Here is a 71,724-nt window from a genome sequence, read left to right as displayed (position 1 = left end):
GCTTATTATTGTTCGCTCTCCTGCGGCACGTTACGCGTGAGATTATTTATTCGCTCGAGCACATAATAAAGCTCGCCTGCCTAAATACAGCCAACCGACGACATGTGGAAAGCGACCTTCCCCGTGCGTGGCCACTAACGTTGCCTAATTTACGATCCCCAATGCACCGATACGTGCCAAGACAATTAAATTTTCAATCATCCCGAGCCGCGAGCCACCTGGGACAACAACGCCATGGCCTGACGGTCCTGGACCCGTTCCAGTATCGCCCAACCCAACCCGTGCACGCTAATGAAGCGAAACTTTATACTTCACTATTTATTTACCTTCCGCTTGGATGCCATCCTGCAGCATGCTACCGATTGTCTAGCATGGTCTGGTGTAGTGCATCGACGCGATGGGGTTTGTGGATGCATGGTGGATGGGGACGATGCAACTCCCGACGATGATTGCCTGCACGCGTCGGGCTCGATGCGCTCGTTCGCGCAAGACAAACGGTCACCGGCGGGAACTTTATTGAACTTTTGTTTGTAATCAGCCATCGAACCCTGGCCACGCAAAGGGCGCCCGGTTTGTGACGTCTCTCTCTTTCTCTCTCTCTCTCTCTTTCTTCTCGCGGCCCTGCGCGATTGCAACACACGTCGGCGCTAATCGACCTGATAGGACGGGGCCTCCACGGGTCACAATTATTGTTTGTGTCCCTTCGATGGTGTTGTTGTCACCGGATTTGCACATCAACATCTGAGCCGGGCCCGATAATGCATCCCAATGCTGAACGCAATCGATGCCGTGTTATGGTTGACCCTGTGGCTACCCTTTTTTCCAGTACGGCTTTCACGCGCGAAATAAAATAATACAACCGATCAGGCCGGTGTCCTTCAGGGGGCGAAAATATTAAGCCGCCCATTAATCGGCAACACGCCATTCGCGTAAGATGGGTTTCGTTTAAGATAACGACTTACGTCGGTACTGAGCATCCCATCCGGCGCGATCTGCGGCACGTTTTGTGACGTAAAGTAATAAGCTACCGGGCTTTTTAAATGCTGCAGGTGTATAAGGGGTAGAGATATTGCTTATAGGGGTTCTCTATTGCTATGAAATTGGATACAAAAAAGGTTGTGTAAAAACCAGTATTTAAATAAAAAAGGCTTCTTATTACTGATTCGTCACAGTTACCGTTGAAGACTCCTTTTTACTGCCAGTGTTTGATCGAAAATTTTCGATTGGAAACAGAAACAAATTTAATCAACTGTTATTTGTTTGCATTTTGATTTGACGCAATTGAATTTAATCAAGAAATTAGAAGAAAATATTTAGAGAAATATTGATTCACATAAAACTATATGACCGATGATGCATTCAACGGCGTCTTTCTCTCAAGGGCTAGTAGGAAATTTCACTCGTTAATGCCAATGAGTTATGGTCTTAGTTTGTTTTGTTTTTTGGCTTAGCTCACACATAGCAAATCGCGGATCCTGTTCCCCTATCGCTTTCCGGAACGATGAATCATTTGATGTGTAATATGTTTTATTTAACATTTTCGGTTCGAGCCGCTCCACCGTGCGGCATTAATTGTCGCCACGCGCCCAGCAGAACACGTTGTGGAGCGAATTCGCGCGCTTCGGTCAGGTGTGAGAACTCGAGAGAGTGAGAGCCGCGAGAGAATCGCGGGAGAGATTGAGCTCGTGGCGCTATCCGCCGTGAGTTCCTCTATCTCGCAGCAAATGCCATCATATCGAAGGGATGGAGGCAGCAGCAAAAAAAGTACATCCTACAAAATATAAAATCGAGTAAAATACCGATGAATCATCCGGTTAGCGATTCTGACCAGAGGGCGCCTCCATGCATCGTGTCTTGGTAGGTATTCAACGTTGGACAATATTCCGCCCGCCTGAAACACTTGACTTCGCGCCGTCATCGCCGTCATGTTGGTGATTTCAGTTCGATCTTGTGTGGGGGGGCTGAATTTTTCCACGAATTCAGTGCATGTGTCATGTTGGAGGGATGTTTATTTTTTGTGTTTTTAATGTTGCCATCGTGCGGTTGTTCATGCTGGACAGATCGAACACGATGGCGGCGGCCCATTCCATGATCGTTCGAGCAGATGATACGATCACTTGGGAGAGTGACCGTTCTATCATTACCAGATGTTAATGGCTAGCAGTTTTTTGGTCGGTTTGGGCTCGCCAGCTTTCAACGGTTGGCGCCAACCGTTTGTGCTGGTGGGGTCGTTTACTGTTCAATACAATAAGGGTGGCCAATGTGCTAAATGGTGTTAAGCATTTTCCTGCACCAATATTATGAACATTATACATGAATGTTCAATGTAAACTTCAGTACTTTCGTTTTTGTTTTCCATATAAAGTGTTTTGTGCTGTATTCATAAGTGGATGATTCATTTCATCGAACAAAATGCCACATTTTCCCAGGAATTTTGATTTTAAAAAGGTTGTACTTTCAAATTAGACGCAGAATAATGATAATAATGCTGTACTACTGTAATTTATTTTAAATTAGAAGTATTCAATTCAAATATTCTATACTCTGTAATTCATTCGTTCCACGAATTTTCTTGATATATACGATCATTTTCCGTTGATTTCGGAGAAAGCATTAGAGATATTAAAGATCATTATATTGCTCTCATCTTGAGCACTCAATTTCTCTCGACGGAACCGAACGAAATGAGCTCTCGGTTAGGGTGAAATAGAAATTATTATAAACGTTTAGCATTTTAAACAATCATTTAAATTGAGAGATTGCGTTGCAAGTATATGATTTTATATGAATGATATTTAATAAATATCAGAGAATTAATTCATTTACGTGTGAATTGTGGCATATATCGAAATTATTTTGCACCTATAGAAAACATAGTATGTTGAGTCATGCTGGATTTTTAACTAGAAAATTTTCTACACGTAATAAAGCACCTTTAATCCCTTTAGCTGGTCTATTTCGATGAATGAATCACTCAGCGACAAGTTCGCTTCAAACTTTGTCGACAACCCAAAAGAGTATGCCGATTGTGACGGTTACCGAGTCCGAACAGCGTCGAAGCTGTGCATGCTCCCAACAGCGCTGAGCGTTTGAGAGAAGTTCCCTTCGAGCGCCCAAAAGAGGCGACTTAACGGCACGAGCTGGCAAGCTGCGTTTAATCGCGTTTTGTACGTTCCGCTGTACGGCTCGGTCGCGCCCGTGTGTGCACATAACTGGCTCTCGAAACGGGACAGCCCTTTTGCCAGTAGAAAGCATACCCAATTTTCCCACGGTGTGCGAGGTGTTTTTCCGGTGAAAAGTTGCCCGCAGCCGAGGCGCGTTTCTATAGAGCGGAAAAGCAAAATTTTCCGCCCTCGATGGCGGCCGCACTGGAGTTCGTAAACGCGCGTTAAGTGTCGGTTGGCGTAGCCTATCCTTTCGAAGGATTCCTCATATTCCGGTAATAACTTCGAGGACAACACACCAGCTAGCGTGCCGCTGAGTAGCTGGCGTGTAGCGTTACTATTATATTACTTCAAATTTATTTGCCCAAAAGTGTAATCCTACGAAACGGATAAATAGTGTCTCCGCGTCGCTCGCATGTCCTTCCTAACGTACGGTTTCCCCACAAAAGCTCTTTCGAATAGTCGCTGATCGGCCAAACTCGTACCGAAAGTGCTCGTTATCCGGCCGGTTTGGTTTGCGTTTTGTTTTAGGCTGCGTTATCGTAATTAATTGGATAATTAATCTAATTCACTCGAAAGCAGTGCGACCAGGGTTGGCCAGGTTGAGACCAACCTAGCGAAGAAGGCGATAAGCAACAACAAACAAACTAAAACACGTCCTCACAGCCGATACTAATCGATCATCGGACGTGTGTGGCGCTCCTCGAAGTGAGCAGACATTAGCTATTTTTTTTCTCTTTCATTTTGTTTCCATGAGATGAAAGGGAAGAAGAAGCAAAAAATCAGAAGATAATCACACACATAGTGAAGAAACTGAAAGACAAGGCTTCGAAAGCTCGTCCACACGAGAGCCCGAGTGGGGAGGGTCGCACAAAAGTTGACCGGCGGCGGAACAACCCAGCGAAAGGCCGACGGAACCCGTGCGTGCGTGCGTTCGTTGCGTACGCGCATGAAAAAAAAGGGTCTGCATCTCGCGCACGCAACACGCACCGACCTGCGCGAACGCACCCCACCCCAATCGGGGGTTTCAGTTAGGGGTGTTACTTTTTCCACCCTGCCAGCAATCGAAGCACACGAACGCACGTGATCGTGGTGGGTTCGATTTTTGCGACAGAGTTTCGCTCCATGGTTGTGTTGAAAGGGTGATTTTTCGCTCTCTTGTGCCTTGCTTTGTCCCTTAAGCGATTTTTTCTAATGGTTTTCTCCTTGCTGGGTGCAGGATCCTGTCAAGATCCCTCGAAGATCCCTCCAAGCGCTTCCGTTGGGTCGACTCGGATCATTTCCCTGACGTCCGGAGGCCTCGCCGGATCGGTTTAATGAAGAGTGACGTTTATTGACAGGCCGAATTCGTCCGAGGCTGCCGCGTAATTTTGATTGATTTTGCACAACCGTCACACCCCCGCCGCTCCCGCACAGGACCTGCTTCCGAGCATCCCCCGGTGGCCGGCAAATTGGGTTGCGCAGTTGCGATTTGATCCGTGACGCGGCGAGTCTTCCGTGGAGTTGATCGGAGTTGGGATGGCCTGTTGCGCTATTTAACGCATTCGTTTGCTTTTCGTTCGTCTCCTTCAGTGGCGGTGCGTGGTGGTCTGTGGTGGTGCGTGTGATCACAGACCAGCTAGTGTGTGCGAGGCCAACCGTGCGTGAGTGAGTGCAGAGTGCATTGGGCTCTGATCGAGATTTCTATCAAGTGGGCTGTTGCTGGAATTGTGACGTTTGGATTCTGCATCCAAACCAACAGCCGCCGTCGAGCGTCGACGCAACGTCGTTCCAGTGATCGTTTGTTGGAGAAAAAAGGTAAGTACAGACTTTGTCGACTACCGTGTGAGATTAATTCAAAGGAAATGCAGACGTGACGATCACTCTTGACAAACATTACAAAACCTCTCGACCGTCGGTGATCGTGATCGTTCGCGTGTACCATCCGGGGCTCGTTTCCCCTATACACACACACACACACACATACACTTACACCACTAGCTATTAGCAAGGTGCAACAAATGCACCTACCTACGGGAACTTCATGTCAGGTGGAATGCACCATCTCAAGCTCTCTCATAAAGCGGTGGAATCCCCTCGGTGCTGCTTCATTGATTTGAAGGTGTCACACGCTAATTGAACGTACCGAGAGGTACTGAGGATCTCTGACGATGCCTTTCCCGTGCAGGTAATGGGCCGCCGTACGACAGGTCTGCCTGCGTACAGCCGTTCTCCTCTACCCGAGCGTGCACCAGAGCTTCTGGCCGCTGCAGGTTTTTCTGTGTATCCCTATCGAAAAGGGCGAGTGCGTGCGAGAAAGAGACCTCCGGTACTTAGCCCTCGGAGCCGTCACCGGGCGGATTCATACCCCATTCGGTTGTACCTCCTCCGTGGCTGCGGGAACCTTACAAGGACCTCATGGATCCCGCCCACAGTGGATTCGCCAAGTGCTCCACCCCCTTTCGGAAGGGCTCGTGCACGCGTGCGCGCCTGTGTATGTGACGACACGGACCAATACCAACGGTGGGCCTATCGTGGCCCTATCCGGGAGCTTCCTTCACTAGGGGCTCCATGCTGGCGTGAGTCTTTAAGGGAGGCTTCGTGGGGTGCGATTGTCTCCCCCAAGTCATCGGAGAAGTATCCAACCGATCGGTGGAGGTGATTGGGATAATGGGAGAAATTGCTCGCCCAATTGATTTAAACAAGATTTCATTACATTGATTCATTCCGTCGGTCGCTGGAAGGCGCAAAGCCAAGGAATGTCAGCTCACTATCACACCGAGCGTCACCGCTGTCAAACGTCAGCCTTTTGCTTGAGGTTTCGGGTTCGTCCTCCTTCTTGTTGCTGGCGCGTTTGCCGAAAAACCAATCGAAACAATAACAACAGCAAAAAAAAAACCATAAGGGAGGTCATGCAAAAGTGATAACACGCGGCCGGTCTGGAAGGGCTGGTGATTTATGTTGGCCGGTGGTAATCATCAAACGCCGCTTCCTTTGTGCCCTTAGCCGAAACCGATCGCTGGTGCCGATTTCACAACCCTCCGACCTCGAGCACGACTTTCGGATCACTCGGATGGGGGATGATGGGACTTGAGCGCCTGCGCCTGAAGGTTTGGACGTGAGCCACGCACGGTATCAACCCCCCGTGGAAGCGCGCGTCCCGGGGTGGATGAAATATTGGAACAATCAATTTAGTCCATGTCGAACAAATTGTTTGTGCTTCTCGTGACCGATCCGTCGTCACAATCGAAAGTCATGTACGGTGTTCGTTCTGCTTACCAACGCGGCTCGTACTGGGCTCAATTTCACTATCGCAGGAGGAGAGAAGAAAAAAAAGCGAGTCGCTGTTATCAGAGATTCACAAATTCCTGACTTTTTATTTTGTGTCCCGCACAATTCGTTGAACTGCCTCGCTTACAGATCGGCTGGAAGAGAAAACACGCACAAAACAGCTGTTCGAGGGATGTGTGCGAGCTGAACTGGGAAGGATTGTCGCGAAACGAAGCGATTGTGGTCGGTTTCTGTGGTTGGGGTCGTTATCAGGGCTTTAAAAATGCGTACGGTCTTAAAATCAAACCTTCCAGAACAACGCTTCGGGGGACCTCCTGAAAACACCGAGCTCAGGAGAAACCCTGGTAGAATGCGGTTTGTCAGAACCACTTTTTCGCAAAAAAAAAAAAAACAAGCAATCCACCTCGACGGGTGAGAACAAAAAAAAAAAGCGAGTAACACTTTGGCGTTATTCAATGTACAGCGTTGCAGGATTAAGCCGCAAAATGCCGCCCGTCCATTTTGGAGTTCCTCTAAGCCTCGCATCTCGCACCCGCTCCATTATCTCCGACCCGAATCCCGTCGTTGTGTATCCGTTAAGGGCAAAGCGGGGAGATCCCAGCGGTTTGGGGTGGCACTGGCGTGAACGTGAAAAACGTGCCACGAGTTGCTAAGTAGCGTGCTGCTAAGTGGAGCCGCACTCGCGCCAGGAACCGGTCAATTTCGGCGATGAGCACGACAACCGGCAACGCGACGCCAAGCGCGTACAAAGAAGTTCTAATCAAATTAGTAAAGTGACCGAAGGCGGCCACAGCATCGGGACCGGAACCGAGAGAAGGTGGCATGGTGCGTGGTGTGAATGCTGCCAATAGCCCGCCCGGTGAAGGAGGATTTCATTTTCGATAGGCCGCTCCATTTACATTCCTCGTGGGGATTCATACACCCGGTTGAGGCTGTTGGGAAAAGTCACACAGTAAAACGATGATTAAACTTTCCTTCTTCTGGTTGTTGGACAATGGACTTCCGTAAGAGCATCCTGCAGCGATCCTCCCGGTGGTCGACGTGTGCGTCATGGGAGTCATACACCCGCGTCGGTGTTAATTGTTACATTACCGAAGCACGTGTTCTACCTTCTCGTGGTTTCGCAAAAACCACTTGCCGTAATGGCCCCCCCAAACCGGGCACAATGGGCTATTTATGATGATTTACCGCCCGGCGGCCCGGGGACCACACTGATTGCGGACGCGGTCCACGATCTGACCCAAGGACGGGCGCGATTCGACATGGCCCTGTTTCTCGCTCGGCCATTAATTGAAACTATTTCATTGTTAATTAGCGCCATCTCGATTCCGCTGTGAAATCGCGCCTCTTTCCGTGCCACGGAACCATGCACCCACCCCCCCTCCCCCCCACACACACACACACATGGCCCAGAGATGCCATTGCCCATTGGGGCAATGGCGTTAGGTTCCTCGAGCCGCGCGCGCCTGATCGTCGTTGACTGGGCTCAATCGAATTGATTCACCATAACCATTAGCGACGGCGGGACGACGTTCCGTCAACCCTCTAATCACACCCTCCGCCCAACCCCCACTCCACCCCTTTGAGGGGTTGTCGCGTCTGTTTTGTTTATTTACCAATGTGTCGCTGTTGGCTTTGATTTCCTCGTCGCAGCCGTCGCAGTTTGGAAGGATGGGCTTTATCCTCGTCTGCTTGGTTCAGCTGGTACGTGGGCTTGGGAGGTGACCGCATCGAAGGTTCCACAGGTCAGGATGGGTTCGTTCTCCCCAAACCCAACCCCTTCGACATTGTGTATTTAATGGCCCACCGATCAGATCCGATTGTCGTGCTGACGAATGAATCATGCCGCCGGGTGAATCAGCCCAGTTTTCTCTCTGCATCTAGGTCTCGGCCGGTGGATTGGTTGTGGCATATTGGAAACAGCAACAAAAAAAAAGTGAACAAACGGGGAACTTAATATTTCATACCACTAAAGGGTGGGACATTATTTTTAGAACCCCGTTCCAGTTCGCTGGCTTGCGGCCGACCTCCGTCACACGCACGCAGGTGGCGAAGGATATATTTATATAACGCCTCGCGTTCGGCCAGCTGGGACCCCGAAACCACTGTCACCCAACTCCCCCCTCCGGTCGGTGGGGATGTGTGTGTGTGTGGGGGGGGGGAGGAGGGGGAGTCTCCCAAGAGAGAGTGGCAGATCGACCCCCCTGCGGCACTTAAAAGCTGTCACGCTTGCTGAGGCGCCTGGCGCCAAACGTGAGTCCCGAGGAATCCAGTTGGAGAACTCTTGGCGCTTCGCGGTTTCATCTCTGCCGGCGTTAGCGCCACAAACCAACAACTCCAGTGCGAGAGACAAAGCGAGTGATAGAGAGAGAGATAGAGAGAGAGAGAGAGAGAGAGAGAGAGACAGTGCAAATGAGGAGGGAGGAAAAAAAAGCGCACCGCTTGGCGGTATCGGGATTGTTGAAGTTTTGTTTTGACAGCCGACCGGATCCGGACGCGAGACGAGCCGGTTAAGCCGCGGAGGGAAGGGGTGTGGGAAGCTTAGGGTGGGTGGGAAACTGGGAGGGGATTAGGAAATCTAAACCGAATTCGTCTGCCGCCAGCGTTACGCGAATGGGCGAGTATCGCACGGCGCAAATGATGTCACGCGCGTACGCGTTGTGCCGTGGGGCAGAAACTGCTAAATTAAAGAACGAGAGAAGCAGAAAAAGGGGGAAAAAAAATGAGCAGCACTATTTATACGAGAAGTTTGAACTGAACTACCGGCCAACCGATCCACCGATCCGCCAGCTGGCCCCGCAGGATCCTTTTGTGCGGCCGGGTGCTGTTTGTTATTATTTTGTCTTGGTTTGTTTACGCTCAGCTTTTTTGTTGTTGCCAATTCTCTTAGGGTGCTGTCCGTTTTGTTCTTCCGCTTAGTCGCATGTGTTTTAGCAAACGGCCTCTCCTTTAATGGGCCGTCGAGAAGGGGAATTGTTTCAAGAACTGATGCAGACGATGCTGTCTTATTTTTTGCTTTTGATGCAGCACTCTGTCTGCCAATCGAAAGCTTTTCGTTCAGCTGTTACCCTTCGGGCAGCGGCTCTTTGTTAGTGGTGCGTTGGCAAGTCGTTGCGGTAGTGCAGTCGGGCTGAGATTGGGGTGGATAGGGAGCCTTTAAAAACCTCTGTTCCAATGGAGAAGTTCCGTCCGGAGTGGTGATGCAGCAAGATTGGCTCTGCATGGGATGGAAATCCTGGTAGGATTCCTCAGAAATCCATTAGCCGTTCGGTGACGGTTGAGGGAGTATTTTCGTTCTTGGAACCGTTTCCCAGCTCGCAAGGACGGATAATTTTGGAATGCGGCCTTTTCAAGCGACTAGCAAAGACTAAGTCCGGTTTGGGTGTGAGGATTTGTCGAATTCTGTAGAAAATGAAACTTTCAAAATGCAGTGATGTAATCGCTATTAAATGGGGCAAACGGGTGTTTTGTATTATTTCTTTTCCGATCCTCACGTTAGTTGCAACTCCAACTACTTGTACTTCCGTTCTTGGCACCATTTGCTGATTTTGTATGTTAAAAAAGCGCATAGTTCAGCCCATCGGTACGCACGTTTTTCGAACCTAGCAAAAGTGCTTGTTCACGCAAACCGTGACGTAAGCAGGAGCGTGCATCAGTTCCGGTGCCGCGTATCAGGAGTCATCAGTTTTGGATCAGTTTGGTCACGGGGCGACAAAAACTTGCTGAGGGTGAGGAATTCCCTGCGCGGCCGCCAGGTGTTGGTGGCGCTCGGACAGAATTTAAGAATGGGGCAAATAAAAAACCTCAAACTAACGCCCATTTGAGCCACAGGAAATCCTATCCAGTCGAAGGGCTCAAGTTACGGAGTTAGTCAAATTCTAGCCCCATGCACTTTGCACCTGGAAACGGTCTGGTGGCAACTTTGTTGATGTGTGGGGTTTTCACACGTGCTTATAATTGTGCCTCGTATGGAGGAATATCTTCACGGTGTTGCGTTTTTTTAAGGTGGGCTAAGACTTTAGCCAGGATACTCAATGAAGCGGGCTTCTAGAACTTCCAAAGCACGTTTAGAGGTATGCTTGAGGGCTGAGAGGGTGCTGATCGTCTGTCAGTTCCGCATAGGACGAGTTTCTACAGGAAGCTTCTACACACGCAGGTTTCGGATTTCCGTGACAACTCCAGCTGATTTGTGCACTTTTTTTTGGACAACACATCCGTAAACCTGATCGGTCTGCTAGTAGCAAATTACGCCTTACGCTGCAGATGTCTGTAGACCGTATCCTCTTTAGACCGGCAGCATGTTCTTAATGGGATCCTAATTGCATCGCGATTTCGCTATTCCACAAGCGATGTAATGTCGTCTGACAAGAGCAAGAATTGAGGTGATTTATATGACATTAGAACTGAAAAACGATCCCGCTAACGTGCTTTAATGTGAGGTGAAAGGCTAATCATGAAACAGCAGTGTAATACAACTCTAGAAAAACCCCAACATAAAGAAGCAGGAATAAAATGCGCAAAAATAAATCGCCCGGAAATAATGCGATCATGCACACAGCCATCCCGGGGAGTCCGATCCGCGTGTGAGAAGGAAAAGAGAAATGGATGTGAGTAAAATTGTAAATATCCCTCATTAGCCCGGAACGCGACCAGCCACGCAAATCGGGCCGCGATCAGGCACCAATTTCCAGCTTCTATGGGCTCGATTTGTCCCACGGTTCCCGTGGAATGGGCCGAACGCGATCGCTTACGTCACGAACAGCCATCAATTGTCGCTGCAGCTGACACGACCGTTTGAAGTTCGATCCGTGCCAGGGCGATCGCGGCGAAACCTTTTTGCATTTTTATCGTTTCATTGTTTGCGGTTCGCATCGACCGGGTGGCGTGTTTGTCACCTGACGGGGTCTGTTCGGTAGCCAAAAAACGTGCCCCAAACTAGGGAGGCCTACCGGGCGCTAGATTGGTGCTGTACGTGCTCAGCCTGCTAATGGGGTTTGTTGGGGGATCGACCGAGCAATTACGGCGACCGATTTCCCACCCAAACTCGGGTACGATCGAAAGCACAAGCTCTCCGAGGGCGAGTGGGCCAACGATCGGACAATTATCGATCAGTTGTGGGACTCGAGTATTCGAGCCCACTCCCAGTCATGTGATCGTGTCCTTCCGCACCAAAATGGCGGCCCAGTGCAGTAATTCAATGCAAACCTCGAAACCATCGTGCACTGGTCAGCGTGAACGCATCATCAACTCCCAAAACAGACAGGCCGGAAGGCCACTGGCTCTCGTTATCATGCCGCGTTAATATGCCGCTGATTAATTGCCCGTCCGTTATTGGCCAAATCCGGATTAGCCCGGTGGGTTCCGAAATTCGCCAGTGTCAAGCCCGGCTGCGTTGGCGCTAGAGCAGCCCATTCAGCACCGCGGCTTGCCTGGCGCTTATCAGCTTAAGACGCGCGCATGAAACAGCCCCACACTGCACTCTGAACGGTGCAATTAAATTGAAACATGATCCCTCCACGGTCAAGTGCTCCAGCGGACGGGTGCCGAAAATCTCACCACCGGAAAATCCATCCCCACCCAAGCGAGACGTGTGGAGTGTTTCGTTAATCAGCCCGTATTTAAGCCCCCTCCGGGGTCGGTCGTCGGTAGTTCATAAATTTTTCCACACTCAATGGCAATTATCGTTTCTCAAACGCCGCGGTCCGGGCTCGAGGAAACTGTACCGCACTCCGTGCGAGGTTTTCCGTGTGTTTGCGGCTCTTTACGGTCCATCCGTCAAACTCGGGCAGCGGCTTATCCGCTCGGAAAATACACAAACACGCGGGACGGGTTACCCAGGAGAGTGAGGCCTGCACGGGACTTGGGTGGCGTGTGTGTTCGATCTGTCGATGCGCGCTCACGTGGCCTTGATCGGGGCACGGTTCGTCCTAGGAGTTTTAAACGGCAGCCAAACCAGTAAACAATCCGGCCGCACAATATGGCTCGTCAGTTAGTTTCCCGGAGCGCCGGCTTGGCGTCGATGATGACGGTCTGGTTTTTGCTTGATGCCTGGGAGATAAATTAGTAACCGATCGGGAGAAAATAAATACCACTAATTGCGTTTGAAGTGAGCGGGCACGATGCCGCACGGTTTCGGCTGTGAGATGATAGGCGACATCCGGGAGTAAGTCCTCGATCGGTGATCGCTTCAACGAGCGGTCGATTGATCGTACTTTAGTGGTCATAAATGCATGTATGGTCAACTGTGTAACTGCATTTACACCACGGCGTAATTCATTTTTATGAAGCCTTTTTTATTGTACGCTTACCATAAGAAAATAAACACCGTCGAGCACGTTTTCGATCGTTACCATTTATTGTTCGGGTAGTGTGGGAGAATCGTAGTCCTGCTTGTAAACGTACGAGTTGCCTCGCTTGTCCTTACATAACGCCGCACTAAACGCCTGCCGTAGTTTCCCTGGCTGACCACTTGAGCTCTCAAGAGCCCAGATGGATTGACTGCTCAAGGTGAGGCTGAGGCAAACTGCAGGAGCACGCGCGCGTGTGTGTGTGTGTCCCCTCCACCCGAAGCCCCAGGCTAAATGAAATGGTAAATTGATACAACGATTGCAACCCGCGATCATTTCCTGGTACAACAGAGCGGCCACCGGCAAAAGGATATGGACGCGGAAGGGGCCACAAAGAGCCAGGTTCTCGGTTCGCCCCTTTTTTCCCCTTTACGTACTTCGATTGATCAATTGCTCGGTTGGTTTATGAGCTCGTTGCTTGCACCTCACCGTGGTGCACATACGCTGCGAGCTGATAGATGTTGGGCTAGTGGGTGATAAAAGCACGTACAGCGATCGTTCGGGCATCAAAGGGACCAGCGAACCGTCGGAAAGTGTGAGACGATTGGAAACGAGCTGCATCCCGAGATCGAGGGCTTTCGCACGCGGTGCACCTGCAGCTTGGGTTTTGGTTTTTATTTTTTGTTCGGTTTATTTACTCAATAAATTCCCCCCCCCCCCGCCAAGCCGGTTCGCATCGAACGCCACCCTCAGCCGTGAGTATGTTGCGCTAGTTGCGTTTTATAAAGTGCGATCATTTCCCCACGGAAAAGTCATCGCATGAGCCCACAAGTTGCGGCCCGCGTTGGGGTTCGGTGCAAGGGGGACACTTGAGCGGGTTTGAATGCATCGCAGACGGCATTTTCAGCCGCACCACGGCACTACTTTATGGATTATCCATTGCACCAGCCATGTGGTGGGGATCCGTGGGCTCCGGGGAACGTGAGAGGAGCGACACACGATGCGGCCATCTCCGCGCGTGTGTGTGTGTGAGCGGTTGGCTCTCCCCTAATGCACTACTAATTTAATGGTGTAAACAAGCAATTAGAAGTGATTTACCAAAGGTTCCCTCGAGCGTACCTGTTTACACGTGAGAAAGTTCCGTAACGCACCACCCGAAAGGGCTCCCGCGCGGAAAAGGGTGGCACTCGGGGGGGGTTGTGCGTCCTCGGAAAACCCCTGCTTCTCATCATAAGGGTAGGTGGTGCATAGTTCGCGTAGAGATTCGACCTCCGGCTTTCAACAGCTACTTCTCGGTGGGTGCGTTTCGATCCGCATGCGCGTGTGGCGTTGTTTATGGGTGAGTTTTTTTTTCATTTGGGGGAAAATCCGCGAACAAGCCATTCGCCGAATCCCGCTCATGCACTACATCCTTTTAACTGCAAATTGCACGTCGTCCGGTTATGAATGTGTGCATACGTGTTTCGGGGAATTCGTGCTGGAAGCAATTCAAAACTACCCCCAAACTCACACAGCCACGTCGCTCTTTTTTTCCCACGTCCCAGTTGTGTTTGCGCGCTTGGTCGTAATTACAGATAATCTAAATAGAACAATACATCACTAAGACCCTGGAGTTGGGTTGAATCTTATCGGATTGCAGTGGAAAAGCAATCGTTCCCCGTCTGGTGAAGAGCGCCAGGAGTATCTTCCAGCCCGCTGTAACCCAATGCAGTAAACCAAGCGCGATTGTTGGCATTTGCGATACAAATACGAAATACACACGCACACGCGCACACACTCGTGCACCCGGCAGCGCACGAACGAGCATTAGATAATTTCCATTCTATCTAAACATTTACATTATGCAGATGGGTAAACGGGCGAAAATTTAATTCGCTCGCCGCCGACTCGCCGCCATCTTTTGGGCGCCCCCCCACCCCGTTTCGCACCCGGTTTTAGGTGTTGCAGCAAACTCTCTCCCCCAACCCCGATAACCACCTCGCTGAGGCGTTGAGGGTTTGCTAAAGGTTTTGCGAAGCTGGCAAAATACAAAAAAAGGAGCCAATTGCAACCGCCCACTCGGTGCGTGCGTGTGGTGGAAAACGAATCGGTGCGCCGATTCGCGAGACTTTGTTGCGGATACAATGTGTGGAGGCCGGTTTTTCCTATTCCTTCCCCCCCCCCCTTCATCCTCTCCACTCTCCCTCTCCGATAGCACCCCCTTGGTGGTCCCTTGGCACGCTCCGATCGAGGTGTTAATCTGATACCATTAAGTACAACTAAAATAAACACGCTAGTCAACCGGCGGGCGGGCTTTTGCTCAATCTGGCATGTGTTGCAGGCCGAGACCGAAATCCCACCGGGTTTTTTTTGGGGAGAGGTTGGTAGCTAGGTAACGATCGCGTACCTGACCTCGCGCACCCGCAGGCTAATGGCTCGGCTAGTGCTCCCATTGTGTGGTGATCCTGTCCACAACGGGGTCCGATTGGATTACCGCTCTCCGGGTCGTGCTGACAGATAGCGTGCTCCGGGGACTGGTTTGCTTCACGAAAAAGCTGGCACGCTGGCCGCTGGCTGGACCGCTGGCTGGTGGTTTCTGTGGTTTTAGCGGCAACAGTAAACTCCGGTAGCAACGGCCGGCCATCATGTTCCATCGCGCGAGCGAAGCATCTCAACTGCACCGACGTTACCCTGGCAACGAACCGCTGTATCGATAGCCGATGGCTACAAAGTAAGTGATCTAGGTTGGCTGCTCCGGCGACAGAATGGACGGTATTGTTTCTAACGCGCCGAAGGATACGCATAAAAAGCTATCGGTGACATAAGCAGCGGCAAGAAAAGCAAGAAGCACGCATCCATTTGTCCGTTACCTTTACAAAGTGCGGGCTCCATTCGGGCCAAACGCCGCCGCCGTGTGTGTGCTTTTTTAAGGGTCTCCATAAATAATGTAAAGATAGTGCAGCTGTGGAGGAGCAAAAGAAAAAAAAAAGGTCCATCCAATTCTCCGGTCCCGGTGCCCGGTGCTGCTAAGGTGGTACGTTTCAATTTGCGCACCAGCACATCGGCTACATTGTCGCAGCATTAGGTCGTAAGGCGCGGTCTTTTGCGCCAGTCGTAGTCGCAAACGATGGCATCGGAGAGGAGCGCGTGTTTGTTCTTTTTCCACACCAGAATGGTGTAATTTATGGACCGGGCGGTGTGTGTGTGTGTGTGCGGAAAGCAATTTATGAGACGTTCCATTTCTGCGTTTTCGGCTGTTGTGGCTTTTTTGGCTGCTCGATCGCAACGAAACCACCATTAACGGTGACACATATCGATACGGACTTTGGAGCTTTTTCCACCCTTCGGGCCAACGACCGACCGACGGACCGGCTCGGATGTGCATTGAGCACGCGTGCAATGACCCTACCGAAAGGGCCACGAGCCACCGTTTATCAATGGACCACCGAATGGCCGCTGAAAGTTTCCCCATCAATCGTGAGCGAGCGTGGCGCGCACTTTTTGGGGAAGGTCCTTTAATGGTGGAAAATGCCGTCACCCGATTTATGGGCGACGTAAACTTTTGCACCAATCGGAATCGGTTGCGTAATGACGGACGGGTTCACGGTGTGCGCTCGTCTCGACCGGAAGCCCATTGCGGGCATGTTTCCGACCGCGTAACGGTGGCGGGAAAAGTCAAACCAGACCAGCCAGGACGCGCGGAAAAGCGGCAAACGCACGCACACTCCCTGCAAACACGACGGATGTGTATGCCCGTCTGGTGGTTGGCGAATGTAACGAGACCGTGGCAACTCCCGTGGTACCTAATTAGGCGTAAGCAAATTGGACGACGACCGCTGCGCGTCCGTCCGGGTGGCCTTTCTCAGGTTGCCCCTGGGGGCATGTTCCGTGATGGGTTGTTGCGAATCAACCGTGTTGCTGGCGATGCTGCGGACTCGACAGCCGGATGAGCCACTTTCTAAACACCACTTGCCGTTGGGGTCGTTGGGGTTCTAGTTTTTTTCTCTCTCTCTCTCTCGCTCTCGCTCTCGTTTTGGTAGGTTCTCCAAATAAACATTGACCTTCTGCACGAGCATCCGTCACATCCGCGAGATGTTTCTCGCCTCCTCTCGGGAGTTCGGTTCCCCCCCCACCCATCTTCTTCTTCTTCGTCGTCTTCATTGCAGCATATCGCGCTCGAGGGCGCAGCTCTTCGGCGCGCTGGTACGCTTTTCCGCTGCATCAACACAGCCCCGCGGTGTTCTCCGACCTCGAGAGGCTACGCACTGTCTGCCGGTCTCGGGTTGGGTGAACGAGCGAAGGGACTGGGTCGGGCTTAGGGCGGTGTGGAATAATTAACAGGTGTATAAATATTTACTTCCTCATAATTCCTGCAACCCCGTGTGTATGTGCGGCGTCGCATGCGGAGCGTTATGGAGCTGCAGGGTGGTGAAACTGAAGTGCTACTCACCCCTCCACACACACACACACGCTCGCGCCACCCCAGGGTGCGATGATTCGCACGGTCAGGTGTTCGGTTGTGCTCGTCTCTCGAGAGGGTTCTTTTTGCGCCGCGACACACCACCGTCAGCGTCTCACGATGATGAATGATCCTTTCGGCTCGGGGTTTCGTCGACGTCGCGTCGTCTGCGGGCGCGCGCATTTCCTACACGTTGTCGCGCGGGTTTTATATTCGTGGCCCTTTTTTTTCCCGCACCCGATGGACCCAGATGGTCCTTCGGCTAAAATATCAAGCCCCACCATCTGCCCGCCCAAAAAACCCGACCACTGGCGTGAAGGGAAAGTGTGCCCCATCCCCATCGTTGTTGGTTTAATATCTGCGTCTTTTCGAGGCGACTGATTTACGGCTCGCGACGGTTTCGGACGAGGGGGAGGGGTTTGGTGTATTTATTTCCCGCCTATCGGGTGTGTATCGTAAAATCAGCGGCATAAGTTATGATTCGATACCGATCCGGGGTTTGCTCTGAAGCCGGCGGTTTGCCTATCGGAAACGACACGAGCATGATGTAAACGTGAGCGAAAACATGGCCCGCCCGGTTGGTTCGCGGTTTTTGCCCGGCTGCTGGGGTGGCTTACTCGCGGCGTAGTTTATCTGATTTTACTGCGAGAAGGGTTGGATCGTGGAGCGTTTTGCATCGCCGTTGCCACCGCTAAGCGAAGTTAATTGGTGTAGTTTGTCTGGTGCAAAACGGGAGCACGCTGGATAGGGTTTTTCGATCAATTATTGGACTTGAAATTATTCCGTTTCGGTGAGCGAAAACGCACGCAGCTGAGTGGGGAAGAAAATATTACACGAATCACAAAACTTTGATTCGAATGAGGGGGGAATTTTTGGTGTTTCGCAAGTCACGCGCTCTGATGAGGGCCCCATCGAATGGCTCATTCTAACGAGGGACGTTAACCGAGCCGAGAGTGCTCGCGCAAGTAGCATTAAAACAATCCCCCAGAGGCGGAAGAAGAGTGGCGCAAGGAAAAGCAAGAAAACCGCTAATAAGCGTCTGGGAATTGCACATTACCGTCCACACGCGGTTGGCAGCAGAAGGTGAAAATAAATTGTACGCACGCAGATAAAAACGGCCCACTCCGAGGCCGAGAAATCCCGCTTTCCACGGGAGCCGGCACGGGAAAAGCGCCAGGCGAAAGAAAAAAAAAACAAGCAAGACAAATCCAAGCGCTACCGTGCTCGTTACCGGTTACCGGGAAGGGCCAGGAGAATCAGGAAGCGCGATGGGATGGGGCGGAAATGTGGCATTAAAACTTATCAAAACGCTAATGCGTCGTGAATGCAACCGGCCACGGTGTGGTGGTCCCACGGGCCAGCAAGCCACAGCACAAGACGAGACAACGCGACTCTCACGGACCGGTCGAAAGGTTGCTTGCGATTGCCGCAGCATAAGAAAACCGCAAGCCAAAGGAAACTAGCTGGCTCGACGGGAATGGGGATGTTTCGGGTGAACCTGACGCACATACAAACACACACACACACACACAGACATGGGAACACACCCCTTTGGGAGGGAATGCGACCGAAACCAAAGCGGCAATTAAGATGATGCTTCAGAGACGAGCAACATCGATGCAGGCACACACTCGTTCGCATTTAATGTCTTAATTAACGATCCTCCTCGTGTGCGCACCGGAGCTGGTTGCGGAAGGGTTTGGGATTTTAATGCTAATTGTTATTTTTATTGTTACCATACGACTGCCACTATCAGGTAATACGTTGAGCCGCGGTGCGAGCGCGTGTGCATTCCAATCGGAAGGCATTCCCAAGCAGAGGTCACGTGATCGATGTGTATCGTTATTTGTTTTCCCGCCCGGTTTGGGTGTGCGATTGGGTAATCTAATCCGGTGGTGCAAATTTGTGGCCATCTGTGCAGTGGGTGAAGCACGTTGGAATGTCTTTATTCCATTGGGGGAGAAAAGATACAGCCATGTGTGCGATTGTTCGGCGTGATCGTGAGCAGAGATGCTGGGGGGTAATGATGCGAGTACGTAGAGGTCAAAAGGTCAGGATGGGTCGGATTGGATTGTATTTTAACAGTGCGAAGAGAAGTGAATTTATTCTCCAAGACCAGCTGTAGTTTTAGGTGAATATATTCCCTAAGAAGCAGACTTTCTTTTCGATTGCAAAATTCTTATATTTCAAGTATATACCGACCGCTTGGAATCTCAAATTAGACACGATTTAAGACGTTTGAATGATAGCTCCTTCCCGGGAAGCTGTTCGATGGGGCGTCACTCGAATAACCAGCTTGTAGACAACCCGTATCGACGTGCAAAATTCCTCAAGTCAGCTGCGAGGTGTGAATGTTCGCTCTGTGGTAGAACCACTGCTGGTGGAGGTGTCAACCGCAGATACTGGATCGTCTCTCCGAACCTAGACGTGTCGCCAACAACCTCCCAACGAGTCCAGCAGCGAGTTGAAGCGTCGACGGACATACGGAGCTTGGACTTGTGACTTGTTTCGACGTAAATCACTCAAAGTTTAGCATCTCGCTCTTCGTCGAAATGGTCGTGTTTGGAGGCATGCGTCACCAGACTGCGCCATGAACCGATGGCTGAGGACATTAAACCGGCCCACGGCCCTTGCGACGTGCCTTCCCGCGAACCAGTACAGCTTCCAACCACCAACATTGCCAATATTCGGCCCGTAATTACCCCGTGGGGCCACTTATCTGGAAATGGTGTTTAGTCTACCGACGTGCGCCATAGAACGATCTAATCTGTACCGCCCGCGGTCGATGAGCCGGTCGTTTCGTTGCGGGCATGACCTCACCGGGGAACCAGGAACCAGGCATTCCGCAACACCCGGAACTCGATTTCCTGCATGTGTGTGTGTGTGTGTGTGTGTGTGTGTGTGGTTTTTTCCACCCTCGAGAATCCCGGGCTCCCACGCTTTCGAGTGACGTTTTAATTTCGCCCGGACAGGACCGAAGTATAGCCGGTGGACCTGTCTGTTCCCATTCTCGGACTCACGGTCCAGCGTACCTGGCAATCACGGGGCTTAATTTGGCCGCCTTGGTCTAACCCGGATCCGCCCCGTTTTTGTTTCAACGGAGTTTCCACTGGACCGAGGAAAAAACACAAGAACGTCTCTAGTGGCTCTATTATTTGACTCGCTAACGGAGCAGCCGGATCTCTTCAAAGTTCTCTCTCTCTCTCCTTGCGCGTGTGTGCGTGTGTATGTGAGCGGCTTAAGCAATCACGAGATCGAGCACCCCGGTCGGCAAAAGGCCTGCCCGCAAAAGGTAATTGATTTGATTACTGGAACACCGCGGCTTGAACGGTGGCCCCCGAATCCGAAGGTTTTAGATTTTTCCGACCAAACACCATGGCGAACCCCCTGGGCGGAGGGTGCACAGCAGCGAGCGCGGCCTAATCGCCGACGATTTATTGGTCATCACGGTGCGGGAAGAATGTGTCGACAGAGGGAAAACACCAGCTAAAAGCGCGTCGAGTTCCCGGGCTGCCGGGCCGCGCTTAACGATCTCGAATCCCCACTCTCCCAGACTCGAGCACGAACGAACGATGTGGCGTTTGGTTTGGGGTGGTTTTTTTTTTCTTTCTTCAACCCCCACCCCCATGGCGGACGCTTGTGATTCGCACCCATACCCAAGTGGGGGCAGGTGGGTTGCTTCTTACTACGCGGTGTAATAAATTTCCGAGTGAAACAAGACGTCGTTGCTTGGCTCGCATGCAAACCAACGCCGGCTCTGGGATTCGGTTCTCCAGCTGCGTCACTGAGGGCCACTAATCGGTTGAGGTTTTTGTGTACCGCCGTGCTGTACTTGCGGCGTGATTAGTGGCAAACCATAGAAGTCACCGCCGGTTGTGTAACATCGTGGTTATTACAACGTGCGGCAAGGGACAAGCACCAGTGCCACATTACGGTCCCATAGAACTGCCCATCACACACGTTCACGGTTTTACGGCACAATAGCTGGATGCTGAATCTGTTGATCGGGCTCCCAGAAATGGGCGATTTTGTAGAGATGGGTTTCGTTTTTTTGCATACTCTCGCGCTGCAGCAGTGGCGTTGCTCAACACCTTAACGCCCTAACGCGCCCCGTTCGCAGGCATTCTCTTATCCTTGGTCTGTTGCGGGTTCGGTTCGCAAGACGTTTGATTGATTTTACCATTCTAGCGCACCGGCGAAGGGTCGTTTCGCGCGGAACAGGTGTTCCATGGGCTGGTGCGTTGCATAAGATTTGTGGATTTTTGTGTGGTTTCCTTAAAAAAAATAAATAAAAAACCCCACCGTTTCTCTATCGGCACCTTGACACTGATATGTCAATTGATCGGTTAGGGTAGGCGCGTACACTTGCAGATATGCTCCAGCATCCGGCGAAGGGGCGGCACTATCCATCATCCAGCGCCCTGTTGGCAGTCGGCTCGAGAAGGTAACGAGCCGTGCCGCTCAATTAGGCCCCGCAAGTGGGGAACGGAAATAAAGCGAACGATCGGCGGCCTCAACTCATCGTGCGGTGGAGTATTTGCGTCCAAAATCTCACTCGACAAAACCCCACTCGACAAACAACCTGCTGGCAACCAACAGCGCCCCATGGGTCTTGCCGATATCCGGTGAATCTCGACCCCGGGTAGACGCCGACCAGCCGGCGGACCTGTCGAGGGGTTTTTCGCTGGCGCTGGTGAATTCCCATCGGACCGCGGGCCACCACTTCAAGGGGGTGGGTTTTTCATTTCGTCGAGCGGTTGTTTGGAATTTTGTGCGCTTTCCGCGTTGGGGAGTTTTTTCTTCCACCGAACACCGTTCTTGTGATGCTGCCGCGACGAAGGGCTCAACCCTGAAGCGATCTTCAATTGACGGCGATGAGCAGCAAGATTTGTAGAATTTTCTGTGAGTGTGTGTTTTTTTTTTCACTCGAGTTGTTTGTTTGCCTGAAGGTACTTTACGGCAGAGACCACAGTTCGACGTTTCTTGTACTTTCTTCCAGAGGTAGAGCCATCGTCCGCTAATTAAATGGGAAGAACGAAAAAAAATGAGAGAAATATCCCCCCAAAACAACCGACTCACCATCGCGCATGGTAACTAATCATTATTCGTGCCGTTTTGTTTCATTTCAGCGCACCGGATCGTCGGGGATCCATTAATTTCTGCGCGACATACCGTGAAGAGCCGTGTAACGAGCTCGAGCGGGTAATTCAACCTGCTCCAATCGACCCGAAGGAGAAGACCACAGCAAGCAAACAGACACATCAACATGTATCCTTCACCCTCGTCCCGGAGCCACCGCGTCCTTCTCGGGGCGGTGGTGATCCTCGCGGTTTCGCTACGACAAGCCACGGCCAGTGCTTCCTTGTGTAAGTTGAGCTTTTACGGTATTTTTTTTTTGTTCGATTCCTTTCTTGCGCATCAAAGCTAGGGGGTGAAATTTCTCTCCACCACGCAGCGTGTTTTTCCTGTGGAACGGAAATTGACCCCCCTGGGGAGCATACCAACGAAGAGGAAAAAAAAAAGGAACTCTCCTTTCACCTGCAAACGGACCGGGATACAAGTTGTGAATACACACTATCGGAAGCGAGCGGCAAAAAATGCGTTGTCTGAAAATATAAATAAAACGCTAATGACCACACGACGGTGTCCCTTCGGGGCCCGGGTCGAAATTGTGGCCCGTCAACAGCTCTCCATCCCGGAGGTTGCTGACGACAGTTTGTGCATATTTCGTCCCCCAAAAACGTCCCCAACGCCGAAATGGCGAAAAAACGCACAGTTTTACCCCTACATTCAAGCAGGATCCTGTTGCCAGTGGCCATTCGCTTCCATCGCACAGTCTGGGCTCGTCTGCGATAAGCGATTGCAGGCCACCTCGCCCGGTCCTGATGCCGAATGATGGACGAATAATGTTAATAAGGGGTGAGAAGGAGCAGAGAAAAAAAAAATAATGCATTGTAAACCGACCCAAACGACGCATGAGGCGACGAGAAATCAAGCAGCGAACGAACCAAAAAAAAAACCCGTCCCGGATGAGATTCTTGTCGCACGCATCGGTGGTGCATCGATCGCAAGCGTCAAAGTCCAAGAATGCGGTTCTTGCTGTTGGGTAATGGGGGTATTTTTGGCCAGCTGAGGCACCTGTGCATTTTTTTTGTGCTGTTATGTATATTCTAAGTACCCTGTTTTTATTCGGCGAAGCAGAACGCACTTATTCGCGTGTAATTGGCATGATGTCGTAGTGGAAAATTTGTTAAATTCCCCCCAGTTTGGCTTCGAGAGGCAGTCGGTTGCTGACGAAATCGCTCCTCCCAGAGGCTGACCCAATGGAACATTGTCATCCGTCGGGGTGGACGTGTGCTTTATCCACGCCATCTTATCGCCCCGGTGCATCCGATGGTCGGTCGTCGCGTACGTGCCAACGTGCGGCCATTTCCGTGGCGACGGATCGGCTCGTTGGGCCGGATTCCCGTTGCAGTTTCACCGTCCACGCTGTCCCTCCGAGTGCGATGAGTTCACGTAGCAGTTGTAAACTTTGTTAATCGTTTTTGATAAATAAAAGGCCAAGCCTGCGAGCGGCTGCAGGTGTACGAGGTGCACGAGAGGGTGTGCTGTTTAATAGCCGTCGGACGTTTGGATGAAGCGAAACGGACCTTCGGAGGTGTCTCGAAACCCGTTCCGTTATCCAAAACCCGCTCCCGCACCCAACCGATCGGTGTTTTGGGTGGGGGATGCGTTGTGAAACTTGGCAATTAACTCGCACACTCCGACCTGCCGTTGTTGGAGTCTGCGCGAATGCCCTAGAGTGAGAGAGATCAGGAAACGCGATAACGCTAGGGCGCTGGTACGACGATGTAGTCGACCCTTGCCGGGACGGTGTCGCTCTTAGATGCTTATCGTGCAAGCTATCGGTAATTCCAAGTCCCAACACCATCTGGGATGACTCCGGCCAGGAAGGTGCCGATGACGGGACACCGGTGACACTTTGTACCACAGATCGCTGATCCTGTAGAGTCGCTAGAGCTCGGGATCTCGGGAAGATGTTGGGCTCCAACTATCACGACATGCAGCAGACCGATCGGTGTACCATTATATCGCGAGTTCCCATCTAGGAGGCTCGATTGTCGTCTCGAACGGAGGTTCTTTCCGCTGCAGTTCCCGACTTCCTCCCTAGATGGCGCTCGCTGATCGCGTTTGCTCCCTTTAGCGCTGACTGGCTGCGTGTATGCGCAAACTTCCGGCACCGCTAGTGTGGGAAATCGACAAGCTCGGCAGCAGCTGCTGCAACAGGCCGTTACAGACACCCGACCGGTAACTGGCCAGGCAAGAGAGGATGTAAATATTTGCCAAAATGCCGCCGTCCGCCCGCCAGGCGATAAAGGCAATGTCGACGGCATGTGAACCGTGTTCATCAAACGTCATCTCGTGACTCACAGAAGTTCGTGAGCTTGTGCGCGCGCGCCCGCGGCATTGCCTTCACGCGTATGGTTGTACTGCTGTTGTTTGCCACCTCACGGGCTCCTCTGCCGGCGCTCATCCGGCGTGACGGAGACGCTTTATTTACCTCGGCGGGACGTGGGATGTCGCGCAAACACCGCGCCGCGTTGTAGGTGTGTTGACACACTCCGATGCTGGCGTCACCGGAACCGGCGTCACCGGAACTCCGCGAACTAGTCCTATCCTCCCACCCCTCCCTCCCCTCCTCCCAGGGTGCTCTGAGTGCATCCATTCATCTTGGTGTTCTCGATTACGACCCCCTGTTTGTAGGATGGAAGCCGGCAATGTCGGAACATCGGACGTTATCAGGTCTGAAGGAAGGTCCTCCCCGTATCAGATATCCCGGTATTAGCGCATCCAACTCGAAGTGTGAACGGCAAATATGTGCCCAAATATACACACACACACACACACGCACGTTCATTGCTTCTTGCCCTTCTGCCTTCCCCCATCCCCCTCCCCTTCCTGTCCCAGCTTCTGCTTCCTTGACCGGTAATGGGGGGATAATCTTGTTTGCAGTTGCTATCGTAATTTGTACGCCGCGTTTGCGATCCGTGCCGGTGGATCGCTTGCTCGACCGCAAACACCCACCGGAGAGAGAGCGAGAGAGAGAGAGAGGGAGAGTGTGTTGTCCTCGATCTGCCTCTCTCTTTGGCGATGACGAACGTCGTGACGTCAGCAGACAATACGCAAACGGTTTTGGCAAACGGATAAATATCTCCCCCCGGGATGTGATCCTCCCTGGAGGGTCTTACCCACGCACCCCCGAGGGACACGAGCAAACGGCGCCATATTAGAGGGTGGTTTTAGACCACCGAACGGTCAAGACAACCACCGCCCAGCCGCTTCTCAAGCAGTACTGACGTCCTGAACGTATCTTGGGGAATGTCTTAAGGAAAAGCGCACCGGTCCATGGTGTAGCGATACAGCTGTAGCAGGAAGTTGGCCCTCACCCACAGCGCTAGGCAAACACACACACGCACGCACGCGTCGAGAGCGTTCGCGAGGAGGAAAAAAGGGAAGCTGTAAACTGTATCATGAGCTAAAAATACCCACCACGGAGAATTAAAAATAAATACATTGATTTATTTTCGGACCAAAATATCATCAACCATTGGGGAGGGGTTTGGTGGGTGGAGAACTGGTACGGGGGGGGAGGGGGTGGCACGATGACCGCCCACCTTTACGAGCCGTGAAACAAACGCATGACAGCCCGTCAGTGCGTGTGCGTGTGTGTGTGTGTGTGTGTGTGTGCATGGACAGCGAGAGTTGACAAATGGTCAGCCGCTTAAGTCACTCGGGAATTCGGGGTGGATTTGCAACCCCCACGACGACGGGATAGAGGGTGGTCGTCACTCCAGCCCTCCCCAGTGGGAAGTGGCCAATGTTTACCGGTTTTGGTTTTTGCGAGCCGAATAAAAAAAAAGTCCCACACACCCCCATCGCGCTTAAGGGATGATTTCATGGTCGCGGATGGGCGGGAACTGCACCTGGGTGCAGCGAACACTGGCGGCGTTGCCGTTTGATGTGCCACTCTTGTTCGGTGGGTCAACTTCACCGTCCGCTAAAGGTTGGCCGGGTTCTTAGGGCACCGTGCAAACACACCGGTAGCGCGTTGGTCGGGTTTAAATGGGTGAGCAAACGCGCGAATTCAAGGAGTGACGGCGTGCTAATGGTGTGGCCAACAACCGTGGTTAACAGCGTGCGCAAACGTCTCTGTTGCACACAATGCAGCTCTAATTTCGCTAAATTCGAACCGTAAACGAAATTCTGCCGGCGGCTCGTTTTTGATGTGCTTTGTGAATGAAGTTGCGTTCGTTAAACGGAGCGAAAAAAAAACGAACATTCAACGGCGTCCTCCATTCGGAACCTACCTGGGAGGAGTGGTCGAAGTGTTGATTCAGCTTTTTATGCACCTCAAAAAAACGGCACCAAAGTGTTTCTATTCCAAGCGTCCGCCAGTCAGTCACAGTTAGGCTAATAGTTTGCTTCTCTCTCTCTCTCTCTTCTCTCGATCACAGCTGGATACCGGGAACCGTGCACGAACGAAGGCGAGGAGGTCAGGATCAGCATGCCGTGCTTCAAGTGCATCTGCAAGGTAAGCCTCACGTAAACACCCTCTCAAACAGGTCCAGGTCCCGGCTCTGATCCTAGCTGTCGTCCTGCGCGGCCAAACCAAGTGGCCAGATTCGTTCCGGACGAGGCCAATTTCGATTTCTCGGTAACACTGCCCCTGCCTGCTCGAAGTCAAGTGGTTGTGTGTCCTGTCGGACGACAGGTACACGAAAGGATGCGTTCTAGGCAGTTGCCGGCAGGCCGAAAGGACGAAGCCGTCCACTGACGCCAGCACCCGCTGGGGTCCAATTTAGACGGACGGTCGTCTGTCGGCGCCAGCATCTTAATGATGGGCATTTGATGGGTCTCTTTTTGCTCTCTGTTGGGTCGGGACCTTTCGCCATTCATTGATATCGCACCGTTGCACCGGACGAGCGGGAAAAACCCTTCGAACCTACCCTACCCGACATAGGGTCTCCTTCCAGGTTCCAGGCTGTTTCTATGCTTTCTATGCTTCGTCGATCCCTCCGTGTGTGTGTGTGTGTGTGTATGTTTACCAATGCACACCGATGCATCGAATCGACCGCCGGGATCGTGCAGGCTCCGCGGGCGCCATCCTCATCGGGGTTGTTGTTTTTTTGTTGTTTTCTTACGTGAAACCATACGGAGACCACCTCCGGGCACCAGTGTCGGCTTCTCTTATATTGACAAATGCAAGGCGTAGACGGGGAATTGGTGCTGCTGAACAGCGAACACACATGGAGGCGCAGAGTGCAAACAGCACCAGCACGCTGGAACTGCGGCAGAGTGGTATTAACTTCTTCCTTTCCGGCCACTTGTCGGACAAATAACCTAAATGAAAAGCTAACACATGCACACACACACACACACGCGCACACAAACGTACACCTTCTGGGCGGTAGCAGGTCTTGTTGGTTTTGCCGAACAGGGTTATTTGAGAGATGCACCCGTTTGCCTGTTAGAACAAGCATCCCTGTTAAACACCTCGTTTGATCGATGCTGGACGTCTTTTGGACGTTGATAATCATCAGACCGCGTGGGGAGTCCTTTAGCAAGCGTACCTGAGCGTTAGCGAGTGTAATAAAAAAGCAATCGACTCTAGTCGGCATTCGGTCTAGGTGTTGCAGATCGGAAAATAGTCACTCCAGGCAGGTCCTTGTGGTGCTCCCGGAATGTTCGATAAGCTCCGTGTGTCACTAGGAGCTAAGCTCAGCCTGATATGGCGCCGAGCTTCTGCGATCTCCAGTGGGCAAAGCTGCACGAACGCGAACGATCTCAGATTCCCGGGCGGAAATCAAGCAGAAAACGCTACACCCCCCGGCAGATCGGAAAGATACACCTCGTGTGGCGAGTCGAGAAGTCGACCCGGTTATTTTTTTTCCCTTCTGTTCACCCCCATCGACGTTCGGTAGCTCTGGCACGCGAGAACGCGCGATTCTTGGCCCGGGCATGCCCAAACACCCCCTGCAGAGTATCAGCTGGCCCCCAAGGATGGGCGAACCTCGGTGAAATGGCGAACGAGTCTGGTTCTGGTCCGTTGGCATCATGTGACTAACGAGCGTGCGTTCCCAGCTGTTTCCACCAGATGGCTGGAGTCGGTGGTGTGTTGCGAGGCATGGGGGTGATGTTCTTCTATCCACCCCCGACCTTCGTCCCCACCACTAGGGAGGGATGGGGGGGTGTGGGGGTTGTTCTTACGCGCGTGTCTCACCCTGTACCACGTTCGCGCCCGTCTCCCTCATCTCGCCGGGAGGGAATTAAAATCTTTGCATACATTAAACACAATATTAGTATTCATCGGTTGGAATGTTCCGCGTGCGTGCCGCGAGCCGCTTCGCGCTTGCGATCTTTTCTTCTCTTCGTGCACTGTGTCTCTTTCTTTTTTCACCCCCCGACCCATTTGCGTGTCTCTTTCTCGTTCGCGCGCGCGTTCGCTTTTCGTCCGGCGTAGGTGCCAACGGCTAGGTTTCCGCGCGCACGCGGACGGGCTGGATTTTTGCGAGGGAGCTAATATTTCTTTTTTTCAATTTGGTATTCACCCCCCCAAGCACACACACACATACACGCGTTAGCCGGTGCTGTTTGAAATGAAACAAGAACGCGGTGGCTGCATACGAACGATAAGTAATGCTTGCGGATGTGTTTTGGCAGCCTAACGAGTTTCTTGGCTTTTTCGGTCGGCTTTTTAAGTCGCGGCGCGTGTTACCGCCGAGCTGGAGAAAGACCTAGGAGGGGATGTGAGTGAGAGAGAGAGAGAGAGTGAGAGAGAAATAGAGAGAGAGAGAGAGTCTGTAACAGAGTGTCGTCGGATGAGAAATTGTAATAAAATCATCCACCTGCGCGGCAGGATTTGTGTGTACCGAGTGAAGCTGCGTGGTGTTGCTGAGCCAGTCGGAAACCCCGCAAAGACGGCACAGGTGTCTTTTTTGCTGCCGCCTGCTGTCCCCCAACTCCCAGCCTCCCCACGCTAATCCTGCGCTTGATAAAGAAGATCGCGACGGCACGCAGACGACGATGATCGCATCGCGGGTAGGTTTTATTTGTTTATTTATGCTCATTCGGGGCGGAATTGTTTCGCCTCACGCTGGGTTGACCCCCTGCGGGGGTGGCTTAGAGAAGGGGGGGGGAAGGGGGAGGGTGGCCGATGAGGGTGGAATCCCCGCCGCTACCTGTGTTGTGCCAGCGTGGCACACAACACGGGCGAAGACGCGCACGCCTCAAATGTCACCCCGGGGCCGAGGAATTCATCTTGGCGTGTTTTTCCACCGCTTTTATCACCCTCCCACCCAGCGGCCGGCTTCGAGAAGGGAGGGGGAGGGGTGGGTGGTTGGGCCGTTGGCAAAAGGAAAACAAGCGCGTGAAGCGATCCTATAAAGCCGATAAGGTTTACGATCGGCTGCGAAACGCTTTTGCCCATCTGGTGCCCGGATCGGATTGGGATGCAAAGTGGGTTTTGTGGATTCGCGCAGTTTTTGTTTTGTTTTTGAATAATCCACAAAGTCCGCGGTCTCTTGGTTTGGTGGTTCGGTCTGCAGCCCGTCAGGATGATAATGTGATCGATAACACGATGAAGATCAGCGATCGAGCGTGTGTTTTACCGGACGCTAAGTGCAACGATGACAACTACCACGCTGGGTAGCTTCAGAGCTGCTAGAGCCGAGTGCAGCATAGATCCGCAAAGGTACGCCTGGGGGGGGAGTGGAAGGATGGAGGTGGAGATCGTGGGGTCGATGATGGGAAACATAAAAACAATGCTAAAAAATATCCAGCTATGATAAACACGGTCCAATCCGCGAACAGGTGCGAGTGTTCCGCGAGTGGTGAAGAGAAAGGACCGTCGGGTGGCGGAGCAAGCGAGAAGAATGGCAAGGAACGAGGGGTGAGGGTGAGAGGCTGTAGCATGAATAGAGAGGGGGCATTCACACACACACGGCGACATGGTATGCTGGAATGGGACAAATTTATATGTCGGCACGACGGGGTCGAAGCGAAACGGCTCAACATGCCCGAGGCTGCTGGGGCCGGACTTTGTGGATGGAGTGTGGTGGGTGGAGGATGGAGCGGGGCCCGGGGACAAGAGAAACCCGTTCCGGAACACGGCACAGCGAGTGAGAGAGAAAAGGAGAGTGAGACCGAGAGAAAAGAGAAAAAGAAACACATAAAAATATGGCTGAGTGTTATTATACAATGAACAAGGTCGATAAAGGCCGTTCGCGCACTCGCCGGTGGATGGGGAGATCTTTTTTATGTCCCCTCTCTCTCTCTCTCTCGCTCGGGAATGGGAGGGAGAAAACCACCCCGATGTGATGCCAGCAATGGCGGACCCGGGGGTGGTGGTGCACATGCGAAAGGCATGCAAGATTTCCTGCTCCCGCGAACTGCTTCTCCGTCCTGTGGATGTTGTTCAGAAACAGAGAGACAGATCATGAGAGAGATAGAGAGAGAGAGCGTGTGAGTGAGAGGGTGAGAGATGATCCTCATTTGCAGGCTCGATCTCGATGCCAGCCAGCGTGGAATTCTGCATCCAAAGACGTCCTGCCCAGCTTGCCTGGGGTAAGTTGCAGTGGGCGCAGCTTTACACCGATCGTTTCCCAAAAGCCCACCGAACCTAACCCTCCAAAGGGCCATTTCTTCTGGCCGCGAGGTGCGCCATTCGATAGCGGTAATTGCACCGGATTGGGAGCAGAGATTTGTGGCCGTTCGCAGGCGCAAAGCCGAGTTTACGATCGCTCGTAATGAGATCGAATAAAGTTGTTGTGATTGGTTTTATTTGCGTTCCGTTCGTGAGGTACGCTCGCTTGGGTAGCTTGGGCTCGGTGTGTTGCCAACAGCGGCTCACGTGGTCGCTTGTTTATTTGTTTACTTGGATTACGTTCCCTTTTTTTTTGCCTCAACTCCTTCACGCGCTCAAGTTCGGTGAACGCCATTTTTCATATCGGTTCGCTTCCTTTTGCTGCACCTGCCCGTGTGCGCCCTTGGTGGGGTGGTTGAGCCGCTTTTCACCCTGCATGCCTCTCGCTCACACACTCGCCCTTCTTGTTATCACCCCTTGCTTATCTCTCTCTCTCTCACTCACTCGAAAAAGCGCTCTTTCTTCCAGCATCCAACTAGTTTTCGACCTTTTCCTTTCGAACAGCCACTCTCCTTCGCTCTCGCCCTTTCGCCGTTCGCCCGGTGGGTTCGGGAGCCAGAGAGGCGGAGGGGCTGCACCGGTTGGGTCAACCGGCCCGTGGCCTGCGAATGTGGGTCATCGAATTTTCGGTTTCCCTTCGGTTTGTGGTTTTGTTTTGGCTGTTTTTGCATACCAAACCGAGGTTTATCACTCCGCCAGAGCTCCCGAACGAGCAGGCTTGAAGGTTGGGCTGCGAAATGCCATTGATAAGTGGCGGGAAGCATTCCTTTCGCTGTCTGTGCCCTTCTTCCCCGTGCACGCTTCATCTCAGCGTTGGTGTGTTATGATGGCTTTTCACTCGATGTACACACGCAGGGTAGTTGATGGAATTTAAGTGAACGTGAATTTTGGATCGATTTGGAAGCTGTAACATTTGATTCATTTCGCACCATTGGGAGTCGTTGATGTATTTTAAGTAGTGGTCTTTTTGCTTCAATACTATCGTCTGACAACGCATCCGTGTGTCCTTGGAGGCGGTAAAACGATACCATTCCCCAGAAACCTTTGACATAGACACCCTTTCGAAGGGAGTGATTGCTACAATGGTTGTGTTTCGTGCTCTGATTTGTTTTTTTGCAAACCTTTTCCACAATGTAAAGCAAAAACGACCGAATGTTAATGTAGGGCTGAGTTTTTGAGTGGATCAACGGACTGGCAATGACCCGTTCGCTAGCCTTTCCATTTCGGCCTAGCCGATTGGTGGACCGTTGATTACGTAGGTTCACTGTGTGCTTCGAAGATTCGAAAATGTGTGAGCGCAGACGGGTTCTTCTGTTCCATTTTCTCGTGAACCCTTCAACACAAGGGATCCTGCTGTTGAAATGTCACCACCGGCAACATACGCTGGGAGACATTCGCATACGCAGGCACCGTCTTGGAGGCTTGAGTTTGAAGATCGAAACGTCTAGGAACCGCGCGTACCCAAACCACTTCTCTCACTCTCTCTCTTTCTTGCTCTCTATCCCCGAGGCGACCTCGACGCCAACCCCGACGAAGGCTCGACGTAACGATTAATGATTGACGTTGATGAATATTGTATGAAAATAAATAAATTTCGTAGAAAGTCATTTGCATATCATGATTTCAGCGGTCCGACGAGTTATTCATCGTCGTCTCGAAGGAGCGAGAGAGCCCGTTGGGGAAGATTGGAGGTGATTGGGGTTTAAAAGAGGCTGGCCGTACGAGCACGTATGAATAGGTAGAAGATCAAGGGGCATGGAGTGTTCGGAAAGGGGAGCAACACACGACAAAAAGACATGCTGCAAGGGCGCTGGGTTGGCAGAAGCCCTGAGTTGTTAAAGCATCGTCTCGTAGGCCCCAAGATCCGGTCTCACTTACCGGCTTAGTGTGGCTCGGCGCGGCCTTGCGGTTGCCTATGTCTAGCCCACAAACCAAGTAAGCGAGAGAGAGAGAGAGAAAGAGAGAGCATGAGCCACAGAAAATCACTCACTCATACCCCAGCTGACTGACGAACGAGCATATGCTCCAACGGAGCAGGCGATTATTTTTAGCAATCCGCAGGAACTTTCCTTTTTTTGTTTTCTTTCTCCGGCTCGGTTCCGTTTCCGGAGGCATTCGGCCATTTCGGACGATCGATTGTTGATCACTTGCGCCGATGTCTGGGCGATGGATAGTTCGCCGTTTAATGAACGGGCGTCTGCCCGGATTGGCCAGCCAAACGATGTCTGGAGGTTAGCAAGATTGCGGTATTTATGATGTCATAGCTCGCTAATTAAGGGGAGGAAAAGCGTAAACTTTCCTTCACCCACCATCAGGGCTCGATCGATAAAATTAAACGGTTTCACTTAGACAATAACAGTAAGAAAACACTCGCGCGCTTGATTTAAAGCTCTCACCTGCCCTCGCTATCCATCCGCGCCCGGTAATGCCAATCATCCGACCGATTCCATTATTAAATGGCGACCGAGCGACCGAGGGGGTTTCCTCGCAATGCAAAATGGCGGCACCCTTATAAAATTACGAGACACTTTAGTGGCCCATCATTGGCACCTGCAATTTAGTCGCCTCCAACGCGGAGCGCCATCGCGGCCCTCGGTCGCCGTGGGCAACGGTACAGCCGTGGTTTGGATTATTTTTTTGCTTCGCCACCTCCATCATAATTAAATTGTCCCGCCGAGAAATGGCGAACGCGCTTGACCTGACATTTAGCCCGTACCATTCGTTGGGGTGGAATATGAGACAAGGAAGGTGTGCTTGAGCGCGCGTTTCGCACGTATCCAACGGCGAATGGCATGGTAGTCGACAGGCTAGACGTCTGGAGCCGCGAACGGATTCCTGCCTTTTGCGCAAGGCAGGAGTAAGAGAGAGAGAGAGAGAGCGAGAAGATTGGTAGGTGCATTTGGTTGCACTGGCCGCTGACGGAAGCGGCGCCGATGGTGTGTGGGATTTAATCACGAGATTGCTACTATTTAGTCATCGATGATCGGAAACGCCGAGCTAACTACTTCATGCGAAGCCCGCGGTAATGCTCAATGAGTGCGCGCATAAATTACGCTCAAAATGTCAGCTACACTTTTATTGGAATAAATTTCAAAGTGGTGTTTAACTTCAACCAAACGGTACTTTTGAAGTTCATTATCTTTAAAACGCCTCCCAATGGAGGCGCATGGTGGATTTCACGATAGCAGCAAAGAGCCTTAATTTTAACGCACATCTTGCGGTAAAGCTTTTGTAGGATTGTGAGTAGTAAAGCTCGCTCCAAACTTTCTCTTCCCATCATTGGTAAGTGGTCATGGCCGAAGGTTCGTTCCGGAAGCAGTCCACTGACAGGCTTTGGGTCCATATTTTGCATTTTCCGGATGTCTTGCTGCCCGGCCCGGAAGGACACCGGAAGCGCCGGCCAAGACACTGTACAATCGGGCATAAATCACGCGCTCATCTGGGTCAATGCTCAGCGGAGCGCATCGAAGAACTGGCGCGGGTCTGTTGCACGGAACCACCATGGTGAACCCTGGTGTTTGATGCACTTGGTCCTGCTGCGGCACTGCATTTTGGCTACCGCTAGCAAATGGGAACCGGACGCTCTAAAAGCCGATTTTTTTTATTCACGAGAGACTCCAAAGGCCGCAAAAGCAAGCGGTTCTAACGAAAATTTAAATCCATTTTACAGGACATAAATAACGTGCTCGCCCGCATCGAGTGTTCGCCACAGAGGTCCTGCTTCTCGGAACGACTTGGCACGTCCGCTGGGAGAGGCCTTTTTAAGAGCAGAAACACTTAACGTGGTTGGCCTCGCCTGTTGTCGAGTCCTCGCTCTGTGCCGTTTATTTTCCCGTGTAGAAGACTTTTACTTACGGCACCGCTGCCTAAGTTTTCCCTTTTATCCACTGGAGTGGGGTTTTTCCCGTAAAAATCGTCCGACCGCACGAGTAAAAGCGAGCGAGCATCTTCTCCGTACGCCGCACGGAATATTTACGGCAACATTAAGCGTATTTATCGTCGATCGTATTTATCGATACTCCCAGCATCGGACCGGAGTGGTTCGTGGAACCTTGCTTCCAGGAACGAGCCAGGAATTTCCTGTTTGGTTGTTCGGTGTATGACAAAATTGAGCCGGATGGTAGTTTAATACCACTCCCAAACGCCCCCGGGCGAGGGAATTCGTTCGCACAAGTACCACAAATGCTGTCAGTTCAGCAACTCAGAGAACATCCCCTGTTCGCTACCCCGAGGGATCGTTTGGTTGCCATTGGAAAATTGCATAATTTATTGCGTGTATCCGCGCACGGTGAAGCTAATCAATTTTACGTTTGACGCCGCTGACACAAATGAATGCAGCAACTGCCGCGGCTCGGGCGTTCGAACGATGCACATTACGCGGTTGCAATGTTGCTTTTCGATTGCCGCGGATGAGTTACGTGAGCGAGGAGTATAATTTGTGTTCTTGTTTTTATTGACGCCCTGTCTCGCATCGAGCGGGGTCCAAAGGGGATGATGCATTCTGGCACCCAAGCTTGGCAATCGGACGGCCACTTTCGAGGAACGTGGCACGATCAATTAACATATTTAATTCCACGGTTGTCAATCAACGGCGCGGGATTATTGGAACACGGAGTAAACTGCCGCCTAGTGTTTGAGCTGTTTTATTCCCCAGCTGCTACACCGTAGCTAATTGTTACATGAAAAAGTGAAAAAGGGGTTTAATTGACTAAAACAAAAAAAAAACAGCTCACTATATCCCTCTCAGAATGGAGTACTCTCCATGATGTATAATCTTTCGGACATCGATATAATCACTCCGGCGGAACTCAATCAACCGCGAGTCGATGCAAGGTCAAACGTTTATGCCCGACCGATAAACGGTTCAATTTGTTGCTGCAAGCAAAGGGCAGCATAAACGCGAATCATACGGTGGGCCTTAAGAAAAGCGTAAAGGTGAAGATTAATACTCCTCTAGCTTGGCGATGGAGCTGGATACTGCGCGCAATCAATATCACGGCTCCAACACCAGCGAATTCCATCAATCTCGCGCGGTGCATTACTATCACACACCCGTGTTCACCATTATGGTGCTTTATAGTCGTTTTTCCTACTGCCCCATCAGTCGACTCACCCCCATTTCGTCCACTTAGTTGCACCGGCTGGCGCCACCCGCACACCCACAAGGGTGTCTCTAACAGGGCGGTCGATCAGCGAAGGGACTGACTAGCACTTCAACTCCCAGCCCTGCGAGTCAAGGAAAAAAAATGACCGAGCCGTCGCGAGAATGCACGATTGTACGCGAGCCCGGGTCCCCTTTTTTCGAGCTCACTGAGGGAACTCCACCAATTCCATTACCCAGGCGATAGCGTTCGATTTTCCTTCCACCCTTCGAGAGCGATCGTTGTTTTTTTTTCTTGCCTGTTGCACGTGGCCCCCTCATCGCGAATAGATGGCAAAGATAGCGACTGCTGGCTGGTCCGCCGCTCCGAGACCCTGATGCCGATCGCGGATATATGATCTGCATCGGAATGACGCTAATGTACAGTTTCCGCGGTGCAGTCGGGGCGTACTGGCGACGGCGTCGACGACGCGATTAGTTTCGCACGGTAGCACCGAGCGCGTTAATCGCGAGCCCGAACGAGAGTGCGACGGTGAGGCCACACTAGGACGGTTGTCTGCCGCCTGTCACCTTCTGCGTGCGGTGACTACGGTGACGGTGGTGACGACGAACTTCTCCCTAAGCCGTTGGGGGACCCTGAGCCGCACGTTGATAATATTATTAATGGCGCGATATCGCGCACGATCGCAGCGCCTAGTGGATGGGGCTGGGTTGGGCCACTTCGCGGGTGCATCCCGCGCCCGTGGTAATGATAATGATGATGTTATTGATGCTATTGCCGATGACCGTCGGTGGCGATGACGATGATGATATACAGGCACGATTAAGCTCGACTTAAAGTGACGGCTTAATAGGTAGCCGGCTTCGGGCTTGGACTAAGAAATCGCACCAGCAAGCCGCCCCGTAATGGCGATCGTTCGCTCGGACCTCTCGCTTCCGTCGATCGATTTCGATCGGTTCGCCCTCCATCCCGTTAGGGGGTTGGGGGTTGATTCCTTCCGATCGGGGGTTGGGTTGCATTCGTGCGTTTCGTGTTTCGGTTTGGACGGGATGAGGCGGCGAGAGCGGGAAGAAAACGGCACGAAATACCACGCCGCAACACCTAAATAGCAAAACGCCGTCCGTACAGTGTTTGTAATTAAAATCGTCCGTAATTGCTCGTGCGGTTAGTAATGATAACGGTGGTGGGGTTAGGCAAGTTTAGGGCAGTGGGTGGGGGGAAAACTCAGAGAGGCGCAATATAAATTACTAAATACCGCGGCAGCTCGGTGGAGTTGTTTTGATTTTCATAAATTTTGCAATTACAGAAAATTGAACACCGCAATGGCTGGGGGGCTCGTTTGATTGCCACCGGACGCAATTGGCGTGATTGATAATGCAAACGAACTCGCCGGTGACGGTGGAATGGCTCATAGATTTAGAAGGGAGTGAGTGAGTGAGAGAAAAAGAGACAGAGAGACAAAGCGAGAGAGAGCACGATAAGTTGTAACCGGGCAATCAGCCGCTTGATGCTTGCCTCATAAGCAATATCTTACAATTTGTATCCATTTGTTTTTTGTTGCACTCGTCCCTGCCGGCTTTAATAAGAATGAAATTATGTGTCGCTCGGTCGCATATTTTATCTTGCCCCAGGATTGAATTGGTCAAGTTTCTGTGCATGCATAATGACTGCGCCCTCGAAGCGAACAACGCACGATAACGCACACGACGCCATCGTCAATGGACAGCAAAATGGCGCCAGTGTCGTACGCACACTGCTGCTGCTGCTGCTGTTGGGTGCTGCTATTTTTCCAACCCTTTTAGCGGCTTTTCTGCCCCTGGCATCGCGCGCGTGAAGACGCAAAAATAGAGACTCAGTGCTATTCTGCGTGCTTTTGTTGCCTCGACGGTCAAGTTTATGCCGAACCGGATCGCACCGGTCTTATCAGCTAGAGTTCCGTTTGGAATGGAGGAGCACGGCAAGACAAAAGCGAATCGGCAAGCAAAAAAAAACACAAAAGGGCACTTCCGACCAGATTTGCGTGGTCGTCACGCGGACTGGAGATATAACGTGAACGCAGCTGGATAAACCCCGGGACCTCAGTGCAGTTCGTTGTTTCATTATCACTGGCTGAGCAGCCCGTCGACCCTGTGCACAAGCGTGGCGCGACCTTAGATCCCTCGGGAGCGGTCAAGAACAAAAGTCAAGCGAATGTCACGAACCGCGCGTGGATGAACGATGAAAATTAAATCAGCAGCTCTCGTAAAGGAGCTCAGGCTTTCGATGGGAATGGCGCTCGTGAAGAGCCGGTAGAGCATGGAAAACATAAAACGCAAGTCCTGCCGACGAGGCCCGGTTTCGATGTGGGGTTGTTTTCGGGGCGTGTCAGGAATACGAGGAAAGGAATAAAAGGCCTCCACCCGAAAGGAAACTCAACCCTTTCGGCGTTCTGGGCGATTGGAGACGAATACTCCCGCTCGAGGCTTCCTTGGACGCACTCGGCCGAAGTGGTAGTAAAAACGGAGACCCAAAGCCAGCTCTCCCGTTGCGGGGTGAACTAAAAAGCTTTTCTGCCGCCCCTTTTCGGCCGATTCGGCAAAAGTGTTTCGCAATTACGATCTAATGCGTGCGGAATTCAAATGTTCGAGGGCCTGGACGAGCTTTGTGTGGGAGAAGTTTGTGTAGTTTTTTTATGGCCCCCGTACGATAGTTTCGTGATGGTTTTCGGTTGGGACAGTTTGCGAATGGTTGCTACTGTCGGTGGAGGCGCAATATTGGATTTTATTGCGCGGCACGAATAGTTTGCGCGCGCTTGCACGAGGAATCAATGGGTTAGAAACAAAGATTAATACGCATTAGAGTGAGTTGAAATAAAACAAATTGTTACTTTTGGATGTAACGATGTGTTTTGACCCGTTCTGGTGGTGTTTTACAGCTTTTGCGAATGCTGAAAGAGCATACAAATGTGTGTTCTTTTTATATGCACCCAGTGCTCTAGAAATACGAAAGTTTCCCATGTATACGGCGAGATTAACCGTAAATGTATTGCTTTAATCAAATTGTTGGAGCAAAATGATCTATTAAGAGAAAGCGGAATAGATTTAAGAAGTTAACGGATAAACTTTTCGTTTGAACTATTCATGCGTGAAATTTTTATTTGATAATTTAATACATAAAGAGCGAGATTTGGGACATAGATAGAACTCATGAAACCGTAACTAAGGCTCTGGGGCATTTCGTGAAACCTCATGCCTTAATGCCACATGCGCAGAAAATGTCGTTCTGGTCAACTTCTGGGATAGGAAACCCCAGAAAAGAAAGCATTTTCCTTCGGCACAATTTTCCGTTGAACGTTTGCCAGCGTGTCTTCCGTTGCAGAACGTCTTGCCTTCTCCCATGAAAACTCTCGGGCAGGCAAAAATGCACTTGCACATGGTGTTCGATTCGGTTCCAGCAGGAATTGGCTGCCGGTTCACATTCCCATGGACACATTTCATCGAGCCCGCCTTAAGCAGCTGTCGCAATATCTAGCGGCACGATCTAGACCGGCACATTGTTCGGTGGCAACACTTTATTACTAGCGAGCTGTCGCCGACAATAAACGAGTGTTGTTACACGGTAAATGGGCAAACGGCTCCCCACCGCGAGAGGCTGGGAAGTTGTAAATATTTGGCAGCACAAAAGGCCCCCAAAGTCGGTGTGCGTCGCTAGGCAACGCTAGGTTGGCATGCAGAAATTTATGCTGCCGCCGTGCAATGGCACCGTTCAACGCAACGGTTTGAAACCCAAACAATCTTCCCCGAGCCATTTGTGAGACGAGATATGGCACAGCTAGATGACTCTACCTTTTTTTTTTTTGCTTCTCACTGCTTACAGAATGGTTTCGTGGAGTGCGAACAGGAAAGCTGCCCAGCGGTAGATGATTGCTACTTTTACAAAAAGAAGGGCCCCGACGAGTGCTGCGACAAGTGCATCGGTAAGTGTGGCGCTAAATGGGGAGAAAGAGAGCCAGAAGTTGGTTTCGCTAACCGGAAACGCATTCCTCGTCCTCGCAGGATGTTTACACCAAGGCCGGCACATCGACAGTGGCACCGAGTGGACCGATCCGGAAGATCCCTGCATGCACTACAAATGCCTTTCCGGCGTCGTAACGCGCTCTGAGATGAAATGCTACGCCCCGTGCTCAGATCCGAGCCCACCACGTAAGGGCCAGTGTTGCCCAACCTGTTTAGGTAAGTGCGAATTTAAACCAGCAACTGTTAAGGCAAGGTCGCGAGTTTTCGAACCAGCGTGAGTGAGAGTGTAGTGTTTTTTTTTCTTCACAATTTCGTGCAAATGCTCGATGCGCAAAGGTCTCCCACTGGTTGGCCCATTAACGGCTCCATCGACCGATTGAAATCTCCACGGGCCATTATAAACGTATTAGCCGCGTGAGGTAATGGATTCCCGTTTCCGACTGGGACGCCAACCGGTGAGAACGATAATAAGCATACGAAGCGCCACCAAATCCGATGGACTTCAGCTTTAGAATTAGGGATTCTCGAGCGGTATTTAGCGTCGGTCGGTTTTAGAACCCGAAATGGACAGCGTAGACAGCAGAGAAAGCCACAAGCAGATGGCATCCAGCCCTCCAGGGGGCTTGGAAAATCATCACTTTGCTCGCTTTCCCGTGGACTACGTTAATCCCAGGCGAGTGTTTGTCTTACCTGGTCGGGCATCTTCGAACGGACCACCATTCGCGTGGTCGGTGATGATTTATGAACCAATCCCCATAATCAGAGACTGGATGCCTTTTTTGCTCCCATGTTCCTGAGGCTTCTAAAGGCCCGTAAAGGCCCGTTGATTGATGTCCCGGAGGTCACCCACCCTCGCTACAGATGGCATTTGGTTAAACGAGACCCTGGCGCTGGCTTTGATCCCGCGGGCGAGCGGTTTTTACGATGCTCGGTTTAACCGGCCACTTGACCCTCGCGGGCATCCGCCCATTTTGCAGGGGTGGATTCGAAGATTTATGAGGTAGCAAAAAAACCGTCCCCTAAGAAGGATCGCATTCTGTGAAATTAGCGAAGCGATATTCATTCTTCCTTGCTGGCCTGTTGCCTAGGGAAGGTCTACGCTTGCCAAGCTCCGATGCGCTCAATCAACACCGACCGGACCAGGCGGTCCGTCGGGTCGCGAACGAATCGGTATCGCATTAATACACATACGAGTTTGCCGGGTTTTTTTATGTTGATAATACGCTGCTTTTTTGCCTGATTTACCGCACGCTGGGTGGTCCTGAGTCGCTCCAGCAACAGCGCCACGGCATCGATGTTTTGCAAAGCAACATCACGAGCTGTCAAACGACCGGTGGAGGTCGGAATCACGCGCATCATCTTCTCCCGACGGTTGAAGGCCTTCGCAACCCGGCAGACTCCCGGCGTATCGCAGACTGGAGCACGTGTGAGCCGTCGTGGTTAACGCACCTAATGGTGGTCCGTTTGCGAGCCTGCGCGTGCTTATCGAGCTTATCAGGCGTCGACACCTGACACAAACTTGGCGAGATTCGTATTAAAACACGCTCTCCGAAATGGAGCATCGAGCGTCCTTCGAACGGCTACCGATGTCCTCGCCAGACACCACACTGCCATGAATCACGGTTGTGAGCTGGCGATAAATTAGTGCTGCACTCGCATCGGATCGATGCAGACTGAATCTATTTCATCCCTGCAAACGGCTGGGCATGGTTAAGATGCATAAATTGCGCTAGCTCGGGACTTGTGAGGCCACAATGCCACCATCGCTGCAGGTCGCCGGTACACCGACGAACCGATAAGATCGAAGCGCAACGCTTCGGTCCCGGGCGCGTACCCATATAATGCGGTAATTTATTGCTCCGTTGAAGAGTGGCCCATTACGCGGTGGACTATAAATTAAAATAATAAATAAAAAAGCAAAAACATTTTATTAAACACCGCGCCGGAGTCTCGCCGCGGGTCTCGCGGGATGGCAAATGGGCCGTTTTGCACCAGCTCGATCCTGCGAGGGATAATTATTCCGAGGGTGTTTTTTTCTCTCTCTATCTCTCGCTCGCCTCACCACACACCCGCCGCCAGAACACTTGTTTCCGAAGTAATTATCCGCACTTACTATGCTAATGCCAGCCGCTAGATGGTGGTGTCCGATCGCGTGGAACCGTGTGCGATCGATTTGTGATAAATTAAATCAACACCTCACGGTGAGGGTGTCACTGTTGGCCAGCCTCGGGGTTACCAGAAGACAGTGTCTCGGTGGCAACGTGTTAGAAGATGGAGTAGGGGTTCTCCACTGTACGAGAATGGCGGAAGTCCGTCGGTTGAACCGCCGGTGGCGTACAGGATGTGAGATCCTCTTGGTGACAAACCCCACACGGTGTTCGGCCAAAACCGCTCACTCAATCGAGCCCGCTTTATCAAGCCACCATCATGTGATGGCATCAACACATACACTCTCAAACAGATGGGCTTGAGCGCCGCGGCCATGGCCATAGACATCAAAACCATTAACATCCCCTCGAAGGGGCCAGTTGTATTAGGTCGGTGCGCGAGTAATAAGATGGTAAAATTTACGATAGCGCTCATTGCCTTTGAGATCGCGCTATAAAAATGTCGTATTTACATAAGAAATATCTTTCGTGATAAAATATTTCCTATCGGCCGGTGCGATGAACCGGGTGCCGGGCACCGTGCCGTGCCTCAAGCGTTCTCGCCCCACCATTGAGCTTTAAAGCTCGTTCGCCAGCTTTTCCGCGCTGGCTCACACTTTCACCCGAGAGGACACGGCTCGCGAAAAAGCCTGCAAACCCTGAGGAGATGTGCCACCCGGTGCTGGGTTGGCGTGTTCGCAACTATGGCAGATCGTTTTTCTTCCGGCTCTATCACCCCATTTTTCTAAAGGGAAGGCGTTTCGACATGGCGGCGTTTTATATGCCGCGCGTGTCTCCACAGATAAATTAAGAAGGCGAAAAAAGACAGCTGCCATATGCGCTCGGGGAAGAAGATCCGTAGAGTGGCTCGATGCGGGTGGAAGGCAACAGTCAAGGCCCGCCACCTTCATCGGCTAATAGACCTAATGGGATTGGCTCGAGGCCTAGAGGATGCGGGTTTTCACGCGCGGATTCACAAAACAGTCGTTAAATCGATGACGTCTGTGGATGCCCCGAGGATTGGTTTTGAATGCATAAATTAGGAAGAAGGCGACACAACTGTGTGTGAGAGAGAGAGAGAGAGAGAGAGAGGGATTGAGAGAGAGAGAGAGAGCGAGTTTGTCACCGAAAAAAACAGTTTAAGCTGAATAAATAGCTGTACAACAGAAACACGCGTCCTTGTCGAACGTAAATCGAGATAGTTTTTCTTTACGATTGTTTCGTTATCGGTCTCTAACCAACCGCGCACTGATGGCCGTCAACGGTGGTAATGGTGATGATGATGATGATGATGATGATGGTTGAACAGATCGTTGCGGAGTCCCTGCAAAAGCTGCCATCTCAGCTGCCAAAGGTCGCGCAGATGGGGTTTCAACTCGTGCGCCCTCCGCGAATCAGTTGCCTCGGGCCAACCGAAAAGGGGCTCAAATCAATATCGACCTCCTGCGAAATGTCACGCCACGAGGCGACGTTTCGCGTTTCCGAGTGTCAGGGCCTATCCTTCGAGTCTCAGAGCGAGAGAGAGAAAACCAAAACCAGAAAAAATACACATGCAGAAAATAATACCACCCAAACCAAAAAACAAAAAAAAACAAACAAATCCGCCCATCATTCCGCGGCCTCCTGTCGCCTTGATAAGTTTCCAATTTGTCAGCCATTTGTCTAGTAAAAAAGAGGAGAAAAAAAAAATGCAAAAAGCATGAAGCAACGCCAGCACGAGCCTGCCATCTTAACGGATGCCCAGCCCCGGCAGAAGTCACGGTCCCCGGCGGCGTCCTTCACCCGGATCGAGAATGCCTTCTTTTCATTTGCTTTTTTTTTCTTGCTCGCTCGTGGCATTCCAAAATTGATACATCAATTCTGGTTCCTGCGCGATACCATCGCAAAGGATTGGAGTGCAAGGCGCTTGTGGAGGGGGGGGGGGGGGTACGGAAGAGGACCCAAATTAAGATAGGAGAGGCGCCGTTTTGGGGCGCCCCTCACTCGTGTCTCGTGTCCTGGGTTCCGGGATTCCGGGACCCCAATTTGTCATGTCGCACACGGTTCCAAGCGCTGTCAGCGGAGATTCGACGTGCGTTTCTCATCCGAGGCTTCGTTTCGGGGAGGTCCCATCCAGGGCCAAAGAATGGATGGTGGAAAGGATGGACTGGGGTGTGTTCTATGCTTTGTTTTATCATTAATTTTCATTTGATTGTATCGCCGATGTTTAACGGCCGATCTTCGACACTGTAAGATTTACCGTGAGGCCTTTGCGTGGACCTTCGCTGCTATCTCAATCTCGCGTGGGGCTATTTTTATTCGTGTTGCTTTATCTCCTACTGGCCGCACCTCACCGTGGCGCGCACCGCTTTCTACCGTGACTCCTCCGAAGGAGCTGTCAGGTTAATTTGACTATGATTAGTCTGCAGGGCCTCCGCGTTCCGGCCGTTCTCGATCGCTTGTTTTCTCATCCCTTTTTCTGTTTCGAAAAAACCGGACATTCCAATCGACCTGCGCTCGTAGCTCCCTATTTAGCGTGGCTCGATGCCCTACTAATACGCAGTGCAGCTGCACCCTACACCCCAATCCCTTGGGTGGGAATCCCTCCTTCCCCGGAACGCGTACAAATTCGTTCTCGCGCGCTGCGTCCGTTCTCGGAATTGATTTTTATCTTCCCAGCGAGATCTTAATTATATGCTTAATCTATAATTAACAAGCGCATTAATATACGATTCGGTGCGTCTTTGGTGTCCCACCGATCAGTCGCCAGGGGGCGCTAGCGTGTTCTCCGGGGGTGCATTGAGGCTCTGGCCAGGGCTCGTGTTCTAGAGCCGCACCTTTTTTTTCCGAGCGAAACCCCGCGGGAGATAGATGCCTCATAACCGTTTGACATTTATTTATCGATTTATTTATCGTCACCCGGAGCCCGCGAGTGGAGTGCACCGCGTCCGGCGATCTGCAATATTAATCGATTTCGTCGGTTTTCATCGCAATCGATTGCCGCTGATAGATTCGTGACATGGGCTCGCAGCGGGTGGTGGGTCGGTCTGGCCAGGCTCAGCTTGCTAACCGGTCGCTTACTCAGGGTATGTGTTCTTCTAAGTTTCACGTATTCTAGCGCTTTCGCACGGCACATGTTGACGATTCAATCCCGCTCTGGGGTCTAGTTTTTGGGCCGATTTAGCTTCTCAGCCCCTCAGCAGCGGTGCTTGATTTATCCGCTAACATTTCGCCGCTGACAGTTAGAAATTGAGAAAGAAGGAGAGCGCCCAAAGAGAGGTCGCATCGTCCGCTAGCCCAAGGAATGTGGAAGCAAGATAAATACGCCTGTGCGAGACGCGTGGTGCGATCAACCGATCGTTCGATCGTGCGTGGAAAGACAACTTTGGGCAGATAAACGCCCTGGGCGAAGGCTCCTCCCCGGCGGTATGTGCGGTTTTTTTTTTTCGGAGAAACCCGCAGCCGACCTTGGGGTAGGAATTCCGCCTGCTAATTTATGCGCAACCCACCCCCGGGGCCGGCCGGGACTGAGAGATGGATAGCACGAGAGCAAAGCGCGACCAAATCCGGAATTCCGATACGTGTAATAAACACCTAGGGACAAATATGGAAATCATCGCCGCGTGCTGATACTGTGGCAGCTCGTTTTGGCAGCATATTACCTAATGCCAGTTTATGGCCGGCTGGTGTGAAGCGGTGCGATCTTTCCGCGATGTTCCACCCTAGAAAGAGGAGAAGATGCTGCTTTACGCGCGCTCGGCGATCGATCGAACCCGTGGTGGGAACTTCTCGTGGGTTGTTTGCCTCACTCATTGCCTGACGATCGCTGGGAGGCGGTACCGGTTGTGGTTTTAATTGAAATAAACTCACCGTACATAATTGGATCATAACTAGCATAAGTGAGCCCACGGCCATTTTTTTCCCCCATCAAGACCAGCGGGGCACCACGGCGATGATCGTAACGATGATGAGGATGATGAGCATGATTTGCTGCCGATTGCCGGTGCTGCTCCCGGGGATTCGTTCCCGGAGCTTCAAAATAAGGATCTGATTAATGCAACCGACGGAGCAGAAAGGAACGAGACAAACGATGGAGTCCAAACGCACCCACTGGTACACAAACACACACAGGCACGCACGCACACTGACCGAAAGCAAATAAACACACCATGTAATGATCGGCATCGTGCGGCAAATCAGCCGCAGCATGATTATGTCGGATGCCCAGGCAGGCTTGGGTCGGTATGCCCGTCATCCTGGGCGGTCCAAAATTGCCCGTCCGTCTCGTTTCTGCTTGGGCTCGCTGACGTTCGAGCCCTTTTTGGGGGGCCCATGAGGGCCGCCGGGCAATCAGTCATCGGATCGGGAGCAGATGAAAACATTAAGATGCCATCTCGGGGGTCCGGCGGATAATTCGAGCTGGGAAGTATGCTAAATTTTGCATGGCAACCTTCGGTTCGTTCTTGCGGTTTCCTGCGTACCGTCGTGCCCTTTTTTGTGCCGCTCGCTTTGGTGGCGGTATTGGCGATGGAGCCGATTTGCGGAACTATCAAAATCGCTCGGTCAATTATTAGGGCGGCCGGGAAAGCCGCCCAGGCCTGGATCGGGAAGGGCCCGTATGCGGGACGGAGGAAAACAAACAACTAATAAATAATGCGGCCTCGGTTTCGTGATTTCGTTTTCTTCTGGTCCAGCTGAAGAAGACGCGGCATCTGTCTGAGTGAGTCGCATTGTTTGTTTTTTTTTCTTCTGTTTTTTTTTGTGAGTTTGTTTGTTTCGCCGGTCAGGCCGGCTTTGTGCTTTCCCATTCCTAACCATGCCCAGCCCGGTTCGAAGGGACGCACCGTGACGGACGTGCGACGGCCAAATTATCCCCCGGAAAGCGTCGGCAAGCGGTCGCATAAAAATGTTAATAACAAAGCGATCGAGAGCAAAGGGAGAGAGAGAGAGAGAGAGAGAGAGAGAGAGAGAGAGAGAATGAATGAGCTGGTGGCCCTTGGGTGGGTCCGGTGGCATTCGGTGGCTTCAAGACCCGTGCGCACCCTTCACGGCCTTTTGTGTGTGCGTCCCATCGATCTGGCAGGTTTTCAGATCGTCCCGGACGTCATCGAATCCTTGGGATGTGCGGCACGAATCGGTTTTATGGAGCGCCGGTCCGAACCGCTGGCTCGTTACTTCTGGCTGACGGTTCGTCAATGAATCATTTGGGAAATGAGCGGTCCCGATGAAGAGATTGTTTGATTATGGGGAAAATTATTGAGCCATAAAACAACTGCACGGCAGGGGGTGCGTTCGAACCAGGCGGGCTGGTTTCAGAACTCGGGCCCGTCCTCGAAGGAACTTGCGGTGGGCTTTTTGCTTGTTTTTTTTTGTGGTGTTCTTCGGGCTCCTCCTAGCGCGAGGCATTCTTTTTCGGCGTGTGGTCACGAACGAGGCCTTTCGTGTGGGCTTTTGTGTTGAGTTTTTCAAGAAGTCATTAGCTAATTTTGATTGTATCTTTTCGAAGCTTCGGTGCATGTGACCAATTGGTGGGGGCTTTTGACACGGGCAATGATTCCCCTGCGGTGGTCCTTTTTTGTGCTTAGATCATCAATCGATCGATGAACAGATAAATTCTTAAATTATACATCACAAGTAAAATGCATTGGCATTTGAGTATTATTTCAATAGAGGTGTGCTGTTTTATACTGCAAATAAATTAGCTGAAATAGCTGGGGTGATAATTGACCACACCAGAAAACCATGCAAAGTGGCTTGCAATGAGGGATTTTTACACGTTTACGCCATAAAAAGCGCCAGTAAAATGCCAATAAATGATCGTAAAAAAGTGCAATCCAATAAATATCATCCCTCTTCCTGAGATGGTAAATACGGATACGTACGCATTGACATCGAATCGACCTGTAATTCCGAGTTGGAAGAGAGAAAGAGAGAGTGAGTAGCAAGCCTTCAGGCAACGGGCGGATTATCATTTATTACCCGCCTCACCGCTGAACTTATCGAATCCAATTGGCAGCAGGATTAACGATGCCCAACGAAGTTCCCGACCCTTACCAGGGTCTGCATCAGGTCACATCTGAGCGCACTCGCCGATGCACCAAGCAAACCTCAGATCAGACGGTCCACCAAACCACCAGGAACCACCGTTTTGAAGGATTCGGCTCAATCTAAATTGAATACAAATTACCCGATTTATTGGGGCTTTATCGTTATTTATGTTCCCGCAGCAGGACTGGGGAAGGATTCGAAATCCATTAACCGTCACGCTCAGTCCGGTGGCCGCGCGGCCCATCATTTGTTTTCCCTATAATGAATGCAAATACCTTGGCACGGATTGCGTCTTTTGCGCTTCCGTTTTCGCGAAACTCCCGGCCCAGCTCCCGCCGTGCGAACCCTCGATTTCGAGAGCCTCGAGGCTGCTGGTTCTCCTCCGGGGAAGTTTGTTTGCGACGAGTTGCGGTCTATTTGTTTAGCTCGTTTTTTTTTTCATTTTTTTGGCAAATTTAATCCGCTGATATTAATTTGTTTTGGTTAAGTTGCGGTGGCTTCTGGAATTTGGTAAAAGGCCACGAAACGAAACAAAAAATCCCACCCTCGGTATTGATGGATTTCCGTTCAGGTTCGGTGGCTCGATTTGCATCACGTAAGGGAGCTCGAGCCGAGTTTCAAGGCAACCCCAGTAAGAGGCCGAACGCGAGTGAAAACACGGATCTTTCGGGGAAGCTTTGGATAAAAAATCAATTACGTCGATCGGAGAACAAATAAATTCCATCACACGGCGAGAGAAAGAGAAAAAAGGGGCCGAAAACATCCCAAACACATTGGCATCGTTTTCGATCGGCGGTGGAGCAGCGTCTTCCGAATTTCATTTCAAATTCCCTTTAAGACCACCGATGGCGATTTTTAACGGCGAATTTGCGGTCGTTTCGGAGCCGATAAACGATCCGGTTTGGGCGCGAAACGCGTAAGCCCGTGATTTTGGCGGCATCATCGACTCGTCCGGCTTTGGGAAGACGCAGCCAAAGAGCGAGCGAGAGAGAGAGAGAGAGAGAGAGAGAGAGAGCGGGTGAGATAACAAAATAACACATTACCGGACCGGACCCCAAACGCGCTCATAAAGCTTGATGAACATGTTGATCTTTTTTGTGAAATTTATTGAAATCCATTCGGAAAAGCGCGCCTCGAAGCAGAGCCCAAAAATGTCGCCCTCATCGCGGACGTCGCAGCGAGTGAGAAATCCCATTACGCATTCCGGAGAAGCCATTTAGAGGAGCTCGCCGTTAATTCCCGTACCGGACTCCAAACGCAGTCTGTCCCGCAGTCCCACCGACTCCCCAGTGCTCTCCCCTTTTGGCCACCCAACCCTGCCGGATGTCCTTCACGCGAGGCTGTAAAGTAACTTCGACCGCAACGCCTAATTTCTCCTGACGTTTGACGAGCGCAGGCGGCGAGCCGGTGGCGCGTTATCTTTCCACTTGACGGAACGCAGCGCACGGCTGCTGGAAGGGCCTCCCTTGCACTCCCGATCCACCCCAACTAGCCCCTTAGGTCCTCATAAACGCGTCAGACTGCGCGACTGCGGAGACTGCGCCGGTACGGTTGATAAGCCGTAGGAGTTCGCCACCCTTCCGTGCTTGCGAAAGGGTGTCTCCGAGATGGCTGCCCGCGCGTGCACCCTTGCGTGCGTGTGTGTGTGTGTGTGTGTGAGGGTGTGTTTATGGTGCAGCAAAATATGAATTCATAATTTATACGCTTTTAATGAGCGCCCCCGAACCGGTTGTGGGGTTTGATTTTGTTTGCTGAGCCCGAATTACCGACACACCGGCTGCACCGACACGCCCGCTAGGGTGGCCCTGCAGCGCAGAGATTGGCGAAAAGCAAACACAATCCCGGACTGGTGGGCAAACATCGAGCAATCCCTCGAGCCTGGATTGCTGAGACCAGTTTTCCACCGTACCTTTAAGAAGGTGTCCATTTTTGGTCCGTTGCTTGGAGTAGAAGGGTTTTCGAATTACGATCATAAAGCGGCTCGAATTCCATAACATATGATCGTGGGGGGGGGGGGGGGAGCGCCACGTGCACCCGTCGTGTGATTGGGTGATCATTGTTGCATTTTCCCCAACATCATCGGCGTGTTACGTTTCACTTCTGGCCCACTCTGAGGCGCTTCTTCGCCAACGACGGAGAGACCTACGACAACATGCGTGGCGCGAACGTGATTGCACTTGCGTTTTTGTGCGAGTTCAACGTCCTCGAATGTCTGCTGCAACACCCAACATTGTATCTGAGCTGGGCATCTCAGCATCTGCTGATCGACTTACCCCTACACCCCGAGGCCCCGTGTCCTTTCGGGTCCCGAGCGTCGATACATTTCGCTCGGTCAGCACGAGCGAAAAACAAAATATGGAGGCCTTCCTTTTATTCTTGGGCGTGAGGCGCGAGATTTATTTATCTGCTGTTGCAATTTGCTCCCCACCCTTTCGGCCATTTTGGCAGCCTTATGCCGTCCCGAGCAGCGAAGATCATGGTCTGCGAGTGGTGCATAAGTCACGAAACTAATTTTCCGCTACTCGTTGCTCGCGCGTAAATGAACGCGTAAATCTGGCCAAGAACTATCACGCGACCAATTGCATGGCAATAGGCGTCCGTGCTTCGTGTCCTCCGCTTTTCTGAAGGCTTTGGAAGGGGGGGGGGGAAGGTGGAATGGACGCATCTCAGCCCTCTTGCTTCTGTTGCTCGGCCTCATCCACCGAAAAAAAAACCGATAGAGCGAAAGTGTTTTCAGCCAATTCAACTTTTTTTTATGTCCCGCTTATGTGTGCTTTCCTCACTAGCCGAGTGGCTGGACGATTGGTGTACGCGCGCGTGTGTGTGTGTGTGTGTGTGTATGTGTGGTTTTCGATCCTCTTAAATGATGTTCCCCATTTCCAACCCCGTCCATCGGCAGCCAGCCGTGGCCGAAGCCCGTGGAAGTGGGATGATAAATTTTGGCTCATAAATTAAGAACAAATTTTGTGAGCGCCTCAACAACCATGAGGATGGAAGGGGTGGGAAGAAGAGCGCGCGAGAGGCGGCACGTTTTCCTCGGTGGCGGTGGTGACATTTTCATCGCTCGCGAACCATTTCGCACGACATCCTGTTGCCATGCCAACACGAAGGTGGCCCGGTTAGGTAGGATGGTGAGCAAAACGAGCCGAAACAAGGGAGCCGATGGGGAGCGTGGGAAGAGAAGCAAAGACTAGAATATTGAAAAGAAGTGAGCAAAAGGCAGTGCTTCAGCCGACACAGAACGCACAAAATCAAATAAAATAAAATAAAACCCAACCACTATACATAATCGCGAATTCCCGTGGCATCCCTTTCGCGAAGCTGGACAGCCAGGTTTTGGTTAGTGGGAGGGTGAGGGAATGGAATTTCGTTCACGTCGTGTACGGGGGGGGGGGGGGGGAGAGACTCAAAGCCCCGCTCAAGATGGCACGAAGAAATGAGACTATTTCGTCGCCGGCGCGCGCTCCAAAGACATCTCGCCTAAGATGGCCACCTTCTGCTACAACCTCCAACCGCGATCGCTCGACACCCACCCGAAAGGGGTGGGAGGGTGGAGAGAGAGAGACGAGGCGGGAGGTCGGAGTGATAATATTTTATCGTTAACGAGCTTCCCGAGCATACGCCAAGCGATGATACCGCCGTGCGCGCGATGATGAAGAAAACAAACCACCAGCGTGGACAGGAATAAGCTTGCCAGAGCAATGGGAGGAGGGAAGGGGGGGGGGGAGGGGTTGGGGTGGAGGGATGAAAACAACAGCAACAAAAAAAAGGCATAAAGAACGACATCACGAAAAACCGCATTCCGGCGATCGGTGAGCCGATCCAGTTCGGACCGGCCAGCGCGAAGTGTTCCGAGGAAGGATCGAATCTTGCGGGCGTAGAATGATTTAAGGACGGCTACTGCATTTCCCACGAGCCGGATGTTAGCCGGGGCGAATTGTTCGCTCACGTGGAAGTCGATTGCACCCCCTACGGGTGATCGTACGCACGCGCGCTAGTGGCTAGTGGCTTATCGCGCTCCTCCGAAATCGTGGGGAGTTCTTCCGGTTAAAGCCAGCTTCCAAGCAGGCCAAGGGGTCGAGCCGCTGTTTTACGATTATGTTTTAACTTCTACACTGTTTGTGAATTAATTTTCCCATTCCTCTTTTTTCTTCTCAGGGTGGGTCATCGCCGTCGATGGCTGGTACGCAAAAAAAAAACCACCCATCCACGCGAGATGGCTAATTTATGATAAACATCTCCATAAAACCGATAAAAAATCAAATATTTCTCCCTCGCTCGGGCAGGAATGTCGCGCGAATGCTTCGAGTCTGCCTTCTCGGGGCCTTATCGGGTGTTTTCGCGCTCACCCGCACGGCTCACCGGCGGGTGGAAATTGGCGGATTAGAAAATTAATTTGACGGCCTAGCCCGAATCGCGATGGTGTCACCTTTTGACCCGCGCTCGCCGTTGGAAAGCCAAATTAGGGGATGCTACAGTTCCGCCTAGGAAGCCGCGTGATCGGCACCTCGTGGCTACCGGGAGAGGCACCTTTGCTCGGGGCTTCCCAGGTCGTGGCCAGCGGTGATCCTTTTTTTTGTGGGGAAGCGAGAGCCCGCCAGTTGCGGCCTTTGTGTGACAAATTATAATACCATTACCATATTTTAGGCATTTATGGGCCCGTGAAATGTGCTGCCTTGTTATTAAGCACTTTATTTCTACCGCCGTTCTGTTCGCTCTTTCTTTTTGTTCTTTTTTTTTGCACCCGAATTCCCTCCACACCCGAAGGAAAACTCTGAGTCCTTGCTCTCCTCCGTCAATCGTTGATCTTTTAAGTGGATTTGCGCAAAAAACACACAAACATACACACGAGCGCGAACCAAAAAGAAAAAGGAGAAGCAAAGCAAGAGCCGAGATTTGTGCGTTCGGTTGATGATGATGCCACCCTCGCAGCCCCTCGCAACTCTCTCCCTGTCCTTGCTTTCCTCCCCCCATCACCGCCCTACAGACCCACAAGAACGTTCTACTTGTTTGTGTTTTATTTCCGATGCGAACCGGAATTCCAACTGGCCGCCTTCTGGTAGGCCTGCGTTCTGGACTTGGGGGTGGTTGCGGGTGGATACTTACGTTTCGCTTTCGCTCCCCTTTCCTTCTCCATCCATTGTCTTTTCTCCTCTGGCCCACTAAGAGGAAACGCAACGGGAAACCCCCTAGCGATTCTGCACGTTGAAAACCGTCCGCGCTGGGTGGTTTTTGGGGGAGGGAATGGTTTTCGAAGGTGTTTTTTTTTTCGTTGTTGTTTTGTTTTTTGCTCTCCTCCCGTTGGCTTGTGTAATATTTAATCGGAATATCAAATCGATGACTTTCGATGGCTCGGGGCGGTTTGTTTGCATACCGAAGACGAGGCGCGTTCACCGCCGTGTGGGGTCGCGAAAAACCCACCCCTGGGAATGGGGCAAAGAAGATGATGTTGCCGCGTTACGTATGTGTTTGTTGGAAAGGGGCTCTTCTTTTCTCCTTTTCTTTTTCCGTTGCTTCTTCGTCGACTTTTTGCTGCTGTTGATTTTTTTTTTTTTTGCAGAGTCCATCTCTCTGCAGGCCCGATGGGTGTTATTACATTTTATTTTATTTGTTTTTCCAACCACGGGCCCCCTTTTCCCACCGAGGCACTAAGTAGATTAGCGAAGGTGATTGCACCGGGCGAGCTGCAAATAGAGTCGTCATCTGGAGGCTTTGCGGGGTGCGAGTGTAAAAGAGACTGGAGCTAGTTTTTTTTTTGCGAGAAAATTATGGCTTTTCAAATTAGTTTCAGTGTTTTGTGTTGATTTTAGAAGCCATAAATTAGTAAACCTCGTAAGGTGAAAAAAGAAACGCTTATCCTTGAAGCGAACAGTCCCCAGTGGGACTCTTTTTTTCTCATTCCAAAGTGAGCGAATTTAATTCCAATTTTGCGTGCCAACGAAAGGGTCAAATCCAATCGAACAAAGGTGACATGATCTTCGAAACCCACCGAGAGATTCCACCACAGCGTGCTGTGTATTGTTTCGAGACGCTTTTGGGCACCTCGCAAAATGGGCACCGATCATGTCCGCCCTTCGGTGGACCCATCGAAAAATGTGCCCATCCAGCTGCGGACGAGGCAACCTAAAAGCATGTTCCACCACGGCGTATCGGAGGATTATCGTTCGGTGTCCCGCCCGGGTCATCTCGCTTTTTCCCATCGTACATTTTTTTTTCGTTCATTCTCCACCAGCTCCTGCTCACTCTCTCTCTCTCTCTCTCTCTCTCTCTCTCTCTCTCTCTCGCTCTCTCGGCGATCTTCGGCGAACGGCGAAACATGCAATTAAGACATAAAGTAAAAATCTGTTCCTTTCCCAGCCATTAAGCCCACTGGAATGTGGGCCCTCGTTGTCTGCTCCATCGTGTGGCGGAAGGGCGGACCACAATCGGGTGGGCCTCCCCTACGGGTATAAGGGCGCCTTCGGTGGGTGGTGGAGATGGAGATGGGGGCGGGGGGGGGTTCGAACATTCGTGCCATGTGGCCAGACCGGGCACAAGGGCACAGGCACAATAAAATAAAGAGCCCAGCAAAACAAACGGTTTGAGAAGCATGTAACTAACCGTTTTCTTTCGAAGGCGCTTTTTTTTTCGTTGTTCTTGCTGTTGTTGATGCTGTATTTCCCTCCCACTGGGCGAGGGCCGCAGGCCTGGTGGGGATGGAGACACATACACACGCACGCAGAGCCCGGGTGCTTGTCGAACGAGAACTCCCTGACAGTTGGCCGTCGTCCACCCTTCCATTCTGGTGGGCACTCTGCCCCGCTTAATGGCGCTGCGTGTTCCCAAGGGGGGTGCGGGGAGGAAGGGCACGTTGCGGGACGGAACGGGGCCAGAACGAAATCCGCAGTCACAGTCGGTCGCTGTCGGTGGTCCGCTGATGCGTTACTCACGACATCGTCCTGCTTCCACCGAGAAGGGTTCGACAGGTTGGTTCGCCGGACTCGTTCTGCGATCGTTCCTGGGCACCTGGTGTTTGTGCGGGGCAAAACGGGTAAGGGTTTGGGAGGAGGAAAAGCCCTGCAATCTCTCCTGGGCGCTTCATCACGAGCCATTCATGCCTCTCTTGCTCGCTATCTCTCTCTCTTTCGTTAGCCTTCCGTTCTTCCTATTGTTTTAGTCAGTCAATAAAATACCGAAAAGGTTGGCCCACCGCCGAGTCCGCGAACCCTCCAGGAGGGAGTAGGGTTGGGATCACACACACACACGCACACATACACTTATTACCGAGCCGCGTGACGAAGGTATTGCCACACGCGTAAGACAACGTTCTTGCCTTTTCCCTTTTGTTTTTTTTGGTTTTTGGAAGAAAAATAAGGAATTCGGTTCGTTCGACGGTTCCTTCTGGTGATCCTGCACGGAGATCGGCTTCATTTATCACCACGATCACCGGCCCGCCCTGCGATCGAAGTCCTTCCCGGAGTGATCCTTACGACTCGCGCTGCTGTAGGTCGCTGAGAGAGAGAGAGGGAGAGAGTGAGAAAGAATGAGATAGCGGTCCCTTAACCTTTTGCGTCCGTTTCTTGCGCTGGGAAGCTGGACCCTCTAGGAAGTCGAACTTCGCGACCTTAATCCGATGAGTCACGCCGTCGTCCGACTACCGGGCTTTGGAAGTTCGAGCCACGTCTAACGACACACGGCGCAACATTGTTGGCGGAGAAAATGTCGTGATCGTGGCCTGGCCAATAATCCCCAGCGACGCGCCAACACCGGAACAGAACCTGTTAAACAGTTCAATCCTCCTGCGCCGGAATGCTCCGGTATTCAGGTGGGATTCTGTGGGATGCTGCTTTCTCCACACGCCGACATCCACCCCCTAGGCCCGAGGATCGTGGGCTAGTGGTTATGGCACGCGAAAGATCACTTCCTGCTGGCGCCCGTGGGCTAAATGTCAAACCTCTCGGGGGCCTTGGGTGAATTCAGACAAAATTCCGCTGAAACCACGCGGCTGGTTGCCTTGACCAAATCTGTCACCCGTCACCGAGGCGCGCCATCATCGTCGTCGTCGTCGTCGTCGTCGTCGACGTCGATTATAAAATCGATTTAAATTAGATGAAGATTGATTAACACCGCGTTGTGCTCCGGTTCCGCGAGTCGAGGCCAAGTTTGCCATCGTGGCGGTGAGACGCCCACGAGTGAGATGTTTAGCATATTTTCCGATTCAATTCCGCGTGACATTGAACTTGCCCGCGGGCTTCCCCACCGCCCTGCGTAAGGGTACGCAATTGCTCGCCCACTGCGAGGTGTGACCTTTTTTTTTTTGCTTTCTGCGTGGCGTTGTTTGGCCCGAAATGACACCACCATCGTCGGTGGTGCCGTTTGCTGTAGGTCGACTTGATTGGGCCTTGCTCACGCAAAAGGCATCGAGTTTCAGTTCGGGTTGGGCTTGCTGTTTGTTTTTTCACCATCAACACTTTCTCACTCTCTCACTTGTTCTCTCTTTCTCTCTTTCTCTCGTTGCAGGTTGTCGGTTAAACGGCCAGAAGGTGTTCGGAGAGGCGACCCTCAGCGAGGACCCGTGCGTGAAGTGTACGTGCGCTGGTCACAAACTGACGTGCATGAAACGCTCCTGTCCGGTGTTGCAGTGTCCTTTGTCCAAGCAGGTCCGATCGGCGGGTGAATGCTGTCCACGGTGTGCTGAACGTCGGGAAGAAATCCACCGTGGGTCACCGATGTGCATCATCGGCAAGGCGGTGCATTTCCCTGGAAAACCGTACCATGGTGACCAGTGCTCGAACTGCACCTGCCAGAACGGTACGTCCGTGTGTGAGAAGAGCACATGTCCGATTCTGGAGTGTGCCCTGGAGGATCAACAACGTGAACCTGGCGAGTGTTGTCCATCCTGCCCGATGCCGGCCGAGTACCGGAGCACGTGTACAGCCGCTGGGAAGGTGTACCAGGTAAGGATGTGCTATTCTGGGGAGTCCATGAAGTCGATTAAATATCTGAAGATGATCGCGAATATATTGGAATCGGTGTATATGATCTTTAGATTTGCTGGAAAATCTCTGGTTCTGAATCTCTGGAATCGAAGTGAAGAGACTGTATAACAAATGCTTCTTTTTTTCCTCTCCAACAGAACAACGAAACGTGGAGCTTGAACGCGTGCACCTCTTGCGAGTGCCGAGCGGGTGAGGTTCGGTGTGCTAACATCCAATGTCCGAAGAAACGTTGCGGCTCGAACGAGGCTCTACAAACGCCTGCCGGTGAATGCTGCCCACGATGCGTCGAAAGCCCAGGCGTTTGCACCGTGTTTGGAGATCCACACTACAAAACGTTCGACGGAAATTTCTACAGCTTCCAGGGCTCATGCAAGTACCAGCTAACGGCGGACTGCTCGGGCCACACGTTCTCGATCCGTGTCACCAACGACGCGCGCCTTACGAAGTACTCCTCCTGGACGAAAACGGTCACACTAAAGCTCGAAGGTGTAAAGGTGAATCTGGGCGCACGAATGCGAGTGAAGGTGAACGGAACGCGAGTGGATCTGCCGTACCGGATGAGTGACCGATCGGTGCACATTTTCCGCAGTGACGACGACACGGAGGTGATCGTCGAGACGGGACTGGGTGTGAAGTTGTCCTGGGATGGGCTGAACTTTATCCAGGTGCAAGTGCCGACCGCATACAAAGGCAAGCTGTGTGGACTGTGCGGTAATTACAACAACGTGTTCCGGGACGATTTGGTAACGCGAGCCGGTCTCAACATGACGCACAACGTGTGGCGATTCGCACGATCCTGGGCCGTTGGTGGTCCGAAGGCGTGTACGCGTCAGCGTAAGAAGGAGCTGGCCGCACGACACCCGCAATGCAAGACGAAGAAGTTCTTCCCACTGTGTAAAGCGCTCCGAACGGCGGAGGTGTTTGGTCGTTGCAACTCGCTGCTCAACCCGGACAACTACTTCCAGTCGTGCAAGTTTGACATGTGCGAGTGTCCCCACCGGCAGTGCTACTGTGACAGCATGGCGGCGTATGCGCACGAATGCCTACGCCAGGGTGTGTTGTTACCGGACTGGCGTACACTAACTGGTTGCGGCCGGAACGCGACCGGGTTACTTCTGCCACCCGAACGGGCTGGCCACCTGCGGAGCACAACCGGATCACGGCAGCCCGAACCGAGCGTCCTGGCGGCGATGCAAAGCAACAACATCCGGCGGCATCCGAAGCGTGAGCGCCAGCCAAAGCAGCAGGATTACCAGCTGAGTCAGGAGCTGCTGCTTCAGCATCAGTTGCTCCAGCAGCATCACCACCTGCAGCAACAGCAGCAGCAGCAGCAGCAGAAGCAAGTGCAACACGACAAAAAGCATCACAAGCTGTTGCACCATCCACTGTACCAGAAGCAGCAACAGCAACTTCAGCAACTGCAGCAGCAACCTAACAGCATCCCGTCACGGCCGGCCGTCGGCAATCGCAGGACACCACCGCCATTGCAGCGTTAAGTGCCCCTGCACCATCGCCATTTCTCCCAAACGCATCCCAGCCCCGGTTCCGGTTGGCCCGTTTTGCAGCACTGGATGCTGGAAGCGACCTCGCCATGATTTTACTTTAAAAACCCACAAACCCGATCGGGTGATATAAACGCGCTGCCGAAGGGATGCGTCTCCTCCGGTATGCATCGTTTTTCCTTTGCACACACACACACACTCTTTTTCTCTCTCTCCCACACACACACACGGTTTCTCTCACTCTTTCTTTCTCTCCCGAAAAAAAAACTCTCGCTTGTTGTATTGCATTAGGTTAGGTTTAGGGTAGGGTTAGCGTACGCGTTTAGTTAGTTAGCCGCGAGTAAGCCTGCGCCATTTTGGTTTCATCCCCTATTCGCGCACACCCCTGTTCACGCACAGCCAGACAAGACGAGACGATACGAGGCGGGTGGGCGGGCGGGCGGGCTGTGATTTTGTACATATTAGTTACCGGGTGGGGAAGGGCCGGCGAAAGGACGAACAGGGCACACAGGGAAAACCGATGAATCTGCAAAACCGAGTAATCTCAGCCAACCTGAGGTTGGAGTCCTCTTCTTCTGCTTCCTTCCCGATGCGTTTGTGTGTGCACGTGCGGCCAAGAGAGCGGAGAAGTGTGTGCATTGTTTTTATTTTTCCCTCATACTCGATCCGTTCGAGCTGCATCCAGGCTTCACTTCAGCTGAATGGGGGTGGTTAGCAAAGGGGTTCGAGGGATTGTGTGTGAGTGCGTGTTTGTTAGAGTTTAAGTCGACACTGTACAGGCGGACAGGGAGGACAGGCAGAAATAGGGCAGAGACAGGGAAACGAAGGTCGTTTTACTATTCAGCTTCAACCGTTTGGAGGCATTCGTGTTAACATTTATGCTGGTTTTATTTTCCCTTCGCTCCCTGCAGTGAGGAGGAGTGTTTTTATGTCTCTTAAAGATTATTATAATTTTTATTTTTGCTACATCATTTTTTTTTTGTACTTTCACCGCGCGTTCAGCGCGCGCGTTAGTTTAGTAATTTTATTATGCTAGTTCGTAAGCACAACGTTAGCGCGCTAAGAGTTCTCTAAAGGGTGGCCCCCCGTGCTTAGTCCTTTGGTTGCCTACGTCACGGGAGCCGCTGCCAAAACAGCCTACTATTACGAATATGAGTACTTCGATATGTGACATTCATCAGTATTTATTTTGCTCCTTAAACGCATTTTCGCTCGTCACCGTGTACTAAAAGGGTGACCACCTCCTTCTCTCGTGCCTCTCTCACCCCGCGAAACGATCGTGGCTTAAGGACGAGCCGAGAGTGAAGCAAAACTTAGGTATCGCTTTTATTTCGCACATTGGAAAGGGTGCGAAGCGATCGATAACGGGTGGGGGTTTTGTTTTGTTTCGCCAGCATCATCGCCATCATCATTATCATCATCATCTTCATCGTCAACTCCATCACCGATCCAGCCGCCGGGCAAAGGTTGCTTGCTTAGGCAACGCAGCCAGCTTCCCGCTGGAAAGGTGTTGTTTAGTCTGCGGCTTCGAACGGGCAGTCTATCCGATTGCGATCGCGTGCTGGCAGCGCCGGATGTACCATCGAGCGGTGGCGGAAGTGCACGTCGTACCACATGTACGCGAGTATGTGTGTGTGTGTGTGTGCTTGAGCGTGCGAAAAAAAAATTCTCAACATTCCATAAGCAACACTCCCAGAACCACCCAGTTGGTTTTGAAGCCGGTTTCAACCCGAAAACCACACTTCGATTTGATCTAATCCCAAGCGCGCTCGAGTTACGCACCACGGCACTATCGCTTATCCTGGGATGGTTCGCATCCTGATTTGCTGGCACTCGTTGGCTACCCGTTCGAACCGATGCGGGAGACGAACAAATGAACCGATAGCGGGGGAATGATGGGAAGGAGAGCAGATTTGCATGGAATAGATAGGTTAAGGAACACGGGCCTGGTAAAGGCCGCAGTAAACTCTCCAGTGAAATCGATACTAAACCGGTATGCTTTAGATGTAAGGGTGAACAGGAGGAGGGCGGCAGGCGGTGGAGCTAGGGACGATGTTAAAACAGAGCAGAACAGAAAAAAAAATCACGTCCATGGCCGCGTGGACAAGTGTACGTTTGTGTGTGTCTGTGTTTACTTAAGCGGAAAGGGAGCTAGGCGTATATAAATAAATAGGAGCGCAAAATGTGATCTCGTGAGTGAATTAGGTAAATCGAAACGTAACGGCAGAAGAAGCGCAATGATGAAACAGCCACCATTTTGATCCGGAGGCAATGAAAAAAAGTGGTGGAAAAGGAAAATTCACTAACCACAGAAAAGCGAACGCTAGCCGATCGATGATATGGTATGACCAATTGGACAATAGTGAGCGATCGATTTTCTTACGTCTTACCGACGAACATAGGTTGATGCACCAACATGCATCAGAGGTTCGAGTTGAGTGGAGAAAAAAGAATAAAATGCAGAAGTCAAATGGCAAAAGGACATCGAAGTAGAAACCGCCTCAGAGCGCAAGTGATTTTATAGAGGGTGGAATAAAAAACGATTTGTTTTAAATTATCTCATATGGTTCCTACACATGTACACACACGCACCCATAGGAGCAGACACACACACACACACACACTCTCTCTCTCAAACACGTGATCGCTCACAAGATGAGCACACGTACACAGAGCGCACACATGGAACCGCGTGCAAGCACACGCTGGCACACTCGCGGGAGGTCGAATTCAACCGCCGTTTTATCTGTGTTTCATTGCGTGTAAAAAAGTTGCCAGCTGGGGCGTTTCGATGCACCAGCTGTTGCAGTGATGGGCGAGGAACAAAAGCAAACGTTAAGTAAAATCTAATTTATTGTGCAAACTCGAAGTTGAGGAAAACTAGACGGAACGAAGCGAGGACGAAGCGAAGGCTAGGTGAGGCACTAGGATGGCAAAACACTCCGCGACCGTTGATTCGGCATCATTTTGGTTTGCAAAGCTGCACTAAGCACCGAGGAGAATGATCGAAAACAGTAACCGGTGTTGCTTTCTTCCTACTACGAGCGGGGGGGGAGGCTTGTCTTATTTAAAATGGAGACGCGAGTGAAAATGACCAACAATAATAAATATACTGTATGTGAAAAGAGCACTCTGTTTCTTTGACTGCATGGTCGGTGGAATTAATATCACATGGATCACAGTCGTTCGAAGCGCATAATAACGATGCAAATCGATCAAGATCGTAGCATGTTGGGCTGCTTTCTCTGCATGTTGTTCGAAGTTGAGCATAAAATGTTACCAATTCTATGCTGCTATGATCGAAATCTGCTCATGGTGAAAGCTCGTTGGAAACTCATGTTGAAGCTAGCGCCATCTGTTGAGAAAGCTTCAACGGTTAGAGCGAGTACGATGATGGGAGCAATGCATCTGTTGCGCTCACACACAGTGCAGTGCAGTGCCAAATTATGGAAAATTACACTGGGGTGTTTTTTAAAAGCTTTAGTTCATGATCTAACTGTAAATAGTCAATGCATTTTCGATCGTTGCATAGCTCAATGCATATGCAAATCCAACATTCAACAGAAATAATTGGCTCCACGCTACAGTTCAGTTTTCTTTTATTGATGCTCTATAGACAAATACATTAAAAGAATACCAAACACGGGTGTTCAATGTTTTTCAGGCTCGTTTTATTATCCACTTGCGATTGTTTCCATTCCATCCGATACGGGGTTGTCCGCTTACCGTATAATTTTAGTTCTTTACATAACTACGAAGACGAGATATGATATGTATGAGTTCTGTTTCTTGTTGGTTGTTACTTTTAAAGGGGAGCGTTTTTCCGATGTCCAATGTGACTGTTGCCTTAAATTGGTTGTATTGTTAATAGAGATTCGAAATATAGGGTAATGTGTCGTTTTGCTTTCGTTCAGAGCTTTGCCATACTGGCACACGTCGAGTAGATGAACAGATGCGAGACGGTTGAGACGGAAGAAGTGTGAGTTGACTAATGGCTTATCCCTATTTTACAATTCACGGCATACGGGTGTTTCCTCGCGACGGTACCCGCAATACTCCGTTTCATCATTTTCTTCTCACTACCTTGCGCAATAAATTTCCTGCTATTGTTGGCCAACAGCGATAAGCTTTCACAGAGAGGAAAAACAAATCAAACGGTAACACGGTATAAGACAAAAATAATACCGAAGTGAAACCCCTTTTCCTGGAAGGGATAGAAAGGGCCCTGGACCGTTAGGATTGTGCCGCATGTTTTGACTAGCTTTTCTTCTCGCGCGAACACGTGCAGTTAGCAGCGGTAAGAGTGAATCTTTTTTGTTTCGCTTGATATAATAAACTCTTAATGGTAAAACAACGACGGTAGCATAGATAAACAAAGTAACAGTTTAATTAGCTAACGATTTGCCCTAGCGCTTCCTTTCGTCGTATGGTTTCTAGATAAAATCTCTGACGAAAAACAACATTACGCACATCACAGCAACGACTACATCTCCCCTTCTGCAGGACATCTCGTAGGCAGTTCGTCTGACAACTGAGTAAACGTGAAACAATTCGTACCCACAGATGGGCGCAGGAATTGTGCAAACGAATTAATGTACGCGTGGGAGTCTGCAAGCTTCTAGCGGAAAAAGGCATTCAGCGAAGCGGTTGATTTCTTTACGCGTTTTTAAATGACCGAAATTCGTACGCATAGAGAGATAGAGTCTCCGGTGGTATTTGTAACAAGTGTTTGTCCACGTTAGATTTGTTTGACGTTGGATCAGAAACTAAAAGCTCGCCTACTGCCCCCGGAATGGTGGCAATTGGGATTTTCGTGCCGGTTAAAGTGAACATTTTTCGCCAATTCCTCAGCTCGCCTCGATAAACTCAACAATCAAACGGCAACCTGGGGTACAAATTATTACTTAGTGCTTACATACTTGCTTTCCCGTTACCAGTTTGAAGCCCAACTTCCTTTCCTTCACCACCCTCGTAACAATTGTTACTCGCTCCGCACAAACATATTAACAAATGCTCCAAGGCTAAACGGGAGGACGAGCGAGAATGTACTACTAAATGGGCTTATTTTTGCTTTAGATTTGCTCCTTTTGATTTCATTTTTAAATTGTGCTATTAATTGCTTTTCCATGTTGGTACATTACACTGTTTGTACACTTCCCTAGGCTCACGGTCACGTTTTATTGCTGAAACTGAAACTCGACGGTTGCTCTGATGCACGGTTTTTTTCTCCTGCTAGATTTATGTTCGGTTACTTTGATGTTGACTCCTTTGCAAGCATTCATTCGAATTTGATGCCACATTCGTTTCGTTTGCTTATTTAACGAACTAGACATTTTTTGTTTGCATCTTCGACAAATGTAAAAAAAGTTGCTGTTGATCCTTTTCATGCTCGAGTTTGCTCGCCTAAGATATTCAATATGAATATATGAATCAATCGAGAATCGGCACATAAAAAACGCTACCAACGCTGCCGTCGTAACTCAAACGTTTGCTTATGGTGGTTCGCTTGGTTTGCCACCAAAATCATACACCTTTTCGTCTTTCATCGGGCTGACTCGCACTTGCACCTTTTTTTCGCTTTCCTTTTTCTTTCGCTCGCTTTCCGTCTCTTTGCGTTTGTCATTTTGCTTTGCAATTTGCTATTAAAATATGACACCTCCTTCCAAACCGAAACATGGAACAGAACAGCTTTGCCCGCGTGCATTCCTAACTAGCTAACCACTTGTCCCAAAGGTCCCGCATCATTCGCAGATTAAACTCACATACAGCGAAAAACAACGGTGTCATATGTTATATTCTACCTCTGCCTGGTGGGGCCTGTAAATAAGAGTTCCAGTAATACTATCAATATTACGCGCAGCTTATCTCGTCCTTCTAAATAAGCTTAGTCTCGATCTAGCTCTTACATATATGCGGTACGCGATCGGTTTCGTGGGGAGAGACAAACAAATATCAATTTCCTTCGTCCTTGCTCCTGATATGTGTAAATGTTTAGGTGTGTGTGAGTGTGTGTGTGTAGATGTATATACTCCTATGTACACGATTACCACTATTTAACTTATCGAAAGCTACCACGCGGTACGGATTTTGCGTTCCTCTTTTAGGGTTTTTGATATGTCCGTCGATGTCACCTCAAGGGTGTGATATGTTTCCGTTTCATGGTTTCTATCCGCTTCCACTCGTTTCTCCTTTGTGCTTCATTCGATCCGTATCACTTTAACAGCTCCACAGTTGATGATATGCTTGCGTTTGTCGATCACCCACGCGGTGCCCGGTTTCAAATTACGAGTTTTTCCGCCTCTCGAGCTCAATACATGTATATAGGGATGTATATGCTTATATATCTTATAGCTAAGCTTATAATTTCTGGGAGGGAATGCTCGGACACCGATTTCCGATTTGATTTCATTGTGGTTTTTTCGTCACATTTCGTGTCCAAATAATTTCCATTTTTTTGCTTGTTTGTTTGCTTAGGATTCGTTTCTCTAGCGATGATACATGAAAGATTCGGAAATGGTTAAAGGGATACGTTTAATTACAACATCCAAAAATAGCGCTTATCTGTTTTTGTTCTCCACCTTTGGTGCTCCTGGTTCCACTGACCGAGCCCTGTACATCGAACGTTTAAAGTGATCTGTTCGGTGACTAACTGAACGGATGCTTGCTATCATTGTTTTTTGTTTCGTTTTGTTTGGCAAATAGATGATGCTGCACGTTGAAGGGTAACCTATCGGAAGCGGCAAAATGGTTATCCTCCGTTTTTTGAAGGAAAATTATATCTACGAAAAATAGGGCTCATCTTTACGAGATTTTTTTTGTACTGAATTTTACCACAATTGATACGATTGGTCTAACAAATCAACAACACACGCCCGTGCGCAGCTTCTTGACCTAAGCTAATGATATGCTTTTAGGAACTGTGATTATACTTTTCTCCTGCTTTGTTGGCCCACGAAGGATTGAGTGTTCAGTTCTGACCAATACTGAGAGCCATTTTTAAACATGCTTTTATTTATTTACGGTGCATTTGACAGATTTTAAGCACTCAATGAAAAGAACATGCCTTTATTTGGGACAGGAATAATGACCTTTACAAATGAAATGCCTTTTCCAGGCCTTTTATGTATGATTTTCCTTGATTGCAGGATGGGCATGGATGAGCAGAAAGGCTACTGAATCCTTCCTGGGCCACATGAAATGATTACATTTAAACAATAGCGCCATTCAAGCGGACGATAGATTCAAGCACACCTAACAGAACGTTTGCTGCACAGACAGATGCTCGAAACAAGCAGCCGCAACATTAAACGCTGAGTACCTCGTTCGAGAGATTGATCCTTTTTTCGGCTCGAGTGCTTTTTTCCCCGGATCCGACCACGCATCCGCTTCAGCTTAATCTGCTGTACAATACCTTACACACTACAGCACCGCTGGCTGGTTGAAATCCATTTAGAACCCTTGTTGTTTCTTTGTTTGTTTTACTAACTAACATCGATTTCGTACACCATAAGTTCCAGTCCCCGTGTTCACGATATGCGCTACCGCGGCTTAGAACTAGAGGGCTAGGTTGACGATGAAAATCTATTGCTCACAATGTTTGCCTGCTCGTCGGCGTTCCCTCGATTCGGACCGGACCTCTGCTTGTATGCGTTTCCGGCTTTTTAAACATGCGCCATTACATTTAACGGGTGGATTTTTGTTTTTCCTTCTAGCAGCTAGAACTATTGCAGGCAAACGAATTCTTGTTTAATCTTATCGCTGGTTTCTTTGCTTCACGTTTTTCACCCATTGTTTGCTTTTGGTTGGGAGTGGCGCCTTTTTGTTCGCTTTTTTGAGTGAAGTTAATTTCGTCCACCCGTCGATACGCACTACGCAGCTGAGGGCTTTGTGGGTGAAACGTGCCAAAATGGCGCTTGCTGGAATTAATCTCTTGGCCCCCTCGGAATCGTTCTTTTGGCGGGAAAAAGGGAGCGGAGCGAAGAAATAAAACCTACCAAATGGTTGAAGGTACCATTTGAAAGCCGGGGTGAGTTGAACCAACTATGCTTTCAAGTAACATTTTTGTATTTTCACTCTCAAAAACACACCAGCGAAAAAAAAAAACAAACGCACCGGCAAAGGAAATTTTCAGCTACTTACGAAACGGTGGTGTGAGGATTTGAAGAAGAAAAAATACTTATAAGACACGACCGGAAAGAAAATGCAAATCGGTCGACTTCAAACGCCTGCTAATGCGCGCTGGACGACATCCCGACATGGGTCGCTGGGTCGCTCTTTTGATTTAAGGGCGCCTCGATCACAGCAGGCCTTGCCCGGCACCGCGTGGCTTCCCTTTGCGTGATTCTTTATTTTGTTCATCTCTTCAGCACATCGGCATCGTCCTTTGTGTTGATTTTGCTGATTATGTTACATTCGGTTGAGTTGCCGTTGTCACGGGAAGGAAATAGAAACGTCACTGCGCTGGTGACAGTGCTTTGCACTGTCGACACATTTCAATTTTCTTGCTTCGTGGAAAAGCTTCTCACGACTTTAATAGACTGGCACGGGGGGCCTTACAATATGTGCCTGCTTCAGGGAGGGCAACCCGCAGGCAGGTGTGGCCGACAACAGGAATCGATTCCTTGAATCGCATCAAGCGCGCTACATTCCACGAAACCGGAAAGCGACGTGCGACGAACAATGGCTGATTTTATTTTACGACCCAAGCTAATGGCACCCGTAAACAGGGAGCTAATTCCCATGCGGTTTTGTGAAGGCGTCGAGAAGCTTGCCTTGTGCTGTGCTCGAAAAATCGGTTGCTTCGATCGTGCAAGTGGCTAAATCCCGGTAACCAAGGAGATGACAGATTGCCAAAGGGATCCGGGCCATCCAAGAGTGCGCCACCCGATGCGACTCGCGCGCAATCTTATTTTCCACGCCCAATCCAATCACCATCTAAAGGGTCGGCCCAAGCTACGCTGGAGCTTGAGTCCTGGCGAATTCCCCCGTTGACGGCCCGACCCAGGACGACTGCTCGCGGAAGTTGATTTGCAGCCGGATTTTAAATGCTCGCCACCGCGCTTGGCTCGGTAGTTCGTTTTATTATTCTTCCCACCCAACCCTTGGGGAGCATCCCGGTGTAGGTGGTAGGCTAACTGGATTTCCGTCGGACAGGGATTTGATTTTCCGGCCGCTTTTTCCCTGGGTGCGAACCAAACGACCCCAGCGGTGGTCGAGGAGACGCGATTAGACATTTTTTGTTTCACCACACGAGCCATGAGGCGTGATGCCGAAAGATGGGTGGAAAGAGATTCTATTGAATGGAAAGAAGGCCTCAGAAATGGTTCTCGTTTTGCATGTTTATCTCAAGTTCTTCGAAAAACATTCAAAAAGCGATGCATAACGACCTGCGCTATAACCAGCGCATTCGGCAAAATAAAAACCCTCCCAAATTCTTCCTGCTGAATATGGCCGGTTAGGTTTGAGCTGCTTCATGGCCACCACTAAAGGCCGTCCCTTTTGCACCGCACCCTTCCCGCAAAGGACCTCTTTATTTCGCTTCTTTCATCCGCGTATTGTTTTGAAACTGTGTGCGCGACTGAAGCAACCGCGAAGGCTCGAGCTGGAAACCAGGACCGATGCCAGTGCTGGATGGGTTTGTTTGTTAGCTTAGGCCGAGGCACCCAAGCCGACCCAGCAGACTGGTCCGCCTCTATAGAGGGTGGTGGAAAACTGGCAAGCATAACTAAAATATCGTTTCCCGGACCAGCAAGCGACCCGCAGGGAAAGCGCTTTGTTTTTATATCGAGCCTCGGGAGCCAGGGTGGAGCTGGTTAGTTGGAAAACTTTCCTGGGCCTACATGTTATGTTTGGTTTCACAGTTTCTCACACCCTCTCTCTCTCGCTCTCCTTTTGCACTCTCTCTCTCTCTCTCTCTCTCGCTTTCACTCGCTGCCTTTTTATTCCGTCAAAAAGGCATGACGGTTGGGTATTGTTCCCCGTTTCCAATAGGGCCGTTCGGAGAGATGAAACCGAAAGTGGGGGTGCGTTTTTCTTTCCCACCCTGCGTTACATCACCTCAATATCAATCGACATCGAGCACGATGCATTGAATGGCAGAGCCGTTTTTTTTTCTTTGGAGGCAAAGGAAGCAAACGAGTTGCAAAAAAAAAATAAAAAAGAAACAACCTCAACCCTTAACGGATGCCCCAAAAACCCGTCCATTCGTTTTCGGGTTTTATGATCCTCGGCGCCCGGATCGTTTCCGGGCGCCGGCGAATAGTTCCGTTCCACCGTGGGCTGTTCGATTTTATTAGTTGCCCTGTTTCCGGGGGCAGGAAGGCTCCTTACATCCCCTCACGCTGGGGGGCGAAGGTTGAGAAGGAACGTTATTTCGTGAGAACGTGATCATGATTCCGATCCCGTGCGAGCCGGCATTTTTCGCAGGGTCGTGAAAACTTTTCCCCGGAAATGAGGTACTTCGACGTGGGCCACGTTCTTCCGCGGCCCTATGTTATAGAATGGGCGCTTGCTAAACGGCTCCATTTTAATGGAAAGCAGATGAAAATTCAATTGCGTCTCGAAGCAGGAAGCTACGGTGCTTCTCATTCAGCTGCTTCAGTGGAGAGATTGTGTATCGAAGTCGACCCGCTTCCGCAATCCGCGGGAATAAAAAGAGGCTGATAAGATGGTGGAAAACTATCACCGAACCCCTCGCACAGCCATTCCAGAGGGTGGGTGGGCTTGGGAGGATAAATTTTCCGCTACTTACGCCTGCTTGTGCCCTTTCGTGTTTACGTTCGAGGCCATTCCGATACGAACGGATCGGATCGAGGCTGGTTCGAAAGAAATAAACTATATTTTCTCCAACCACCAACCACCAACCTTCCGTTCACCTTTTTGGCACGTCTCACGGAAGCAACAGTAAACGTCCCGGGGTGGAGTGGCACGCGAACGAGAGGGCATTGTTTGCCCGAACGTCGAATTGTGCCCGCGGAAACCCAAGGGCCAAGGTGTACCGAAAGATGGTTATAAATTATTTACGATACTGTCGGCGGAGCGAAATATGTGCAAAGTTTCCGCATTTCCCGCCCGAAACTTTCCGATCCGTTTTTCCGTCCTCGGCTCCGAGGGGGGCACCGGGATTGTGGGTGGAATTCGCGGGCGAGGTGTGGGTCTGTCTCGGCGGGAAAGGAACCCGATAAGAACGCGTTTCGAGAACGGCGGTGGCTGCTGCTGTTGCTGCTGTTGGGAAAGTTAATCGTTTCCATTTTCCGTTCATTGGTTTTTCCCCCACCCACCACCCAGCCCACCCCCCTCCCAGGGAAGGTGTGTGCCGTTATCCCTTTGTTTTGCTCGCCCGGTGGCCATAAGCGGGCGGTGGTTTTTCTTTATCCGGACGGGCACGAAAATAGCGAAATTAAGGCGCTTGGCCTCGGGCAACCGAACGGAGTTTTCCCACCGTTTGGTTCGGGATATTAATCTCCCTTCTCGCGGGTGGAGGATGAGGGAGGGGGAAGAGGGCGTTTGATTGTGCGTTTTTTGGCCACCCCTCGAGCCTGGGGCTTGTGTCGGTGCGGTTGATCGGCGTGTTTTCGAGGAAATTTGACGCGACTGATTACCGGCTGAAGCGATACAGTCAAAACAACTTCGAACACTTCCCGCAGGGTTCGAGTTGTATGTTTGTGTGTGTGTGTGTGTACGTTTTTGGAAAAAAAAACAGACCCTGCCATCATTATTTTCCCACTGAAGGAAAAAGGCATCGTAAAAGACGTGAGCTTGAACCGCTTGGCATAAATTTGATTCATCATTATCGTGAACCGGTTGAAAACTAACCGGTAAGTGGCAACCGTGGCTCCGTTTCCGGTTTAGCTGACGGAGGGTAATAACGTTGTCGGGTTGCGCCTTGAATCGAAACGGCGCATGGAAATTATCGTCATTTGTGTCCGATAAATTCCTCCAACCGACGACGATTATGAATTTCATTAAACTCACGTAACAATCAAACTTCCGTGGAGGTCCTTGCGAGGCTGATTGACTGGATCACTCACACACACACCCATAATCACCCCCAGGGCCATTGTGGCACTTATCTGCCACTCGTGGCGCAATCGAAACGAACGCAATTTTGATAATTATTCACTTCACTGCGCCGCAATTACGCTTCGAAGTTTTTTAAACTAATTTTCGCACCCATAATTCGGGCCGGGCTTTAAATCCATTCCTGTTCGCACACCACGCGAACCGCGTGGACGAGCTTTTCATGCAAATGAAACACCACCACCACCATCACGACCAATACGTCCCGAAAATTAGTATGCCGCAGCTCACATCCTTGCCTGCCAGTCCACCGTCACTCCGGCTCCACGGGGTACCGGTTCAGATAAACTTTTCGATAATTGGAAAGTTCCCTTATCCGGAAATTACATCACATGGGCGTGAGTTCGGGCCCCGGCGTCCTGGCCCGATAGGACCCGGTCCGATAGGGCGGAACATCAAACCGAAATAGTGGAGGCCCCCAACAGCCCCCGCTTGACATGCAAATATTGACATCATTTTGCCTTTTCACTGGCGACATGTCGCTCTCAAGTCGGGCGCCGGCAGCACTCTCGAGGCTCCTTTGCCGGGGCAAAAAGTTCAATCACGTTCGAGTGGGTGCTTCCGGAAGTATTTGTTAAAAAATGAAATAAAATAAATTGAGTTCCGACCGAGCGACTGATGGGAGCGTACGGCGAACGGCGTGCCGAATTGATCAAAAGTCATGCACGAGGGGTGGCCACCGGTGGGTAGGGCTTAGGGCGCACGGGGTGGGAGGGAGGAGGGGTGGATATTATCGATTCCGTTTGCGTTCGTTACTGTCGGTTTGTTTATTAGAGTAAATGCAGCGAGTGCCGTGCCATTTTGCCCATATAGCTTTTTTTTTTCATCAACAAGCAGGCGTTGAAGTAAAATCGTTCTGTTTACCGTACCTGGTTTGTGTCTCGACCTCGTGTTGGGAATGATAATACAGGGCTTTTTTATAATAAAAGTTGCACGAAAGCAAACACCATTGTCCAGTAACGACAGCTTAAAGTTTTTAACAGATTTTCTCCATTCTGATAAGCATTACTGAGGGACAAACATTTCCAAAAAAA

General features: G+C 50.9%; 1 protein-coding gene across 1 annotated transcript; it reads left to right on the top strand.

The window, feature by feature from the left end:
* The first annotated feature begins 22,425 nt into the window (after nt 1-22,425).
* On the top strand, nt 22,426-58,606 carry LOC128724674 (BMP-binding endothelial regulator protein). Its single transcript, XM_053818395.1, has 7 exons — nt 22,426-22,525; nt 26,675-26,751; nt 39,819-39,918; nt 39,998-40,174; nt 56,632-57,068; nt 57,248-58,288; nt 58,433-58,606. The coding sequence occupies exons 1-7, from the start codon at nt 22,426-22,428 to the stop codon at nt 58,604-58,606; spliced, it is 2,106 nt and encodes a 701-aa protein (XP_053674370.1).
* The last annotated feature ends 13,118 nt before the right edge of the window (nt 58,607-71,724 follow it).

This window comes from Anopheles nili, chromosome 3 (genome assembly GCF_943737925.1).
Source record: "Anopheles nili chromosome 3, idAnoNiliSN_F5_01, whole genome shotgun sequence".
In the NCBI taxonomy this organism is placed as follows: Eukaryota; Metazoa; Arthropoda; class Insecta; order Diptera; family Culicidae; genus Anopheles; species Anopheles nili.
The sequence above is the reverse complement of the archived record's forward strand: the minus strand, read 5'-3'. Positions and strand labels throughout refer to the sequence as shown.

Bases quoted from the DNA above. Each gene is read 5' to 3' on its own strand.
- LOC128724674 (XM_053818395.1), top strand. From the start codon at position 22,426: ATGTATCCTTCACCCTCGTCCCGGAGCCACCGCGTCCTTCTCGGGGCG. The intron at 22,526-26,674 runs GTAAGTTGAGCT...TCTCGATCACAG, and splicing joins CACGGCCAGTGCTTCCTTGT to CTGGATACCGGGAACCGTGC. The intron at 57,069-57,247 runs GTAAGGATGTGC...CCTCTCCAACAG, and splicing joins CCGCTGGGAAGGTGTACCAG to AACAACGAAACGTGGAGCTT.